The sequence below is a fragment of the Mesoplodon densirostris genome, chromosome 1 (assembly GCF_025265405.1).
Source record: "Mesoplodon densirostris isolate mMesDen1 chromosome 1, mMesDen1 primary haplotype, whole genome shotgun sequence".
NCBI classification, from domain to species: Eukaryota; Metazoa; Chordata; class Mammalia; order Artiodactyla; family Ziphiidae; genus Mesoplodon; species Mesoplodon densirostris.
Window position 1 is genome coordinate 85,894,312 of NC_082661.1, and position 72,089 is coordinate 85,966,400.

The 72,089-nt window shown below is 37.2% G+C and overlaps 1 pseudogene; it reads right to left on the bottom strand.

The window, feature by feature from the left end:
- Positions 1-36,198: 36,198 nt before the first annotated feature.
- LOC132483489 (oxysterol-binding protein-related protein 9-like) lies at positions 36,199-37,917 on the bottom strand (annotated as a pseudogene).
- Positions 37,918-72,089: the final 34,172 nt, after the last annotated feature.

Genomic DNA, 72,089 nt, shown 5'->3' on the forward strand with positions numbered 1-72,089 from the left:
CCAGTACTTCTGAGCTGTGTTTCACTACACTATTCATTATACTGCCTCTCAACAGATATCTGCTCTAGCAGTAACCATATGAAACATAACATGTAATATATTTCCAGGGGAGAGGTGTTGTTGACATTCTCTTTATGGTATATTCTAATATAAAACCATCCTCAGTGATCAACAGTTTATAATTTAACCAAATTATTTGACTGAGACTTAAGTCCATTTCTCCATAAAAGGACTCATGCACTATGACAGAAAATGAATTGTATTTTCCACATAATGTATTTTTTTAATTAATTTTATTTTTTATTTCTGGCTGCATTGGGTCTTCGTTGCTGCATGCAGGCTTTCTCTAGTTGGGGTGAGCAGGGGCTACTCTTCATTGTGGTGCGCTTGTGGTGGCTTTTCTTGTTGCAGAGCACGGGCTGTAGGCACACAGGCTTCAGTAGTTGTGGCACACAAGCTCAATAGTTGTGGCTTGCGGACTCTGGAGCGCAGTCTCAGTAGTTGTGGCACACAGGCTTAGTTGCTCCACAGCATGTGGGATCTTCCCAGACCAGGGCTCAAACCCATGTCCCCTGCATTGGCAGGCGGATTCTTAGCCACTGTGCCAGCAGGGAAGGCCCAATAATCTTTTATATATATTTAAAACATTTAAAAATAATTTCTTAGCTTTTTCCTCTCCTTTGGTATTTAATATTCCTCTCTTCTTTAATACTTTTTATAGGACATCCATTATTACTTTCTTGCAGTAATTTTTATTCCATTCAATGAGCTACCTTTTGTTTTTCCATTTTATTCTATGTTCAGTATTTGTATCTCCAATTCATTATACACACTTTTTTCACTGCATTTAGCACTATTTTATATTCAGAATCTTAATTGACTTTGTATAGCATGCAGAGAAACATAACTTATCCTGGTGTTAAAACCTTAAATGATCTAATTAAACGTGACTAAATTTTTCCAAGGTCCATGATATCTAGTCATTTGTAATTTTGTTGAAACATATATCTGTATTGCAAGAAATATTAGCTGGTGTGAATGTGAAAACAGCACCCAAAATGGTGCAGTTTTGTATCCACTATACCCAAGTGTACTGCGGAGGTTTTCAAATTTTAGGATCTCAGGACTCCTTTACACTTTTAAAAATTATTGAGGCCCTCAAAAAACTTCTGCTTAAGTGGGTTTTATCTATAGATATTTATTGTTGTAGAAATTAAAAATGAGAAGTTTTAAACCATTAATTCATTTAAATTAACAACAATAAACCCGTTCTATGTTAATATGAAAACATACTTTCATGAAAAATAACTATTTTCTAAAAAAAAATAATTAGTGAGAAGTGTGGCACTGTTTCACATACTTGCAAATCTCTTTAATGTTTTGCTTAATAGAAAATACAGCTGGATCGTCATTTCCATTTCTGTATTTAGTTGTATAGCATTCAGCACATAGTCTTTGGAAAATTCTACTGCACACTTGTGAAAGAATGAGAGTGAAAAAGAAAAATATCTTCTGAATGCTATGATGGTTATTGTTTTAATTTTGTAGTCCCTCCTGCAAGAGTCTCATACCCCCTGGAAGGTCTTGAGAACACAGTTTAAGAAATGCTAGCACAGTAAGGGCTTAGGCTTTGAGGCCCCGTGCCTTTATGTATAGACAAACTTTACTTCTTAGCTTTGTGATCCTGGGTGAGTTATTAAACTTCTTATGTCTCAGTGTGCTCTTCTCTAAAATGGAATTAATAATAATATCTCTCTCGTAGAGTGTTTTGAGGATTAAATGAATTAACACTTGCAATTACAACAGTGCCTAACACTGGGAATAGTCAACTCTGTGATGAGGACAATGCACTTTTCTGTGCTTCGGGGCTCCTTCCTCTATCCCTGGCTTTCAATGTCTTTCTTATCCAGATTAATATTTCTTTGTTTTAAAGAGAGAAAAATATGGAGTATCTTTTAATTTAATCAAGTCTTTTGTCAGTGTTATCCTTTGATATTCATTTAAGTATATAGAAACTATCCATAGGGATTCCAGTGTGTATGTGAAAAAAATAAGAGCAAGTTCCAGACTTTTTTATTATCCTATAAATTTTTATTCATCCTATTCATATGCACCAGTCTTCATTCATCACAAACCTACTCTGCATATGCCAGGCACTCTACTAAACTCTGCTATGTAATCTTGAAATCTAGTGGAAGAGGGCATACATTAAACCAGTAACAACAAACTTAAATGTATGAATAAAAAATGTGAGAAGATTTTGAAATCCTTTTTCTCATGGCTTTTTATGCTTTGGATGTTATTATCATTATTTTTAATTGAGATAGAATAGGCATGTAACATTATATTAGCTTCAGATGTACAACTTAATGATTCAATATATCTGTATATTGTGACATGATCACCATACTAAGTCTAGTTAACATCGTCACCACACATAGTTAACACACTTTTTCTTGTGATAAGAACTTTTACAATCTACTCTCCTAACAACTTTCAAATATACAATACAGTATTATTAACTGTAGTCATCATGCTCTACATTACATCCCCAGGACTTATTTATTTTAAAACTGGAAGTTTGTCCCTTTTAACCACCTTCACCCATTTGCCCACCTCCCACCCCCTGCCTCTGGCAGTCACCAATCTGTTCTTTGTAGCTATGTCTTCTTCTCCTTCTTCTTCTTCTTCTCCTCCCCTCCCCCTCCTCCCCTCCTCCCCTCCCCCTCCTCCTCCTTCTTCTTCATTGCACGTGTAAGCGGGATCATATGGTATTTATCATTCTTATGTCTGACTCATTTCATTTAGCATAGTGCCTTCAGGGTCCATCCATGTTGTTGCAGATGGCGGGATTTCTGCCTTTTATGGCTGCACAATATTCCGTTGTGTGTGTATCACATTTCCTTTTGGATATTATCTTTATCACATATTATATGCCTTCATTTTTATTAGTATTTTTGCCTTCACTTTGTTATCTGTATAATAATCAGTAAGTAATGATTGTGCATAAAGGAAATCATGAAAAGAGCACTAGTTGATCTGGGTTCTGGTTTCAGGTTTGGCGCTAATTAGCAATATTATTTAAATAAGATATTACAATTTTAGTCTCACATTTTCCAGTTGCAAAATTAAGTAGTTGTCTAAATCCCAGAACTAATATTGTCTTTGCTGTTTTTTTTTTTTTTTTTTTTTTTTTTTTGGTATGCGGGCCTCTCACTGTTGTGGCCTCTCCCGTTGCGGAGCACAGGCTCCGGATGCGCAGGCCCAGCGGCCATGGCTCACGGGCCCAGCCGCTCCGCGGCATATGGGATCCTCCCAGACCGGGGCACGAACCCGTATCCCCTGCATCGGCAGGCGGACTCTCAACCACTGCGCCACCAGGGAGGCCCAGTCTTTGCTGTTTTTGAGTAAGTAATCTTTACATCAATTTTCACATGAATGATGGAATTATACTATTACAGCATTTTAATTTTATTGCATTTGTTTATTTCAACCTGTCAACCCATGAGAGTAGTTATTTTGAAGGCAGGTCCCTGAGTCCTTTACGTCTTGTGTTCCCAGAATACTCAGTGCATGCTTTGTTGAATGTTTAATATACTTTAAAACTGTATTTGTGATGCCAAATATTCCAAGATAACTTTTCATTATATTTCCTGGCATGCCAAATTGAGACATAGGGCTGAAAGTATTTTTCAGGTACATTGAAAAGAATTATGAGTGTTTCTACAGAGATTAAATTTTAAGGAACAAGGTCTATACTTGTTTGGACTTTTCACATGTGGAACAGTTATCATGTCTTTAATTTTATTTGTGTCCAGAGGATGGCACCAGTGACTCAAATAATACCCCTTCTGTGGCTAAATTTATTTACAAAGAGCCCACATTTAAAAATAAGCAGATGTCATAAAAATCCAAGAGAATATTACACAATTTTTCAGATCTATACAGTTAAATGCAAAATCAAATAGTTTAAGAAGTGTTTATCTTTCTAAAAATGTCTTCAAATTTTCAGTTTGTAATTCATTGCAATTACTCTAGGAAAGTAAAGACTACATAGAAAAAAAGAAACGAACACAAACTGGGGGATTATTTCAGCAGAAAAGCCTCCCCCAAAGTCAGGATATGTTCCAAGATGATTTTTCAGATCTTCCCTGCAAAATTTATAAAAACAAGCACAAAAGGAATAAAGACCATTCAGTTTCTCCCTTTCCTAAGCTGTCCTTTGTCTTAGATTAACTTTGGTAGCTCACTAATTGTTTACAACTATGAAAGAGATAGGCATTAAGTAGTGCTGAAAATTAGAAAAGGAAAGCAAGGGACAACCAATACGTCCAAAATTTAACTTGAGAAAATTAATGTTTTTCAAAGTTTTCTTGGCATTGAAAGCTTTGGTTCATTATCATAACATCCTCCTTCCTGAATATTGTTATGTTCTTTTTCCCAGTGGAGCGATCAACAGTTTTTCTTTTCTTTTAAATTTAAAAATGAACAAATGTTTACTCACAATTTCTCAAAATGTCATTTGTTTTTCTTTGATTTTTTAAAAAATCCCTTTACTGCCTTTCTTTATGAGAAACTAGACTATCTAAGATGTTAACTATTTATAACTTTAACTATTGTAGATTTACCATTTCCTTTATTTGAAACTTTATTCTTTATCCAAACTTAATGGATTTTATTAGCTGATTAAAATTAACAACTCATGTAAAAGAAAGTAGGATTTCTTAATATGTTATGAGAGGTATGATAGTATATTATATTAACATGCTATGGTAACTATTCTCACTTTATCTAATTTGATCAAATTAATGATTTGGGGAAAGCACATAAACATTATTGCCCTTAAATAGATCTTTAATACACACTACTTAACAGATTTAAGAAATACTCTGAGAAGCTATTTGTGTGTAGAGATTTTATGGTTCTAGCATGCTTTTGATGAAATAAAGTAATTATTAAGGATTAACATCTAAAAGACATGACAGAATTTTGTTAATTTTTAAATTGTATAATTTAATAATGATGTTCAAAAAAAGGAATAGTGTAGCCTGTCATGACTTCCCTAAATTTCTGAGGAAAGCACTCTTTCTCCTTACCCAGTCTGACTCAGTGACTCATCCATTTTCACTTCCACGTCTGGTGTCATCATCCTAAGTAAAGAAAGAATGAAAGAAATGAAAATCAAGGACAGTCTTAGCATAGGACTAGGAACGACATAATCTGATATTGAAAATTAAATCAAAATAGGCTGTGAGTTGATGCAGTCATCTGTATGACGTTCAGTTACAGGCTGTACGTTTGTTAATTATCTTGTCATCTGAAGAAGAATTTACTGTTGATAGTTGCTTTAAAGCAGTTTGGTCTCTATTTTGATATCACGTGCTCTGTCATACTCATCCATACAGGCATATATGCTTTATACTTGCCTTTTGAATCTTGGGTTTTTCTATTAACTTTTTTCAGCTTTGATTTGTCATAAAAATAGACATAATCAGTGGGTCCAGTGCTTTAAAGGATCAGGATGGAGCTCAGAAAAAGAGGACCTTCCTTTACTCTGTCTTACACTCTCCTGTGTGTGTTCAATGGTAAAGTGTGAAATGGGGATTCAGTGTGTCTGCTATATGCAAGCAGTTACCTAGAGGTGGAGCAGTTATAGAAAGAAGAGGGATGGTTGGGAGGAGCTGGAAATAGCATTGGGAAATGTGGGTAGAGCTGATACAAATTTTGCAGGCTAAATAGAATTCTGGTGGTTGAATGTTTTTTCAAACTATTTTAAAAGTTGATTTACATTGTTTCCTGGAGTAAATTCTACCCCCATTCCATCTCCTCCTTAGGTGTCTTAACAATTATTTTTCTTCCTTTCACTATTTAATCTGTTAAGAAGCAATAGTAAGGATTTTCTGATTTTACTAACAATGTTTAGTCAAGTGAACTAAAATTGTTTTACATTTCTCTTTTTTAAAAGCAAGTAAGTTATTTCAATACAGAGAACCTACCTTCAAATAATAACTAAAAAAAAAAACACCTTACTGTCTGGGGTATGCTACATTTGCACAAAAAATCTTGGGCAGGAAGTAAAAATTGGATCCATTTAAAAAGAGTCTTTGCTTAGAGGCACATCCCATCAAATGGAGCTGTTTTATAGTCTACCTTGTATTTCACTGCTTGCGAACTCTGTGAGCAAACAGAATTTGTTCACAGGGTGAAACACATATTTATGGTCCTGAATAAACTGCTCAGATTCAAAAACTATTTGTGTGACAGTGCTAGACACAGGAATGCTGGAGCCAAATGGGATGTTTGTAGCCTATATTTGCATATCAATGCCCAGACTCCCCTTTAGGAATACTGCTGCTTCGTGACAATGCTGTTGTCTGAGGTCTGGGGCAAAGAAAACCCATAAAAGTTTGGGCTCACTTTTCAATGCCTTCAATTCTTTTCTTGTGCTTTGGAAAACTGTGAAACAGGGTCACCAAGTTCCATTCTCCATAGTTTTATTATGTTTTCAATGAAGCGATTGAACCTGCACAGAACCCAGACAGACAGACAGACATCACAAGGCCACTTTGTGGAAAGGCAGCTTCTTTAGAACGTGGAGTGGACGCTGAAGCTCGTCTTGTGAGTTACATGGGTTTGGGGCCAGTGCACTATTTAAAGAACCAAAGGGAACCAAACCCTTCAGCAAAATACTTAGAACCCTTTTGCCTGCAGAAAAAGTATAAACTAAAGTGTTCTTTTAGCCATTGAGAAGTCAACCTAATAGCTATTTGGAAAGAAGGTCATGGATACTGAGGGGATTTTGTAAGGTGATGTCACTTTCTACCTGGCTGGCAACCTGGCTGTCATCAGTCCTTATCTTCGAAATGGAATCACACAGAACCCGTTCATAGTTTTGATGAGAGAAAAGTTACTTGGAGAAAGTTATTTATTTTTTTGTCTGACAACACTTTGGACTTCCTGATGGGAATTTTAGTAAGTTTTACTTTATATTTTAGAATGTAGTTGATTTGGTTAATTGCAAACTCCATAGAAGCAAGGATAAAAAGAAAGATATGTTTTCATATCACTGCCTTTACCTACTACTACATATTTGAAAACATTTTGTGAGAGTGCTGTGATTGGAAATGTCAGATTCAGCAGGATTTCTTCTTCATGGTTTGACTTGTGATAAATTTTCCCACACAACTACACTGTATTGTGTTCTCAAACATTCTTTTTTGAGCCCAATTCACTTTATTATACATATTGTTTTGTTTTTTGATTTTGTCATTAATTTGCCTTTTCTATGTACTCCAGACCTGTTTCTCCTGAATATTCTTTTATAGCTATCTCAATAATGACTTAACCCTCTAAAATTGTCTTGAATATAGAAAGTGCTGCTAACAATATTTCATTTGCTTTGTCCAGAGCTCTGAACAGCTTCCTGATTTACTTCCATTACCTATCTTACTACTACTTCTCAGCTTCAAAGGAAGAAAGCCAAAAACCTCTTTGATAAAAGTAGCTCTTCTGCTTTCTAGTCACATCTTTATCTGGTACCAAAGAAATGTCAGCACCCTTGCAATGGCTTCACTATCCTCAATTTTTACATAAAATTTGCTATTGTAGACCCTTCTCTGTTTTCTTATTTTCTTTTCTGATATCACCCCTCTCTTCCACCTCTTCTCAAAATGTACATACAACCCTATTCCTTTCTTTCTAAATTTCATTTCTCAATGTTTTTAACTACTTTTAGGTCTTTACCTACATCAACTATGTAGATAACTCCAAAAATGATCATTTTTGACCCATATTTTATTTTAATAAGTAAGCTGTTCATCTGATGTTTCCATTGGTTGTTATACTTATCACAAACTTGGTAGGTCTAAAACTAAGTACTGTAGTTATTTTCCTGTGGTGGTTTTATTTTCCTATTTCCCAAAATTCTTTGACACTCTTTTCTTCAAAAGAATGTGTGCTGATTTTAATAATCTCTTCTAATGAATAGAATGTGGCAGAAGTGACATGTGTGAGTTCTGAGGCTAGGTCATAAAAGACTTCTGCCTTGCTTCTTCTTATGTCACTCACTCTGGGAGGAACCAGCCACCATATTGTGAGGACAGCCTTCACAGTCCATGTGGAGAGGAGCAGAGGCCTTCCAGTCAAAGCTGCAGCCATGTGCCGGCCATGTGTATGAGCGGGCTTGGAAGGGGCTCTTCCAGCTTCACTCAGACCTTTAGATGGCAGCCCCAGCTGACGTCTGTCCTACTGACAGCAACCACATGAGAGACCCTGAGCCGGAACCGCTAAGCTAAGTGGTTCCTGAGTTCCCAGTTCATACGGACTGCCTGAGATTATAAATATTGCTATTTTATGTCACAGAGTTTGGGGTACTTGGTTATGAAGCTATTTCACCACTCTTCCAACATTCACTTATTTTCCTCTATCTGAAGAAATTTTAAGTCTCATGGATTCTTACTTTGAAGTGATTTGTTTTCTTTTTTTAAAATAAATTTATTTATTTATTGTTGGCTGTGTTGGGTCTTCGTTTCTGTGCGAGGGCTTTCTCCATTTGCGGCAAGCAGGGGCCACTCTTCATCGCGGTCCGCGGGCCTCTCACTGTCACAGCCTCTCTTGTTGCGGGGCACAGGCTCCAGATGCGCAGGCTCAGTAGTTGTGGCTCATGGGCCTAGCTGCTCTGTGGCATGTGGGATCTTCCCAGACCAGGGCTCTAACCCATGTCCCCTGCATTGGCAGGCAGATTCTTAACCACTGCGCCACCAGGGAAGCCCCCCTGAAGTGATTTTGGTATCTGTCCCTTCTTTGAAATATGATTGTCATATTACCCCCAATTTAGCTCAAACTTTCACCTCCCAGATGGCTGAAATATTTAGCCTTTTAACCAGCTTCCCTGACTCCCTTCTTTCAATGTCTATAACACACCTATAGCAGATTATTTGTCTCTTAAACACATGGATTCCATACATTTCCACTGCTCAAAAAAACCTTATAGAGTTTTCCCATTTGTCTTCAAAATAAAACCTTGTATTGTTAGTGTAGTGTATTAGATTCTTGTTCAAAACTATTCACTTCTCAGCATCCCCCTTGATTTTTCTTTGATCTTATTTTGAGACTTGCTTTGACCTCCTGGTAGGCAGAATATACTTTCCACCCCTTGATTTGGGGCTTGGCCATATGACTTACTTTGGCAATAGAGTTGTAGCAGACACAACACAGAGGCATGCAATGCACTTAGGTTGCTGGGCTTGCCTAACTGCACTTCTGTCATTCTGTGAGAGGCACATGACCCTAGACTGCTGGTCCAAGGAAGATGAGAGGAATGCAGAGTGCACATGAACCCAACACAATGTGAGGAGCCCAGCCCAGACAGACCAGTAGTTTGAAGCAGAGCTACCTACCCACGCCCAGTCCAGATCAGCCAATGCCCAGCCATCCCCATGAGAATAAATAATTATTTCAAACTACTGAGTTTTTGGAGTGGTTTATTATGCAGTAACCTCTTATACCTTAACTTCATCTTATCTTCTCAAATGTATTATTTTTTTTCTATTTAACATTAACTCCATTACTCCCTATCTGTTCTCTGTTCACTAAATACTTGCCCACTCCTATTGAGACAACTTTTTCATTTTCCCACATATCCTTTAAGGTCCTTTTAAAGTAACTAGTATTTATTAAGTTACTAATAACCTAAGTTTTAATATTATCACTTTTATGAAGCCCGATAGAAACGATATTATTTTAATTTTAAAGATGATAAAGCTGCAGCTTAAAAATGTTTTAAAACTTGTCCAAATTCACATGGTAAGTAAAGCAAGAGCAGGATTTGAACTCAAGGCTTTGTGATTAAAAAATCAATTACTCATAACTAAGATTCTATATTCCTATTTTAGCCACAGTGCCTTCTGATAACTCCAATCCATAGGTTATGCTAACTTTTTTCAACTCCACATGCATTTAGTACTCCCAGCACTAATCATTTTAATAATATTATTGAGTGGCGTTTCTTTAGCATTTTATAATTAACATAGTACATTGTAATCTTTTATTCTATTCAATCTTCTTAACCTCTTCTTGAAGAATGCATGATTATTATTTTCTCCATGAGGAAAATGGGAATCAGAGGTTTGGTCTGAATCATTCACCTGTATATGGTGGAGCGGAAAGAGAGCTGTCACAGGCTGAATTGTGTCTCCCTACCCCAAATCCATATGTTGAAGCCTTACTCCCCAGTGTGATGGTATTTAGACATGGGACCTTTCATGAGGTTATAAAGGTTAAATGATACCGTAAGGGTGGGGCCCTAATCTCTCATAACTGGTGATCTTAGAAGAAGAGGAAGGGACACCAGAGTGTTCTCTCTCTGTGCACACAGAGGAAAGATGTTGTGCGGATGTTGCAAGAAGGTGGCTGTCTACAAGCCAGGAAGAAAGCTCTCACCAGAAACCACCCCTGATGGCACCTTGATCTTGGACTTCTAGCCTCCAGAACTGTAAGAAAATAAATTCCTGTAGTTTAAGCCACCCAGTGTGTGGTAGTTTGTTTTGGCAGCCCTAGCTGACTAATACAAGAATAAGCTTTTTCACTGCCAATGTCTCTGACCTCAGCTTCTTACCTCAATTCTGCATTACTTTTGTCATTAACTCTCTGAGGATAAGAACAATACCTTAGTATCCCCTGCCATATTTTATTTGTATAGTAGATCCTCCAATATTTCATAGGCTCACAGTGGGTTTAAAAATGGAAGCAGTCTATGCTGTCAACCTATCTTCCCACTTTAAAGTGGAACAACTCAGATCCAGAGGGGTCCAAAGTCTCACCAAAGATGGCTCTGCAGTTAGTGAAGAGCAGAGCCTGGAATTCAGGACCTACTGCCAGCCTCTCAGATACAGTATTTCCATCACTTCACTGGGGGACATGGCAATTGAATGTGTCACCCTCACTGCTATTACCATATCTTATTTTTAATAATGTTGTATGATGGAACTCAAATGCCACAGAAAGTGAATATTTGAAACTAGATTCTAATTAGAGTAAGAAAAATGGATACCACATGATATACCATAAAAGAAATAGAAATCTAGGATTCTCAAGGAATGTGACAAAGCAAACATATTGAACAAACATGTTGTTTTGCTTCTTATTGATTAATTAAGTGAAAAAAATTTAAATGTTATATTTGTGTGTGTGAGAGTAAAAAATGTGAACATATTTATGTGATTAATCTAATTGTACATACTGTGCTTGTCATTATCTTCCAGAGAGGAAACCCAAACTCAGGGGGCCCAAGGACATGTCCAAGGCACATACATCTGTTCGTCCATTTATCAAATCAGGCTTTGCAGTGGTTTGCTGCTCTGTGGTAGGTACACAATGTGTAAATGACTGGAGTTGAAATGGAAATCATTGAAACTACCCCTGTAAGAAGAATGACAGGATCTTTTGCTATTATCAAGAGCTATTTAAATGCTAAATCAGAAGGATGCCAACTGGTGGCCTTGTTGCTAGTCTCAGTAGAGAAGAAAATGTTTAAATTAACATGAAGCTTCAAATCCATTTCCTCTTAGTAGAGAGATATGAAATTGATCATCATGGTAACATGTGAAGACCTGCACAGCTGTAGTTGGTGGGGCTTTTGTTTAATGGATAAACAGCACTTACAAGTTGATAGTGCAGTTTCTCATTTTTACTCAGTTATGCATCCAAAATATAGACCAGTAAGTTAGAGCACAACATTTCAGGCTCTTTTTCTCTCTATTTCAAAAGCGAAGGTTGAATCACGTGGATGTGAAACCATCAAAAAACTCCACCTGGGACTTCCCTGGCAGTCCAGTGGTTAAGACTTCACCTTCCAATGCAGGGGTTGTGGGTTCAATCCCTTGTTGGGGAGCTAAGATCCCACATGCCTCATAGCCAAAAAAACAAAACATAAAACAGAAGCAATATTGTAACAAATACAATAAAGACTTTAAAAATGGTCTACATCAAAAACAAACAAACAAACAAAACAAACCCCACCTGCAGAAAGGCAGTATGACACTGAGAGCAGGTTCCAGAAGAGGAAGCACATCTCTGGGGTCCAGCCGAGATTCATCCCTTGTTGCATTCAGAGGCCCGTAAAGGGTCTCTAAGCCTCATGGAACCCATTTTCCTCATCTGTACGAGGTTCACGATGAAGTCCTTGCTTAACTGCAGACAGTGTGGTGAAAATCACATCTAATAATACCATTTACATTTGGAGGATTTTTTATAGTTCACAAAATCCTTCTTGTTTTTGTTTCTCATAAAAATGCAAAGAATTAAGAGAGGCAGTACTTTATTTTTCCCATTTCAATGATAGAGAGGCTTGGAGGATTGAATGTGCTCAAGGTAAGGAATTGAGAGTAGAGAGGCTTTGTCCCAGTCATTCAATAGGGCTCTCTGGTTAAAAGTGCAAATGAGTACCATGTATGTGAGGGAGAAGCACTAGGCCATGACAACTCTGATTTTTAAAGTTTGTTGATAATATCAATAATAACATTGGGCTTCATTTAAAAGTATATAATATAATTTATTTTGTCACTTACCCCAGTTTTGCTATGGGTAGATTACAGAATTTATATATTTCCTTTTCCACATCCATAAAATGGGGATAAAAGATATGCAATAAATGAGATGTCATGATAGTTAAATCATGTAAATGTTTAGAACTTAGCATATGGCAAGGATTCAGTAAACATAAGCATTATTATTATTGAAATTGGATAAACAAAAATTACATTTGTATAGGATGAGTTTTAACCCTGGGAAACCACTTGTAACTGAATTTTCATTTTCTGGTAGTTTCATAAAATTGCCTTTACAATCCTGTGACTGTTCCTTGTTTGCTGTGAAGACAGCCTGATGTAGGGGATGGTAGTAGCTCACCAGACTAAGTGCCCAGAAGTTAAATTGCATTTTGTCACTGGCTTTTTAACCTGTTCACCTTCCATCATACCCTTGATTTCTTTGTACACAAAATAAGGACACTTGTATTTTTGTTCTTGTCTTATTTAAGATTTAGGCAATGATTCATTCAGTCACTAAACAAAGAGGCAATGTGCTAGGAGTTAAAGAAATAAAGATTAAAAAGAGATAATTCTTGAACTCACAGGTTTTAAAATCTAGTAAGGAGAGTTTAATCTGTAAAGAAATGTTTATAAGAAAGTATTATATATACACAAGAATTGAGATGTGTATAATCCGTAGCAGTGAAACAGAGGTGGGATTAATGACTCCTTTTCAGTAAAATGGTGTGGAGATAACATCAGAGTAGGTTTCTGAGAGAGATGACATTTGAATTGAGTCTTGAAGAACAAGGATAGAAGGAAGGGCTATATAGACAAAGGGACCAGCATGTACAACTTTAAAAAGACTTTAAAAATTCACCATTCAAGATCTACACTTTTGGAATTCTGCAGAGATGTACTTATAATGTTTTCTTAAAAATTCATCAAACCAATTCAGAAATTAAAAATAAATCGTGTCATCACTGTAGCATTATTCACAACAGCCAAGACACGGAAACAACCTGCCTGTCCACTGATGGATAAATGGATAAAGAAACACAGACATGCACAGACACACACACACACACACACACACAGGAATATTATTCAGCCACAGAAAAGAAGGAAATCTTTCCATTTGAGACAACATGGATGGACCTTGAGGGCATTAAGCTAAGTGAAATAAGTCAGAGAAAGAGAAATACCATATGACCTCATTATATGTGGAATCTTGAAAAAAGCAAACCCATAGAAACAGAGTGGACTTGTGGTTGTCAGGGGGAGAGGGTTGATGGAAATTGACAGATGTTGGTCACAGGATACAAATTTTCAGTTATGAGATGAATAAGTTCTAGGGACCTAATGTATAGCATGGTGAATATAGGTAACAATACTGTATTGTTACTTGAAAGTTACTGTGAGAGTAGAGCTTTAATGTTCTCACTGTAACAACAACAAAACAGCAATTATGTGAGGGGAAGGATGTATGAAGTAACCTTATTGTGGTACACAAACAATGTATACATACATAAAATCATCACGTCATACACCTTAAACTTACACAATGTTATATGTCAGTTGTATCTCAATAAAACAGGAAGAAAAATAATAAGAAAAATAAATTCAGGCTAGGAGCTGGAGATGCTGCTTTTCTAACAAGCTCCCAGGTGATATCTGTGCTACAGATCCCAGAAACATGATATGAGTAGGAAAGGAATTGAAGACTGCCACTGGAAAGGTGCATCATGAGCTGCTTGGGACTCTAAAGTGTCCAGTGGATTTTTAATTACATAAGCCTTGTGGCGGACAGGGTCTTTGTGCTCCAGCTGGGTGTCAAGCCTGAGCCTCTGAGGTGAGAGAGCCAAGTTCAGGACATTAGGCCACCAGAGACCTCCCAGCCCCATATAATATTAAACGACCAAAGCTCTCCCAGAGATCTCCATCCCAATGCTAAGACCCAGCTCCACTCAATGATCAGCAAGCTACAGTGCTGGACACCCTATGCCAAACAACTAGCAAGACAGGAACACAACCCCATCAATTAGCAGAGAGGCTGCCTAAAATCATAATAAGTTCACAGACACCCCAAAACACACCACCAGACACGGTCCTGCCACCAGAAAGATGACCCAGCCTCATCCACCAGAACACAGACACCAGTCCATTCCTCCAGGAAGCCTACACAAGCCACTGAAGCAACCTTAGCCACTGGGGGCAGACATCAAAAACAACAAGAACTACAAACCTGAAGCCTGCAAAAAGGAGACCCCAAACACGGTAAGTTAAGCAAAATGAGAAGACAGAGAAATACAGAGCAGATGAAGGAACAAGGTCAAAACCCACCAGACCAAACAAATGAAGAGGAAATAGGCAGTCTACCAGAAAAAGAATTCAGAGTAATGATATTAAGGATGATCCAAAATCTTGGAAATAGAATAAAGAAAATACAAGAAATGTTTAACAAGGACTTAGAAGAACTAAAGAGCAAAAAAACAATTATGAACAACACAATAAATGAAATTAAAAACTCCCTAGAAGGAATCAATAGCAGAATAACTGAGGCAGAAGAACAGATAAGTGACCTGGAAGATAAAATAGTGGAAATAACTACTGCAGAGCAGAATAAAGAAAAAAGAATGAAAAGAATTGAGGACAGTCTCAGAGACCTCTGGGACAATATTAAATGTACCAACATTTGAATTATAGGGGTTCCAGAAGAAGAAGAGAAAAAGAAGGGTCAGAGAAAAATCTTTGAAGACATTATAGTTGAAAACGTCGCAAACATGGGAAAGAAAATGGTCAATCAAGTCCAGGAAGTGCAGAGAGTCCCATACAGGAGAAATCCAAGGAGAAACACACCAAGACACACATTAATCAAACTATCAAAAATTAAATACAAAGAAAAAATATTAAAAGCAGCAAGAGAAAAGCAACAAATAACATACAAGGGAATCCCCATAAGGTTAACAGCTGATCTTTCAGCAGAAACTCTGCAAGCCAGAAGGGAGGGGCAGAACATACGTAAAGTGATGAAAGGGAAAAACCTACAGCCAAGATTTCTCTACCCAGCAAGGATCTCATTCAGATTCGAGGGAGAAATTAAAACCTTTACAGACAAGCAAAAGCTAAGAGAAATCAGCACCACCAAACCAGCTTTACAACAAATGCTAAAGGAACTTCTCTAGACAGGAAACATAAGAGAAGGAAAAGTCCTACAATAACAACCCCAAAACAATTAAGAAAATGATAATAGGAACATACATATCAATAACTACCTTAAATACAAATGGATTAAATGCTCCCACCAAAAGACATAGACTGGCTGAATGGATACAAAAACAAGATCCGTGTATATGCTGTCTACAAGAGACCCACTTCAGACCTAGGGACACATACAGAGTGAAAGTGAGGGGATGGAAAAAGATATTCCATGCAAATGGAAATCAAAAGAAAGCTGGGGGCTTCCCTGGTGGCGCAGTGGTTGAGAGTCCACCTGCCAATGCAGGGGACAACGGGTTCGTGCCCCGGTCCGGGAAGATCCCACATGCCGCGGAGTGGCTAGGCCCGTGAGCCATTGCCGCTGAGCCTGCGCGTCTGGAGCCTGTGCTCCACACGGGAGAGGCCACAATGGTGAGAGGCCTGCGTACCTCAAAAAAAAAAAAAAAAAAGCTGGAGTAGCAATTCTCATATCAGACAAAATAGACTTTAAAATAAAGACTATTACAAGAGGCAACGAAGGACATTACATAATGATCAAAGGATCCATCCAAGCAGAAGATATACCAATTGTAAATATTTATGGACCCAACATAGGAGCACCTCAATACATAAGGCAAATGCTAACAGCCATAAAAGGGGAAATTGACAGTAGCACAATCATAGTAGGGGACTTTAACACCCCACTTTCACCAATGGACAGATCATCCAAACTGAAAATAAATAAGGAAACACAAGCTTTAAATGATACATTAAACAAGATGGACTTAATTGATATTTATAGGACGTTCCATCCAAAAACAACAGAATACACTTCTCAAGTGCTCATGGAACATTCTCCAGGATAGATCATATCTTGGGTCACAAATCAAGCCTTGGTAAATTTAAGAAAGTTGAAATCATATCAAGTATCTTTTCCGACTACAATTCTATGAGACTAGATATCAATTACAGGAAAAATATCTGTAAAAAATACAAACACATGGAAACTAAACAATACACTATTGAATAACCAAGAGATCACTGAAAAAATCAAACAGGAAATCAAAAAATACCTAGAAACAAATGGCAATGAAAACATGACAACCCCAAACCTATGGGATGCAGTAAAAGCAGTTCTAAGAGGGAAGTTGATAGCAATACAATCCTACCTTAAGAAACAGGAAACATCTCGAGTAAACAATCTAACCTTGCACCTAAAGCAATTAGAGAAAGAAGAACAAAAAAACCCCAAAGTTAGCAGAAGGAAAGAAATCATAAAGATCAGATCAGAAATAAATGAAAAAGAAATGAAGGAAATGATAGCAAAGATCAATAAAACTAAAAGCTGGTTCTTTGAGAAGATAAACAAAATTGATAAACCATTAGCCAGACTCTTCAAGAAAAAAAGGGAGAAGACTCAAATCAATAGAATTAGAAATGAAAAAGGAGAAGTAACAACTGACACTGCAGAAATACAAAAGATCATGAGAGATTACTACAAGCAACTCTATGCCAATAAAATGGACAACCTGGAAGAAATGGACAAATTCTTAGAAATGCACAACGTGCCAAGACTGAATCAGGAAGAAATAGAAAGTATGAACAGACCAATCACAAGCACTGAAATTGAAACTGTGATAAAAAATCTTCCAACAAACAAAAGCCCAGGACCAGATGGCTTCACAGGTGAATTCTCTCAAACATTTAGAGAAGAGCTAATGCTTATCCTTCTCAAACTCTTCTAAAATAGAGCAGAGGGAGGAACACTCCCAAAATCATTCTACAAGGCCACCATCACCCTGGTACCAAAACCAGACAAAGATCTCACAAAAAAAGAAAACTACAGGCCAATATCACTGATGAACATAGATGCAAAAATCCTCAACAAAATATAGCAAACAGAGTCCAACAGCACATTTACAGGACCGCACACCATGATCAAGTGGGGTTTATCCCAGGAATGCAAGGATTCTTCAATATGCACAAATCAATCAATGTGACACACCATATAAACAAACTGAAGGAGAAAAACCATATGATCATCTCAATAGATGCAGAAAAAGCTTTCGACAAAATTGAACACCCATTTATGGTAAAAACCCTCCAGAAGTAATCATAGAGGGAACTTACCTCAACATAATAAAGGCCATATATGACAAATCCACAGCCAACATCATTCTCAATGGTGAAAAATTGAAACCATTTCCGTTAAGATCAGGAACAAGACAAGGTTGCCCGCTGTCACCACTATTATTCAACATAGCTTGGAAGTTTTAGCCACAGCAATCAGAGAGGAAAAAGAAATTAAAAGAATCCAAATCAGAAAAGAAGCAAAACTGTCAGTGTTTGCAGATGACATGCTACTATATACAGAGAATTCTCAAGATGCTACCAGAAAACTACTGGAGCTAATCAATGAATCGGGTAAAGTAGCAGGATACAAAATTAATGCACAGAAATCTCTTGAATTCCTATACACTAATGATGAATATCTGAAAGAAAAATTAAGGAAACACTCCCATTTACCACTGCAACAAAAAGAATAAAATACCTAGGAATAAACCTACCTAAGGAGACAAAAGACCTGTATGCAGAAAACTATGACACTGATGAAAGAAATTAAAGATGATACAAACAAATTGGGGGATATACCATGTTCTTGGATTGGAAGAATCAACATTGTGAAAATGACTATACTTCCCAAAGCAGTCTACAGATTCAATGCAGTCCCTAATAAAAAACCAATGGCATTTTTTACAGAACTGAAAAATTTCACAGTTTGTATGGAAACACAAAAGACCCCGAATAGCCAAAGCAATCTTGAGAAAGAAAAATGAAGCTGGAGGAATCAGGCTCCTGGACTTCAGACTATACTACAAATCTACAATAATCAAGACAGTATGGTACTGGCACAAAAACAAAACTATAGATCAATGGAACAGGATAGAAAGCCCAGAGATAAACCCACACACATATTGTCACCTTATCTCTGATAAAGGAGGCAAGAATATAAAATGGAGAAAAGACAGCTTCTTCAATAAGTGGTGCTGGGAAAACTGGACAGCTACATATAAAAGAATGAGATTAGAATTATCCCTAACACCATACACAAAAATAAACTCAAAATGGATTAAAGACCTAAATATAAGACCAGACACTATAAAACTCTTAGAGGAAAACAGGCAGAACACTCTATGACATAAATCACAGCAAGATCCTCTTTGACCCAACTCCTAGAGAAATGGAAATAAAAACAAAAATAAACAAATGGGACCTAATGAAACTTAAAAGCTTTTGCACAGCAAAGGACACCATAAGTAAGTTGAAAAGACAACCCTCAGAATGGGAGAAAATATTTGCAAACAAAGCAACTAACAAAGGATTAAGCTCCAAAATTTACAAGCAGCTCATGCAGCTCAATATCAAAAAAACAAACCAACCAATCCAAAAATGGACAGAAGACCTAAACAGACATTTCTCCAAAGAAGATATGCGGATTGCCAACAAACACATGAAAGGATGCTCAACATCACTAATCATCAGAGAAATGCAAATCAAAACTTCAATGAGGTATCACCTCACAGTGGTCAGAATGGCCATTATCAAAAAATCTACAAACAATAAATGCTAGAGAAGATGTGGAGAGACGGGAACCCTCTTGCACTGTTAGATGCAATGTAAATTGATACAGCCACTATGGAGAACAGTATGGAGGTTCCTTAAAAATCTAAAATTAGAATTACCATACGACCCAGCAATCCCACTACTGGACATATACCCTGAGAAAACCATAATTCAGAAAGAATCATGTACCACAATATTCACTGCAGCTCTATTTACAATAGCCAGGACATAGAACCAACCTAAATGTCCATCGAGAGATGAATGGATAAAGAAGATGTGGCACATGTATACCATGGAATATTACTCAGCCATAAAAGGAAACAAAATTGAGCTATTTGTAGTGAGATGGATGGACCTAGAGACTCATACAGAATGAAGTAAGTCAGGAAGAGAAAAACAAATACCGTATGCTAACATTTATATATGGAGTCTAAAAAAAAAAAATTGTTCTGAAGAACCTAGGGGCAGGACCAGAATAAAGAAACAGACATAGAGAATAGACCTGAGGTCACAGGGAGGGGGAAGGGTAAGCTGGGACGACATGAAAGAGTGGCATGTACATATATACACTATCTAATGTAAAATAGATAGCTAGTGGGAAGCAGCCGCATAACCCAGGGAGATCAGCTCGGTGCTTTGTGTCCACCTAGAGGGGTGGGATAGGGAGGGTGGGAAGGAGATGCAACAGGGAAGAGATATGGGGATTTATGTATATGTATAGCTGATTCAGTTCCTTATAAAGCAGAAAGTAACACACCATAGTAAATCAATTATACTCCAATAAAGATGTTAAAAAAAATGTCTTTTTCCAGAGAATGTTAGTAAACTGCCAGACCAAATACTGGCAACTTCTCCTAAATAAATAAATAAATTCAGGAAGTCAAAAGGAAGGAACAGGGAAGCTGAGAAGAGATAAATTTCAGGGTGATTATTATACTTAATTATTTTTATTTATGTTACTTGAATTCTGTGTTGAAATGTCCATTGGATTCTGATATTTTTCCTAAAGTACATTTAAAACTATGATCATGACAATTAAAACTAAATAAAAAATGACCTATGTTAGGTGATATGTATATTTAAAAATTAGAGCAATATATTTTGTTGTATAGCAGTTTCCAGCCTGACTGTGGAGAGAAGATGTGTGCACTTGAGTACTCAAACCACACATGCACACACATGCGCACATGAATTCTCTGAATACCAAATAGCCATTAAAAATAACAGATGCTTACTGAAGTTTGAAGAGGTAAAATGAGCAAAGGCATCTGGAAAGAGATGGGCTCTATGCTGGGCATTGGAAGATATGGTGAATTTCAGTTTCAGTAAAGGGAAAATAGCGGGGGAGAGCCATGAACAAACATACAGTGATAGAGAAATGCAATGTGTAAAGTATGTTTGATTTATCAAAAAGTATGTTTTATAGGAGCAGTGGAAGAGTCTAGGCCATATTCTGTAGCAGTGGTCTTTAAGTGCTTCAGTGGTACTTATCTCATAAATAGTGAGAAATCTGGTTGCTTTTTTTGAGTAGGTGAGCACATGAACTCATCAATGGTTAAGTTCTTTTTAAACATTAACTCTTGGTTGTACCTATGTATGCATAAGGAACAGTCCATTATAAGTGAAACTTTTAAGAGCCCATTCACTGTTAATTCCAGAAAAATTGTCATATATTTAAATGTTACTGTTTACTAATTCACATGGACTTAATATTATCATATGGCTTTTATACTTTTTAAGGCCCAAGATCAGTGAAGTCAGCGTCCATTATGTGTTCTGCACTTATTCAGGGTGAAAACTTCTCAGCATAATTTTTTGGTGACATGGTCAAATGAAATAAGACAGTCTACAAGTGAAATTATCAGAACTGTGTAACCTTCCTTTAATCCTTCCTTCCAAGTATTCAGTGATTTACTCCTTAGTACCATCATTCAATATACATTCCTGAACTCCTTTTATAGTAGTTAACTAACTAATTAATTAATTCATGAAAAACCTAGATTAAGTCAGGGACTCAGCTAGGTGCTGAGGATTCAGAGATGAATCAGGCTTGACCTCAAAAAGACAAGTACCTGGATAAAAGCATAGGATAGATGTACTGTGTTCATGGAAGAATGAATGAGGGAATGACTGTTCTACCATGTTGTTCTGTCATGACTTCATTATGGGTGGGGTAATTGGTAGAGTCATCTCAGATGCCTTCCTGACCTCTACCTAACTGCAGTTACCTATCTGCAGTCTGAAGGGGCTACTTCATTCTGTCATCTCAGCGTGGCAAAATCATAGCCATTTCTCAGCAAACTATCCATTTGCACTCACTCCGAGGATCTTTGCCATCAAATCTTTCCACTCCAAGGTAGTATACTCCATTGGAGAGAGATGATAATAACTGCAGAAAATTTAGGAGACTCCAAAACATAGAGGGAGAAGTTTTAAGATAATTTTCCCACTTCTCATTGGGAATCTTAGGAGGCAGATCATTGGGTCTAAGCAGAGAGGGCTGGGATAGTCCCAAGAGTCCAGAGTCCCCCTCACACATGGAGGGGTTATGAAAGATGCCTAAGGATGGGGATGATGTGGACAGTGAATGCGGCACTGATGAGAGAGAGACCATGGGGGAATTTTTGACATCCCAGCAAATGCCAATGAGTTGTGATGACCAAAAACCATGAAACTAAGCTGGTAACAATTTTTTTTGGTTATTTTTTTTTAATGTGTGACTGAATATGAAGCTTGAAAACATAACTGATATATAGATCAAATGTCTTCTCCCTCAGCATTCTCTATTAAGAAATTATCTCTCTCTTTTTTATATCTACCCCTTGTTTAAATCTTTCTCATGGCACTTTTTTGTGGGGGGTGGAGTATACTAGAGTAACTATGCTACTTATGCCTTTATGAGGTGCAATCTTATTATCCAGTTGTGTCACGTTTGAATTGTTATATCCTCCTGTCTTGCAGGACTGAACACAATGCCTTGTACTTTTCACATAGTAGGTACTTTGTATATAATATGTTCTGAAATTAACTGAGTTGTAGAGAAAATACCATTTAGTTTGTATTCTAGAAAAGAACCTTTTATATACCACACCATAGGACAAGGTGGTATCACATTGTTCTTCTTTCTCATGTGTTTGAGTGGATTCTCACACAAACATTTAACCAAAGGAACAGGAGTATTAGCAATGTTCTGTTGGTTACATGATGATAGTTTTACAGAGAATTTACCCTGAGTTTTATAAAGCAGATGAGGCTGTCTTGTGGCTCCATATGGGTATTCATTAGGTCTTCAGAATGCCATTTTTCTCATCCATCATTGTAGAAGTCTCTAATGGCAGGGCACTATTTTAAAGAATATGTAGACCTTCCATGAAGATTTAGATTTTCACTCACAAAAAATTATGTATGGAAAAACTCTGGCTATGATTCCTGAATAAACATTAAGAAAATGAACAGGAAACTTCAGCATGGAGTCTATTATTCTAAGAATTTTCTTGTTTACCTGATCCTGGCTTCATTGCAGTACTATTTTTCTTTCTTTTATGATTTTTTATTTTTTATTTCATTTTCATAAATTGACATTGTCTAATTTATTCATTCCTGTTATGAGACTTGAAAAATCAGTGAACTACTGATTTAAGCTTTCCTTATTTTGGTCACTAACATTTTCATAAGTCTGTATGAAGCCCACAGACCGGCTACCTCATACTGAAAAGATGAGATATTTATTCTTTCATACATATCACATAATGTTAAAATAGTTCTGTTTGTAATCAAAGATAGTTATAACTATGGGGATATGATTATGAAATAAGTGTTGGAGAGTTTGAGAAAATAGAAACTACTCACCCTATTAAAAATAATTTTTATGTGTCTCAAATTGTGAACCATAATGACCATGAAATCCAAGTTGTGTTTTTATAATAAATGTATTACTTTAAGAAGAAATATTTTTGTATCTAATTAAGGTATATGACAAACCAAAACTTTATAATCTGGAAATAAATGTCTTAATATTTGACATTTTATATAAATTTATACATTTTATATTATATACATTTATTGTATTTATATACATTTATTGTCTATATTTTATATTTCTCCCTATATATACTTACATAGTTATTTTCAAAAGTATTTGCATTTTAGAACCACCTAATACTTTAGTGATAACTTATTAAAAGAGAAAAACAAGCAAGTAGAGCAACAGCACAAAAAACTCTCCAGACTGAAAATATATTGGCCATAAATTTACATAGTTATTTCAGACTCTTTTAACCTGTATCCCACAGCATCAGGCTAAAGAAGACAAATACTTTAGATGGAAGCAAATGTCTTTGCAGTGTTCTTAAAAATTTATTAATACAGAAATTAATACAGAAATACTGGATACAGAATATTTTAAATTTCTTTTAGGGTCACAGCTATATTTTCCTTCTCATAGTTAATATTAAGATTTAATCACTATTGGGAATTGAGGTCCACAAAGAAGGAGAAAAAATCGTTCTTCAGTGACCAAATGTGACTTTCAGAAATCACACTTGGTGATTAATGTGATTAATCCTGCATTTAAATGGAGTCAGAAAAGAAGAAATAAGAACACATTACTTCTCCTTTTGAACTATATTTCACATTATAAATGCTAATATCAAACAAAGAGTAGAGAGCCATGTGAAAAAACTGTAAGGGGTAATTCAATACAGAAACTTACATGGAATTATTTTCCATTAACTAATCAAAATCTTCATTAATGTAAATGAAATCTATTTTAGCTTCAAGGAGTGTCGTTGATTCTTTAAGCTATCTGAAAGAGTAAAGAACGAATGTATAAGAATAGTAATACGATGGTAATGTATAATAATTATACACCGACCTAATTGCACAATATAGTACAAAGTGTAATCATTACTGTGAAGAGCAATTTAGTAATCACTAAAAATTCTTAGGTGTTCTTCATGGTCCAGTGACACAAAGCAAATGTTGTATGTTTTATAGCAATGTCAGTCATCACTTTTGAATTGATTTTAAGTTTTTCCTTATTGAGTAAAAAAATTATCTTTTGTTGATTTCAAATAAATATGAAAGTGCTTTGATATTATATTACTTAGGATGTACTTAAATTCCATGCTTTAGCCTTCTACAACTCAACCTAACACTTTTTCCCCCCTTACATACAAAGTGAAATGTCCTTTGAGTAAAATCCTTCCTGATATATCATTTTTTGTTGATCTGTTCTAGAGGTATGCTAATTCCAGAAAAAAATAAGGAGACAAGAATCTTAATCTAAATCACAAAATCTTTTATAAATAGAGTTGAATAACCTCCAGGTACTATCTTCTTTAGCCTAGTAAATTAATGTAAATAAATGTTAGACAATAGATTTTTTTTCCCTTTGAAGAAGTCCTTTTTACCTTTTAGAGGTTTACCGATAGCAAGCTAAATAAAATAATGAGCTTTTTTGTTTTTCTGTACACTGGTAGGACTAAAAATGAACAACAGCCTCTTTGCTAAGCCTGTCTATGTCTCTCCAGCTTTCTAGGCATATTTCATTTAAATGATTCCTTGCCCTCCAAGAACGTGCCCATTCATAGTCTCAGCGTGCGGTTGGGCCAGTGGCCACTTCTAATGTTGTGGCATAGATTTGTGGGGCGAGAAAACATTGTTCTGTTTGTCACCACTTCTCACACTTTCATGTGCATCAGCTGGGGATCTTATTCAGGTGCAGTTTCCAAGTCAATAGGGCTAGGGCAGCGCCAGAGAGTCCATATTTCTAGCTAGCCTCAGGTGAACTGAGGCTGCTGGTCCACTGGACCTCATTTTGTCTGCTAAGCAGCCCCTATGTGATGTATTTTCATCTTTTCTCTTAACTAAATGAAAGTTCTTGAGGAAAGAGACCTAACGAATCTTTATGTTTTCCCAGCAGGGCCAAGCACAGTACTGGGCATATAGTGGGTGCTCGATAAATGTTCGTTGCTTATCAGAGAATAAGAATAGACCGATTAGGCTTCCCTGGTGGCCCAGTAGTTGAGAGTCCGCCTGCCGATGCAGGGGACACGGGTTCGTGCCCCGGTCTGGGAAGATCCCACATGCTACGGAGCGGCTGGGCCCGTGAGCCATGGCCGCTGAGCCTGCGCGTCCAGAGCCTGTGCTCCGCAACGGGAGAGACCACAACAGTGAGAGTCCCGCGTACCGCAAAAAAAAAAAAAGACCAATTGCCCTCTGGTGACCTAGCTTTTGTTTCCTTTCACAATGTATGAACAATAAGTGGCCCTCTTCTCAAACTGTAAGTTGATAGGGTACAACTCTGAATAGTGGTATTGCCTGAGAATAGAAAGTTGAATTTTAACGCCATACTGGAAGTCACAGAACCAGATAACGAATTTACAGCTAGTTCTTTTTGCCTATCCTCTGACCTCCCTGTCTGGGTAGAATATATTCTAGGATGGGTGCCCTCTTCAACTCATGGAAATAAAAGCACTGCATGGTACAAAGTACTGGGGTCATAAGCCTTTTTAAGGGAAGGGAAGGTAAATAGGAGGCTCAGGATAATGCCTTGAAAGTTCTTTACAATTTGAAAGTGTCAATGGATATTCATGCAGAACTATGTGTGCGTTGCTTTGACCTATTCTTCCTCTTTCTAAGAAGTGAAATTGTTTGAGGCAATTTATCCATAGTATCACTCAGTTAAAGTTGCTCCTAAGCATTTTTGAGTACTGAAAAGGCCAAAAATGTGTGGCTATTTTGTTTTCCTCTTCAAATGTGCGAAGTGAAGCCATCCTGTGGGTTGAACAGCTTGACTTCCCTGTGTGAGGGTTGGGTAACTATGCTTAGCATGTAGACAGTCTTTTACATGCTCTGTGCTTAAAAACCATTGTTGCTTTGATTTTTTCTAGTATTCCATGTAAGTAATGGCTTAGCTAAATGAGAAGAATGGTTGAAAGCATATTAACATCAAGTTCCAAATATAGAGAGATTAAATGACCTTCGTAAGGGCAACACACTAGTCATTGACAAATACGCACCAGATCTTGTCTCAAATCCCCAAGTTACTTTACCAAGTTAGCTCATTCTTTCTTCCTAGACATCTTATTTCCAGGAAATTGTGAAGGTCTATACAACTTTTGAAAGTAAGAAATATGTCTTATTGTCAAACCTGAGACTAGAAAAGCAATGGTTATACTGTTAAAAACATTATAACTTATAGAAGAGTTTTAAATTGACTTTTGGCTACGTTTAGAACCCTTAGAAGATAGGGCAAGTCCTTCCTCTTTAGAAATAATGTCATCATTTATGGCCAGAAAATAGTTTTCTGTTCTAAGGAATAGTTCTCTGTAGGATTTGCTGAGTTTTCTATAGCTAGAGTTACTAAACAAAATAAATGATGTCCCAGAATATTCTGTTGTCTTTGGTTTCAAACAGTGTTATTTTATTATGTTTTTTTCATTCCTGGCTACTTAAGTAGCAGAGTAGAAACCTCTCTTCAGAATCTAGTGCCTAAAAACCAAATATTTATGGATCTTGAGGTCAGTGTGAATTCAGCGTACAAGATATCTTTTTTGCCTTCAAGGTACTTTCCCAATGCTTATCTTTATAAAACATGAATCATTTGAAAACATAAAGTTTCTGAGAAGGTTAATGTCATGGGCCAAAAAGAGGGGAATCACAAAACCTGAAACACATTTCTGTTAATGAAGCTCTTTCTCAGAAACTTGCTTTGTCTTCCCAGTTTCCCTTCTTTAAACATTGTACCCTGGCAATACTAGTGCCAAGTGTTCTTTTCTTTATTGGTTTAAATGGGGAAAACAAAAGACAGAAAGCTTAATAAACTTGTCCTTTAAAAAAATTTTAGAAGCCATAGTTTAGAAAGCAATATGAACTATGCAGAAGACAAAATTGACTTTGATGTGTTACGCATTAATCTGTTAAAAATACAGTATATTTAACGGCAGAATATTAGCAGGGTATATCTATAGATGGTGGATCATTAATGTTTTGATTTTATGTTTCTTTTATACATTTTCTTCCATCAACATTCATTACCTTTGTTATAAAAAATAACAAAAATTGTTTGTAAAAGATTAAAATACATGCATATTTTTAAATTATCCATAATTATATTAGCAAACAGTGTTACATAAGTTTGGAGAGATAACAAAGGAAAAATCTTGAGAGGCAACCTGAGTAGAAAATTACCACTAACTTGTAGCTTTGATACAACCCCTGTAGTTTGGAGGGTAAATATCTCCTACTCTCCTCTTCACTTCCCTGTCCCAGCTCATTGCTACATGCATGGGGGCTGTGTTACTGGTCAGCAGCCTTAAGCCTAAGCAGGGTGGATCCTCTGCATTATTTCTCATTTCTCACAAGCCTCCTCCCTTCCAGTATCACCAGGCTGGCTCATGTCCTCAGCCTCCCCTCACAGTTACTGCCATGTCATACAAACTGACGTCTCTGCCTCCAGGCTCTCATACCATCAACCCATCTCTGTTACATCACGACTCACCTTCTCCAAATGTTTATTTACCATATGTCACACTTCTGTTAAGGAATCCCACAAAGCCTCTATTTCTTGTTTTCTATTGTTCCAAGTTTAATTTTTTTTCTTGCTCTCTAGTTTATGCTATAATTAGTTACCAAACTATTTCTCTGAGTTCATATTCTACTATTCACCATGTCTCAATTTCTAGTTAAGTAACTCTCCTCTCACTCTCCCACATGAATCGGGCACAATTCCCTATCTCAACCCTTATTTGTTTGTTCTGCTGTGTAGGAATACCTTCCTCTTTTCAATCTACTCAAATACCAATGACCCTTTGATCTGGCCCAATTCCCATTTCCTCCATGAAGCCTTATGGACAAGTCAGCCTGAGGAGAGCTCTTTCTTACTGATTCTCACTTGCTCATGTAATTATGAAGATAAAAAATTATATGCAAAGCAAGAACTGACTACAACCACTTTTCATATACTAGACAAGTGGAATTTTCATATAAGGGGAGATGATTCTTTTTTTAGGGAAGAAAACCCAATAGACTCTTTAGGAATAGTGAAGCTTCCCTGTAACATGGATTACTGAAGGAGTGCCAGATTCTTCAAATTAAAGAGCAGAAATATGGATTACCTGAGATCGTGTATGAGAGAGGGGAGGAAGCTTGGAAATACTGGAGAAGAAGAGGTGACAGGGGAGCCTGAGAAAATATAGCTAAGGTAATATCTCTAGGGAAGCATAGACGATGGGCAGTTACCCACGTCTGGGACAGGCTGAAGAATATAAGCATTTAGTTTTAAATTAATGTCTGTCCTATGCTGAAAGCTGCTCCTTCCACTATGCCAAATCTTAAATAAACCTCATCCTGTGTCAATGGTATTCTGGAGGAGTGAAGGGATCAGAGCAATGGCCAGTGGGGAGCAAAGCTGTGCAGACCAAGGGCAGCAGCTACAGAGTGAGATGCCAATTGTAAACTACTAAAGAATAGAATCAGAAAACTGAAGCAAAAGGACAGGGGGAAGGGTAAGCTGTGACAAAGTGAGGGAGTGGCATGGACATATATACACTACCAAACGTAAAATAGATAGCTAGTGGGAAGCAGCCGCATAGCACAGGGAGATCAGCTCTGTGCTTTGTGACCACCTAAAGGGGTGGGATAGGGAGGGTGGGAGGGAGGGAGACGCAAGAGGGAGGAGGTATGGGAACATAGGTATATGTATAACTGATTCACTTTGTTATAAAGATGTAAAAAAAAAAAAAGGACACTAGGGGAAATGCCTCACCAATAATTCTCAGCTATTGGAGTGGTTCCTGGGTTTTTCATAGCACATGAGAAAAAGCAAAGTTATTATATTTAAATATTAAAAGGGCACCTAAGTAGCTGTCTATGGGGGGGGTGTCACTCAATTTTGAGCCAACTATAATTCATCTCTTAAGCCTGTGATAGTTTCAGATCTGTAAACATTATTTCCTCCACAGATTATAATCTGAGGGAGAAAATAAATCTTATAATCTTTTACATCTCCACAATTGCTACCTTGAGGCAGGTGCTTAATAAATACTTGCTGGATTGCAGTTAAATTAAGTTGAAATAAGAGACTGGTTCTTCATATTTATGAGAAAGCTCATCAAATATTATTGCCAATGTAAAAATGTTGTGTGTCCAGTCAAGCATTTTTATAGCATGTATACTAATTTTTTAAAGGCTTTCAGAATACTTATATTGAAACTTATGTGGAAAGATAAATGAAACTGTATTATCAGCATTCATACAAAATAGACTGGTCAGAAAGTATTTTTTCCCTGTACTGAATAGAGAATAATCACAAGGATTTGCATTTCTTGCTGTTAGGATTAAGGTTCTTAGTATTTGAATAAATCATGAACTAGGACTCTTGTAATGTTGTCTTTCTCTGTAAGTTATACAACTAGATAAGTTATATAAGGAAGGGGGAAAGGTTATTTTATTCAACTTACAGTCTATGTTTGTTTTGGCTATAATAAATTAAGTCAAGATATACGTAAGTACTATGGAGTCATTTAAGATATTTGAAGGCTTATGATTCCTACTGTTAAAAAGTCAGCCTGTCATTTTTAAACTGTAGTTTAGGGCAGGAAGCTAATATACATAATCTTATATAAAGTATATAAATATTAGTAAAAACTACATAGTATAACTTTTATCTCACCCAAAAAGGCAGTGTCAATGAGTACACATCTGTTGGTGAAATCACTTTCAAACCTTCAGAAAGTGAAGTCAAAACTGAAAATAGGTGGAGGAAGCTTTATTCTTAGAGCCTGATGGAAGAAATGTCATGTTCCTTAAGTTTAAATTGTTCTTTTCTTAGGGAGTCTAAACTTCGTTTAATTGGCAAAGTGGAGACTTTCTGTAAAAACTAATTTGATGGGTGAATCTTGAGAAGTCAGGTGTGGTAGAGATAATAGACTTTAGACAGTTGTGCTTATAGATGTTGAAGTGAGGCAGGATTATCATTCTAAGATAATTCCAAAAGTAATGCTTCTGGGCTTCCCTGGTGGTGCAGTGGTTGAGGGTCCGCCTGCCGATGCAGAGGACATGGGTTCGTGCCCCAGTCCGGGAGGATCCCACATGCCACGGAGCGGCTGGGCCCGTGAGCCATGGCCGCTGAGCCTGCGCGTCCGGAGCCTGTGCTCCGGAATGGGAGAGGCCACAGCAGTGAGAGGCCCGCGTACCGCAAAAAGAACAAAAAAAACAAAACAAAAGTAATGCTTCTCAGAAAATTCCATTTGAATATGATGTCTATGATATTTTGGACACAACAAATTTATTCCCTGGAACTTTATATAAAAAACATTATATAATTTATATACATGCTCAAAAATATTATCCACTTATTAATTTGTTATCTGAAAATAGACAATCATGTTGTGTTAAGGAGGACAAATTGTCAAAATACAAAAATATTAATTAGTAACTAAGCACCAAGAAAATCAATGCCCACTCGAATATCCCTCCTTTTGTAACACCGGTATGGATGTCAGTCAGCATCTTGTCATATGATCAGTCAGTGCCTTGAAGATTATCAGGTGCTTATGTTATCCAACAATACAATTCAGTTTGATTGAAGAGTGAAAGTGCAAGAGTCAAGCTTTACAAAGTTACCTGGGAAAACTGCTTGACTCTCATACATATGTGGCCAGTTAAATGTGAGGCTCAGATCAGAGGAGAGAAGCAACATGGTCTGTACATTATGGGCTTTCGATAGGGAATGATTTGAAAATCAAAAGATTAAAGGGTGAATGTGGAAAACAAAAATGAGCCTCTTTGCATCTGTGATATGAAATTCAAATTTGAAGGGTAGAATGTGCCATAGCACAGTTTTCTTAGAAAAAATATTTCTTACACAAACCAGTGAACACTTGATTCATTGTTGATTTCTTCTAAAAATTAGTGCAAAATTTCAATTATAACAAGAACTGTAAAGATACAAATTAAATCAACTTATTTTCATGATTCATAGTTTCAGTTTTCAAGACTAAAAGATAATTGATCTCTTTTCATAATGTAATACAAAATTATTCATTTTCATTTTAGGTGAGCTCACTTAAAATGATCCTTTTTGGTAGCTCCAATTATCCTTGAGTTCAATATTGTACTTTCCTGTTTTAGCTTCTTTCTTAGACATTGTTAAGATAAATATTAAAGAGCATTTTTAAAGAGAAATACAAACAATTTCTTGTTTAAAATGATGGCATATTACATATTCTTTATAATTTCTCATTCAAAATAGAAAGCCACAATTATGTTTAATGTTTGAGCTATAAGTCAGAATACAAGAGTTTCAATCAAGCATTTTTATTTAGTCGGTTATTCTCTGGGTAAGTACTTACTGAACACCAGATACTTCTCAATGCTGGCCTTAAACCAGTGAACCAGCACAATCCTACCTGGCTCTTCCTCTTCATGTCCTTGGGCAAATTCCCTGGCGTCTCTAACACTATTCATCTGACAAATGAAAGGAATCTTTAATTTCCTATTCAACTCTAACTTTCTCTTATTCTTAATTCTGAAATGGCATACATTTAACTCTGATAGGAATCCTATTCTAAAATATGAAGACTATGAAAGTACAGTATGGCTTCCCATTCTCCCAGTGCTCTTTTCCTGGATACTAATAACTAGATTTTTTTTTTTTTTAATTTTAGATACTGCTTTTTAACACATGACTCTGACACCTTGACAGTTCATGTACTGTGTTAAATTTTATTATCCCTAGCAGGTCATTATTAAGTATATTGCTCTTTATTTACTCCTCATCTAGTTTTAAGCAGTGTGGACTGATTACATGGGGGCATAAATATACTTGTGCCCCAACTGTCAAGTCAAGAAAGCGACTGTTTGAACAAGACAAGCAAAGCAGTTATCTGCTGTATTTTGTAAAACCTGGTGAAGAGGCTGTCTTTTAATATCTGTAAAGATGTAATTCTTCTCTTTATATTGCAAATGATGCATGTTTATTAAGAAACAGCCTGTGACCTTTATAAATACTGTCTATGTCCCATTACATTTAGAAGGTAAAACAAACATGCTATCGGGATATGATAGGTAGGTTTTCCTTGCTCCTCAATGAACTAGAGAAAGTCCCATCTGATGTGCCCTGTGTACCTTTAACCATATTAAAACAGCAAAAAAAACAAGATCAAGAACCAAAACGATAACAGTGCCTAGTTAAAATGCTTGATTTTCAAGGAAGACTTTCAAAATACATATATTTAGGCAAAAAGTCCTTTCTCTTTCCAGGCTAGCTTTTCCTTTGATTCTCTTAATTCTATCCCCTTTTGCCTCTTTAGTGCCCATTCCATGAAATATCCCCCTGTTGTCTTTCATGTTCAGTAGCACCCACTTCATCCCATAGATTTCATCTGTTAGTTAATTAATTTATTCAAAAGACTTAAAAATGACTTTTATACGTTAAGAACTGCACAGAGCATTTATCAATGAAAATAAAATAATGACATATAATCCTAACAATCATTAACATTTCTTGGGCTTTTCACACATTACTTTGTATCATTCTCACACCAACGACTATGGTTGGCATTGCTTGTATTCCCCTTTTACAGATAGAGACACCCAGAGAGTAACTTGATAGGAAGGTATGGAGCTAGCATTTGAACCTAGACCTTGAGACTGCAGAGCAGTATGGCCTATGACATCGAGGAGACACAACTCAGTATAAGGAAGCAGACACAAAAACAGGCAAATATACTGCATGGTCATTTAAATAACAGAAATATAAGAAGCAGTGATAACCCAGAGGAGCCGTGGGCAAGATTTTACAGAAGTGATGCTTGAATTGAGTTTTGAAGGAAGGCTAGGACTTTATTAGGACAACAGTTTTATTATTCCTCCCACAAAACTTTGAAATCATTTTGAACTCCTATAGCAGACTGATTGCATTAATGGCCCCAATTAATGGCCTCCCTTTATCAATATCCTTTGCTCTGTAACTTTGTGGTCCCCTCCCACTCTGAACATGGGCTTCATCATGTAATTTTCTTTGGCCAATGAGACCAATAGGATGCAAATAGAGTCTTAAAACATACTGCACATTTCTGCTCACGCTCTTGCTTCTTTGCCTTCACCTTGAGGACATGCCTGTGCCAGCCTGCTAGAGGATGAGACACTGAAAGAGCAAGTCAGCCCTGTTGTCCCAGCTAGGGCCCCAGATGTATGAGAGCCTGGCCAAGGTCAGTAGATACCTGAATCAGGACTTCTTCTCCTCCACCAGCCCAACTCAGATAGTGGGCCTATCCAGCCAACCCATAAACACATGAGCAAAAATAAAGTTTGTTGTTGTATGTCACTAAGGTTTTGTTACATAGGATTATTGTGGCAAGAGAGAACAGATATAATTCTTGCCTGTTCCTCATCTCCCAAGTCTAAGTTAGTAGTCCAGTGATATCCATTGTACCTCTGTGATTCATTCATATTTCTTTTCCTTTCAATTATCATTACAACTATCCTATTGACAGATCAATTCCTCATTGCCTGTATCCTAGGCTACTGTAATAGCCTATTAACTGGTCACCTTGCCTCCAAATCTTTCTCCTCTTCAACCTATCCTACAAAAAGTGAGTAGTTTTTTTTTTTTTTTAACAGAGTCCTAGTGTTATCACTCACCTCCTCAAAGGCCTTCAATGGTTTATTTCCTTAAGAGCAAACTCCACAGTCTGGTATTCAAACCCTTCACACCCATCTAGTCCCAAATGTCCTTCTAGCTTACCTATTCAGGTCTCCTTTTCCCTCATCATCCTGTGCTTCTCCTCTTTGCTATCCAATATCCATGCAATTGAAGGTCTCTTATCTATCCCTTTGCTATCCAATATCCATGCAATTGAAGGCCTTATCTAGAAAGCCCTGCTCCCCCTTTCCAGATGTCCCAACCTTACTGTTCCTACATATCTAGACCTTGTGTTTTTGCCCCAGGAAACTTTTCTTGATTCCCAATTCTGAGTCTTCTCACATTTTTATACTGCTTTTAGGATTCTGCACCCTCACTTTTTGCCATAGTCATTTGTGTATAGGACTTGTATATCCACGACATTAGTTTCCTAGGGCTTCCATAACAAAGTGCCACAAACTGGGTGCCTTAAAACTGCAGAAACTTATTCTTTCACAGTTCTGGAGCCTAGAAGTCCAAAATCAAGGTATCAGCAGGGTCATGCTCCCTGCAAAGCTTCTAGCGGAGGCTCCTTCCTTGCCTCTTCCAGCTCTTTGCAGCTCCAGGGGTGCCTTGGTTAGTGGCAGCAGAACTCCAATCTCTGCCTCTGTCTTCACGTAGTGTTCTCCCTGTGTGTGTGTCTAAACTTTCCTCTTCTCATAGGGACACCAGTCATATTGAATTAGTGTTCACCCTAATGACTTCATCTTATATTGATTACATCTGCAAAACCCCTACTTACAAATAGGATCACTTTCCCAGGTACCAGGGGTTAGGATATTAACATGTCTTGGGGGGGGCACAATTCAACTCATATACTCAGTATATTCGAGGGCAAGCACTGAGTCTTTACCTTAGTACCATTCTGACTAGTAAAGCACCCCCAGGACAGGGATGATATCTTCGTCATTTTGTGTCTGCTTAGCACATGACTTTGTTGTTCAACTTTAGGCTGAAATGAATCAAATTGTTTAAACGTATTTGGAAAGATCATAAAAAAGTTCCAAGGCAGCCAAGAAAGGTTTATCAAGCAACAATTGTGTGGGGTATTATAAAGCCTCAAACATGGGGTGGTTATTAATCAACACCTTAAAAAAAAATCTCAGTTTGGCAGAGAGAAAAGTCCCTAACACACCACCAGAGACTGGCAAATTCAATTTGAGGCAGTATGTGTGAGGGAAGAAAATAGTTATCAGTTGAATATACTCTCAGATGGGCTAATAAATTAGCTAATTTAGAAAATTAGGTTGAAACTATTATGTTATCTTCAGGTTTTAAATAGTGAACTTTTGAAGACAATATTGAAGCCTATCATGCCCAGAATATACTTATTGGGGATCAAAGAGATGAGGTTATGAAAATCAAAATGTCCAGCAAAGAATAGGCAGCTTCCCTGTTAAAGTCAAGGGGTGTGAGGGTTCACTAATCTTTTCAGTCACGTTATCCTCTTGGAAAGAACAACAGTCATGGCACCTTTCTGGCAAGCAAAGGTCAAGAAAATTGTGTCTGGATGTCACAAGACAAATCAGTAAGTGCATCTTTTTGTCGTTGTTGTTGGAAAAATTACTTTATGAAGCCTTAAGAAGCTCTGAGTATAATTAAACTGTAGTCCAGAGTTACATACAATTTAATAATAGTTCAATTCCAAAATAAAAGTTATTGGAGGTGAGACCATGAAATTTCCTAACATGTGATTTTAATATGTTGTGCTAAATTTTCTAAAACAACTCAGAGGAACCAATATTTACAGTAGATGATGTATTTATGAAAAATCTGGCATCACCTATATTGTATATATGTATATATAAAACCCAAGATTATATGAACTAGGAAACAGATGTTGTATATCTCAACAGCAATATTAGAGTGCAGAGTCTGAGACTGGGATTTATAACGTGGGGTTTGGAAAAGGAGCAGTCATCTTGTTTTCAAAACCTGAAGTTTTTCTCAAGACCAAAGTCAACATTGGAACTGCCACAGAACAGGAAAAAGGGAAGCTTTTCCTGCTTCAATTGTTCATCTGCATCAGAAAGTCTGCATCAGAAAGGAAGATAGGAACCACTGCAATAAGAAGGGAGTGAATAGGTTCTCCCAAAGGAAGCTTGTTACTTCATTCTGCCTCTGCCCTGGTCACCAGGAGCAAATTTTGCATTTCCCAACCTAATGCTTCACAGCACTGAGACATTTCAGTAATGGTTCATCATAAACCCTGCGTTCTCCATCTTCATGAAATAACCTTGTCTCCCATTGAATTTCCTTTTCCTTCCTTTCTTGGGCTTCTGCTCTTTGTCTTTCTTCAAGTCTATGCTTGGCTTCAGTTGCTGCATCAATGTCTCTGATTTTTAAGTTGAAGGTGACATCCTTCCAAAGGCAGCGGGATTCATACTCATTCTCATCTTCCAACTTCCGCACTTTCTTCTTGATTATAGGCCACTTCTTGTTATCTATAAAAGACAGATATTTTCCCTTGTTGAGTATTTTGCATACATTACACCATTCTATTCACCTTCAATTGAGCAGAAAGATTTCTTGTCATTTGGAGAAAAAATCTCAGCAGAAATTCCATGCTTCTTGCCCCCATAGAAAGGTTTAGTGTGGGAGATGATATTGGCACTATAGCCAGTTTTGGAACAATTAATATTGCATTCTCCACCTAGTTCCACCCAGGGCACTGTGAGGATAGACCTTCCATAACCATTGGGAAATGTGAGAATGTAATGTTCAGCATGGTCTAGACACGAGACACAGCCCTGTCCTATGTTGTACACCCCAGTTGACATCCCAAGGAATTTTGATTTGGTCCAGATATGAGCATTGAATTGTATCTTTTTGTTAAAACACTCATCATAAAAGGCTGAAATGGGTGGATGATGGGAAACCTGCTCAGCCACGAATGTTACGCTATTCTTGGAAACCCAGGGAACTGGTCCTTCTGAAACTAGTTCTCTTCAGTATCATTTTGGTAATGTCCAGTGACACTGAAAGTTCTTGCCCAAAATGGGGTTGTATGGCTTTTTGGCAACCGATCCTTTCCTTCCTACGTGAAAGGCTGAGAGTTATCATTTTACAACCTGAACCATTCAATCTCCGTCATCCTTCTGGTCACTAATACTCACAAACAGGTCCAGATGTGCAAAAAGTCTGCATACATTTCTAAAAGAGATCTTCTTTCAAGAATAAATGTTGGAAGAACTACCTTAATAAGATCCATTCCAAGCCTAACCTGTGACAACAGATGCATGATAACTCTCTTGTGCTCTTCCACCGACCCTGCCTCCCCTTCATCATCTCTATCATCATGTGAATCGAAAAGGTCAGCATCACTTGTTCCATTGGACATGGAAGAATTAAGTGATTCCGTGGTATCTGGGTGCTTTAGACTATTTCCTGAGCGGCTGTGTATCAAGACTGAGGCAGATCCAGAGGAATCTATTAAGTGCTTTTGGAATGAGCCACTCTGATGGAATTCATCCACATCATGGAATTCATCTTCACTGCTATAGTAAGAGAACTCTGGGACTGTGTTTGGAGACAAGTTGACATGGCTTGGAGAAGTTAGACTGCTACTAGGTAGTGAGTGCCCACTGCCTGTACTATTTGGTGTTGGAGTCTGATGATGTCCCAAGGTAGCTAATACAAGGTCCAACTGGTAGAGAAGATGGATGCTGCTCTGACTTACACAACTGAGAAGGTTCTGGAGGTAAGACAGTCTGGGAAAGCATTGTGTTGATCACAGGTTCCAAGGGTCTAGGTTGATATATTTCATCTACAGGATTAATAGTACTTATAATTCCATCTGCGTGCTTCTCCACATTACACTGGTCTTTAGCGATCTGCAGCAACAGCGTTAATTGATTCCACCATGCTATTTGTTGTCTCTTTGAGAGTTTCAGTTTTCTTTCTCCATTCATCATCTTTGCAGTTTCAAAGATTGTCATCAAAAAGCTTTAACCGTTCTATCAAGATTTGTAGGTAAGGGCTTCCCTGGTGGCACAGTGGTTGAGAGTCCGCCTGCCGATACAGGGGACACGGGTTCATGCCCCGGTCCGGGAAGATCCCACATGCCGCGGAGCGGCTAGGCCCATGAGCCATGGCCGCTGAGCCAGCGCGTCCGGAGCCTGTGCTCCGCAACAGGAGAGGCCACAACGGTGAGAGGCCCGCGTACCGCAAAAAAAAAAAAAAAAAAAAAAAAAAAAAAGATTTGTAGGTAAGCATCAGCCTCTGTAAGTTTCTTATCAAAGTCTTGGACACTAGGAACAAATCCTGAATCCACACCTCCGCAAGTAGCCGTCAAGAAAGACCTTCACCAAGACCCCTGCCCTCTGTGCCTCCAGGGGAGGGAGCCGAGGGCCGCTTCTGAGCCCCCGCTCTTCTCCCGCCTCCGCTGGATCACCGGGCTGCTGTGCAGTCAGTCCGGTCAGGTTCAGCCAGTAAATGATCTTTGCTGTATTCCAAACTGCCACCGCAGGAAGTCAATGGACACCGCCAACTGCTGCTTCCACAGGAGGCAATTAAGCGGTGCTGAAGAGGGCATGGCTGTGAATTTCCTTACCACACAGGGTCTTGGCTCACAGAATTAAATTTGCTTCTGGTCACCAATTAGGCTTCTAGCTCTCCTTAACTAGCTTGCTAATGGGAGTTTTTCTCGAAAGAAGACTAAGTAGAGGAGTGAATGATACACGAAGCTAGAAATTGTAAAGAAAAAGCCATACGGTTTAGAGGGAGACCACAGATTTAGACTAGTACTTGGATCTGGGTCTGCCACTTATGAACCACAACTGTGAGCAAGTTCCTTCGTCTTTCTGAGCCCAAGTTTTCCATTTATAGACGGGGAATGGCACTACCTTGTGGGGATGTCATTAGAGTTAAGTGAAAATATGCATTTAAAATGCTTAACATTTGGAAGGCATGAAATAGATGCTAACTACTGTTATTATTATCATTCTATTGGAAACACTATTGGAACAGTAGTGACATCTTTTCATAATTTAGGTTCATATTTCAGAGTAAACAAGGCATGGTGATTGACTTACTGGTTTGACTTGCAACATTTAGATGACTTTTTACTTTAACTGATAGCAAATTGAATAGAAACTTGGTTCTTCAAGTTTAAAAAATAAAATAATAATATTGAAACCATAGAAGTAAATCCTAGCAGCAGCTAGAGGTACAATTTCAAATTATGCAAGATCACAAATGAGAAGACTAGCTATCACTTAGATGGTGCTTACCATGTGTCAGACTCTGCTCCTAAGGCTTTTACATACAATAACTCACTCAAATTAAGCAACAGCTTGATTAATTTAATATCCAACTGCCAGGGAATCCTAGCAAACATATTTGATGAGTTGAGTTCTATTGACTGTTCAACCGGGGAGTTTGCTACTAGATCTGGGGTTGTCAAACTTATTCTGTAAATGAATAGATGGCAAAAATACTGGGCTGTCAGGGTCATATGGTCTGTTGTAACTACTTAATTTTGCTATAGTAGTGCAAAAGCTACTTTACACAAACAAATAGGTGTGGCTATTTTCCAATAAAATTTTATTTCCAGACATTGAAATTTGAATTTTATATGATTTTCTTTTGATTTGTTTACAACCATTTGAAAATATTAAAACAATTTTAATTGGCAGGCTTTATAAAATAGGCAGCTGACAGGCTGGATTTGGTCCAGGCACCATGGATTGCCAAATCCTGTATCAGACAAGCAAATATTGATATGTTAAGTAACTATGGAAAATACTACATTACAAGACTGGAAATAACATCGCTTCCTTCCTCAGGTGTCAGTCTTTCTCTTTCCCTCTGTAATCTTGAAATTTAGTGACTGCTTCCTGTATCTAGTTAGACAGCAGCTGATCTATTCAAGTTAGACTTTTATATGTGAAGTGAGTATGAGATGTTGGGCCACAAACGTGCAGAAATGACAATCTTAGTACAAATATATTCTCTGTAATGGAACTTTCCTGACACCTCAGAATCCTTTTTGTGGCCATTGGTCGTTCAATCTTGAGCAGTTCAGTATTTTCCCTCTCGCCTTTCTCCCAGGTTGCATCTCAGTTCTGGAGGATTACATAGCACTAAGGCAGAGTACCATGGGTAGAGCCTGGCCCTCATGTGGCATCTATCCATGCTTGCATCTGTTGAAATGTCATGGTCTGTGGTTCAATGACAGTTCCTGGTCACTGTCAACCCTCCATGATGACATGCTGGACATCCCAGTTTCCTATCTTCTCTGTGGGTAATACCTGTGTTTATTTCTAGAATCCCATCATCTGTCATTTGAGGTCTCTTCACCAGCTCTTTCTCTTCTAAATTCCACCCTTTTGGGGGCTTATAAAATGTTGCCCTGCTCTACCACACTACACTAGGACTGTGACCAACTAACTGTTTCTGTCTCCAGCACTGTCATCCACTTAGCTGTCTCTCTGCTAAAGCTTGCACATTATGTTGTGGGGTGGGAGTCCTGCAAGGCTGCCACCTCCAGGGCTCATAATGGGAAGTAGGGTACAAGTGCCCCCTACTTTGGGACCCCAAACCTATAGGGGTTCTCTTGCCCCATGTTTACCTCTTCTCAGAGCCCACATCACCCTCTCATACTTGATGATTCTCAAATTCAGCTTCACCCCCATTTCAGAGGGATATTTTAAAATCACTGGAGCAACATAAATTTGCTCTTATATCTTATGTATTCTTCCAAATATGTTCTTTTTGGCATTAACTTTATGCTTTGATTCCTTCAGCATCTGGCCTTTTGAGATATAAAAACTTTTTCTTTAAAGCTATTGCCTCCTGTGTATTTCCAGAGTTAATTTTGAAGCTCAGAGGCCGAAAATTGCCTCCGTTTTTTCCCCATCTGCACACTGCTTTATTTTTTATTTTATTTTATTTTAGATTTTTATACAGCAGGTTCTTATTAGTTATCTATTTTATACATATTAGGGTATATGTGCCAATCCCCATCTCCCAAATCATCCCACCACCACCACCACCACCACCCCACCCCTGCTGTCCACCCTCGGTGTCCGTACATTTGTTCCCCACATCTGTGTCTCTATTTCTGCCCTGCAAACCAGTTCATCTGTACCATTTTTCTAGGTTTCACATATATGCATTAATCTACGATATTTGTTTTTCTCTTTCTGACTTACTACACTCTGTATGACAGTCTCTAGATCCATCCACGTCTCTACAAATGACCCAATTTTGTTCGCTTTCATAGCTGAGTAAAATTCCATTGTATATATGTGCCACATCTTCTTTATCCATTCATATGTCAATGGGCATTTAGGTTGCTTCCATGACCTGGCTATTGTAAATAGCGCTGCAATGAACATTAGGGTGCATGTGTCTTTCTGAATTATGGTTTTCTCAGGATATATGCCCTGTAGCGGGATTGCTGGGTCATATGGTAATTCTATTTTTAATTTTTTAAAAAACCTCCATACTGTTCTCCATAGTGGCTGTATCAATTTACATTCCCACCAACAGTGCAAGAGGGTTCCCTTTTCTCCACACCCTCTTCAGCATTTGTAGATTTTCTGATGATGCCCATTCTAACTGGTGTGAGGTGATACCTCATTGTAGTTTTGATTTGCATTTCTCAAATAATTAGTGATGTTGAGCAGCTTTTCATGTGCCTCTTGGACATCTGTATGTCTTCTTCAGAGAAATGTCTATTTAGGTCTTCTGCCCATTTTTGGATTGGGTTTTATTTATTTGTTTATTTATTTATTTATTTATTTATTTATTTATGGCTGCATTGGGTGTTTGTTGTTGCGTGCAGGCTTTCTTTTTTAGTTGCAGCGAGAGGGAGCTACTCTTCATTGTGTTGTGTGGGCTTCTCATTGTGGTGGCTTCTCTTGTGGAGCATGGGCTCTAGGTGCGTGAGCTTCAGTAGTTGTGGATCGTGGGCTCTAGAATGCAGGCTTAGTAGTTGTGGCATGGGGGCTTAGTTGCTCCGCGGCATGTGGGATCTTCCTGGACCAGGGCTTGAACCTGGGTCCCCTGCCTTGGCAGGTGGATTCTTAAACACTGCTCCACCAGGGAAGCCACGGGTTGTTTATTTTTTCAATATTGAGCTGCGTGAGTTGTCTATATATTTTGGAGATTAATCCTTTGTCTGTTGATTCACTTGCAATTATTTTCTCCCATTCTGAGGGGTGTCTTTTTGTCTTGTTTATAGTTTCCTTTGCCGTGCAAAAGCTTTTAGGTTTCATTAGGTCCCATTTATTTATTTATTTATTTCTATTTCCATTACTATGGGAGGTTGATCCAAAAAGATCTTGCTGTGATTTATGTCAAACAGTGTTCTTCCTATGTTTTCCTCTAAGAGTTTTATAGTGTCCGGTCTTACATTTAGGTCTTTAATCCATTTTGAGTTTATTTTTGTGTAGGGTGTTAGGGAGTGTTCTAATTTCATTCTTTTACATGTAGCTGTCCAGTTTTCCCAGCACCACTTACTGAAGAGACTGTCTTTTCTCCATTGTATATCCTTGCCTCCTCTGTCATAGATTAGTTGACCATAGGTGTATGTGTTTATCTCCGGGCTTTCTATCCTGTTCCATTGATCTATATTTCTGTTTCTGTGCCAGCACCATATTGTCTTGATTACTGTAGCTTTGTAGTATACTCTGAAGTCAGGGAGTCTGATTCCTCCAGCTCCGTTTTTTTTCCCTCAGGATTGCTTTGTATATTCAGGGTCTTTTGTATTTCCATACAAAGTGTAAAATTTTTGGTTCTAATTCTGTGAAGAATGCCATTGGTAGTTTGATAGGGATTGCACTGAATCTGTAGATTGCTTTGGGTAGTATAGTCATTTCACAATATTGATTCTTCCAATTCAAGAACATGGTATATCTCTCCATCTGTTTGTTTCATCTTCGATTTCTTTCATCAGTGTCTTTTAGTTTTCTAAGTACAGGTCTTTTACCTCCTAGGTATTTTATTCTTTTTGTTTCAATGGTGAATGGGATTGTTTCCTTAATTTCTCTTTCTGATCTTTTGATGTTAGTGTATAGGAATGCAAGAGATTTCTGTGCATTAATTTTGTATCCTGCAACTTTACCAGATTCATTGGTTAGCTTTAGTAGTTTTCTGGTGGCATCTTTAGGATTATCTACGTATAGTATCATGTCATCTGCAAACAGTGACAGTTTTACTTCTTCTTTTCCAGTTTTTATTCCTTTTATTTCTTTTTCTTTGCTGATTGCCATGGCTAGGACTTCCAAAACTTTGTTGAATAATAGTGGTGAGAGTGGAATCCTTGTCTTGTTCCTGATCTTAGAGGAAATGCTTTCAGTTTTTCACCATTGAGAATGATGTTTGTGGGTTTGTCGTATATGGCCTTTATTATGTTGAGGTAGGTTCCCTCTTTGCCCACTTTCTGGAGAGTTTTTATCATAAATGGCTGTTGAATTTTGTCAAAAGCTTTTTCTGCATCTATTGAGATGATCATGTGGTTTTTATTCTTCAATTTGTTAATGTGGTGTATCACATTGATTGATTTGCGTATATTGAAGAATCCTTGCATCCCTGGGATAAATCCCACTTGATCGTGGTGTATGATCCTTTTAATGTGTTGTTGGATTCTGTTTGCTAGTATTTTGTTGAGCATTTTTGCATCTATATTCATCGGTGATATTGGTCTGTAATTTTCTTTCTTTGTAGTATCTTTGTCTGGTTTTGGTATCAGGGTGATGGTGGCCTCATAGAATGAGTTTGGGAGTGTTCCTTTCTTTAAAATTTTTGGAAGAGTTTGAGAAGGATGGGTGTTAGCTCTTCTCTAAATGTTTGATAGAATTCACCTGTGAAGCCATCTGGTCCTGGACTTTCGTTTCTTGGAAGAGTCTTTTTTTTTTTTTTTTTTTTTTTTTTTTTTTGTGGTACGTGGGCCTCTCACTGTTGTGGCATCTCCCGTTGCAGAGCACAGGCTCCGGACTTGCAGGCTCAGTGGCCATGGCTCACAGGCCTAGCCGCTCCACGGCATGTGGGATCTTCCCAGTCCGGGGCAGGAACCCGTGTCCCCTGCATCAGCAGGTGGACTCTCAACCACTGTGCCACCAGGGAAGCCCTCTTGGAAGATTTTCAATCACAGTTTCAATTTCATTACTTTGATTGGTCTGTTCATATTTTCTATTTCTTCCTGGTTCATTCTTGGAAGGTTATATACCTTTCTAAGAATTTGTCCATTTCTTCCAGGTTGTCCATTTTATTGGCATGGAGTTGCTTGTAGTAGTCTCTTACGATGCTTTGTATTTCTGTGGTGTCTGTTGTTACTTCTCCTTTCTCATTTCTAATTTTAGTGATTTGAGTCCACTCCCTCTTTTTCTTGATGAGTCTGGCTAAATGTTTATCATTTTTGTTCATCTTCTCAAAGAACCAGCTTTTAGCTTTATTGATCTATGCTATTTTTTCTTTGTTTCTATTTCATTTATTTCTGCTCTGATCTTTATGATTTCTTTCCTTCCACTAACTTTGGATTTTGTTTGTTCTTTCTCTGGCTCCTTTAGGTGTAAGGTTAGATTGTTTATTTGAGATTTTTCTTGTTTCTTGAGGTAGGATTGTATTGCAACAAACTTCCCTCTTAGAACTTCTTTTGCTACATCCCATAGGTTTTGGATCCGTGTGCCCTTGACAAGAAAGTGTAAACTGCTGTTTTTGGATGGAGTATCCTATAAATATCAGTTAAATCTATCTGGACTATTGTTTCATTTAAAGCATGTGTTTCCTTATTGATTTTCTGTCTAGATGATCTGTCCATTGGTGTAAGTGAGGTGTTAAAGTCCCACACTATTATTGTGTTACTGTTAATTTCCTCTTTTGTAGCTGTTAGCATTTGCCATATATATTGATGTGCTCCTATGTTGGGTGCATATATGTTTATAATTGCTATATCTTCTTCTTGGATTGGTCCCTTGATCATATGTAGTGTCTTTCCTTGTCTCTTGTAACATTCTTTATTTTAAAGTCTATTTTATCTAATATGAGTATTGCTACTCCAGCTTTCTTTTGATTTCCATTTGCATGGAATATCTTTTTCCATCCCCTCACTTTCAGTCTGTATGTGTCCCTAGGTCTGAAGTGGGTCTCTTGTTGACAGCATATATATGGGTCTTGTTTTTGTATCCATTAAGCAAGCCTGTGTCTTTTGGTTGGAGCATTTAATCCATTCACATTTAAGGTAATTATCGATATGTATTTTCCTATTACCATTTTCTTAATTGTTTTGGCTTTGTTTTTGTAGGTCCTTTTCTTCTCTTGTGTTTCCCACTTAGAGAAGTTCCTTTAGCATTTGTTGTAGAGCTGGTTTGGTGGTGTTGAATTCTCTCAGCTTTTGCTTGTCTGTAAAGCTTTTGATTTATCCATCGAATCTGAATGAGATCCTTGCCGTGTAGAGTCATCTTGGTTGCAGGTTTTTCCCTTTCATCACTTTAAATATATCGTGCCACTGCCTTCTGGCTTGTACAGTTTCTGCTGCGAAATCAGCTGTTAACCTTATGGGAGTTACCTTGTATGTTATTTGTCGTTTTCCCCTTGTTGCTTTTAATAATTTTTATTTGTCTTTAATTTTTGTCAATTTGATTACTGTGTGTCTCGGCATGTTTCTCCTTGGGTTTATCCTTCCTGGGACTCTGTGTGCTTCCTGGACTTGGGTGCCTATTTCTTTTCCCATGTTATGGAATTTTAAACTATGACCTCTTCAAATATTTTCTTGGGCCCTTTCTCTCTCTCTTCTCCTTCTGGGACCCGCATAATGTGAATGTTGGTATGTTTAATGTTGTCCCAGAGGTCTCTTAGTCTGTCTTCATTTCTTTTCATTCTTTTTTCTTTATTCTGTTCCATGGCAGTGAATTCCAACGTTCTTTCTTCCAGGTCACTTATCCGTTCTTCTGCCTCAGTTATTCTGCTATTGATTCCTTCTAGTGTATTTTTCATTTCAGTTATTGTATCGCTCATCTCTGTTTGTTTCTTCTCTAATTCTTCTAGGTGTTTGTTCTTTAATTTTCCTAGGTCTTTGTTAAACATTTCTTGCATCTTCTGGATCTTTGCCTCCATTCTTTTTCCAAGGTCCTGGATCATCTTCACTATCATTATTCTGAATTCTTTTTCTGGAAAGTTGCCTATCTCCATTTGAGTTAGTTGTTTTTCTGGGATTTTATCTTGTTCCTTTATCTGGTACATTGTCCTCTGCCTTTTCATCTTTGTCTATATTTCTGAATGTGGTTTTCGTTCCACAGGCTGAAAGATTGTAGTACTTCTTGCTTCTGCTGTCTGCCTTTTGGTGGATCAGGCTATCTAAGAGGCTTTTGCAAGTTTCCTGATGGGAGTGACTGGTGGTGGGTAGAGCTGGGTGTTGCTCTGGTGGGCAGAGCTCAGTAAAACTTTTATCCACTTGTCTACTGATGGGTGGGGATGAGTTCCCTCCCTGTTGGTTGTTTGGCCTAAGGCAACCCAGCACTGGAGGCCTCGGGCCCTTTGGTGGGGCTAATGGTGGTCTCCAGGAGGGCACACACCAAGGAGTACTTCCCAGAACTTCTGTTGCCAGTGTACTTGCCCTGGCGGTGAGCCACAGCCACCCCCTGCCTTTGCAGGGGACCCTCCAACACTAGCAGGTAGGTCTGGTTCAGTCTCCTGTGGGGTCACTGCTCCTTCCCCCTAGGTCCTGATGCACACACTACTTTTTGTGTGCCCTCCAAGAGTGGAGTCTCTGTTTCTCCCAGTCCTGTTGAAGTCTTGCAATCAAATCCCACTAGCCTTCAAAGTCTGATTCTCTGGGAATTCCTCTTCCCGTTGTCAGACCTCCAGGTTGGGAAACCTGATGTGGGGCTCAGAACCTTCACTCCAGTGGGCGGACTTCTGTGGTATAATTGTTCTCCAGTTTGTGAGTCACCCACCCAGTGGTATTTGATTTTATTGTGATTGCTCCCCTCCTACTGTCTCATTGTGGCTTCTCCTTTGTCTTTGGATGTGGGGTATCTTTTTTGGTGAGTTCCAGTGTCTTCCTGTTGATGATTGTTCAGCAGTTAGTTGTGATTCCGGTGCTCTCACAAGAGGGAGTGAGAGCACGTCCTTCTACTCCGCCATCTTGAACCAATCTCCTGCACACTGCTTTAATGACCCTATCCTGAGGGCAGAGTACAGATTGAGCCCTCTCTTCTGTGTGAATGGAGGGAAAAGTACCAGGACCACAAATAATCCTTCAGCTAGAGTATGGCATTGCTAACATAGTGCTGCTGTATCCGCCACTGAGCCCTGTTGAACTGTTTGTATACCCAACATATGGTGAGATGAAGCCCACACCAGAGTCCACAGAAACATTCCTTTGAAACATTTTACTTGAGAGCCCAGAATTTCAATTTAAATCCTTGAATGAGAGAATATATTTGGAATGTGTTAGATTCCCTGCCACATCTTCCAAGGAGGGAGATAGCCAAACATTCTATGGCTTTTCTTCAATTTTTGTCTTTGGAAGTTAACATATCCTGTAACTGTGCTTAAGTTATATATTGCCAGCATCAATTTCTATTTTATCTTCTACATTAATTGATTAGGTCCTTGGTTTTCAGAGAAAAAGCAAAAGAATGTTGTCCCATGAGTAGTATGCCTCAAATAAAATGTTGTCAAAATTAAGAACAGAAAAACAGAAAACATTGTCTACTGAGCATGAAATGTCAAAGACATATGGTGTTTTTGTTCAATTCTTTGAAGGTTGAAAACTTGTTTCATGCTTTAAGCCATGAAGGAAGAGCTGATATATGGTTCAAACAGAACTGTAATGTCAGCCTTCCTTGTAATCTGACCTTAAGGAGCAGTATCAAAAGCACTACACTTATTCTCATGTATTGTGAGTTGACCAAAATTGTGTAACTTCAGGCCACCATGTAGAGATCTCACATCGTTTTTCATGAGCTTCAGAATGTTTGTGGAGACAAAAATTTGCTGACCTGCTTTTGGTTGTCAGATCAAAACTGAGCAACACATGTTATTGCCAGTCTCAAATAAGAGTGTTTAGCAATTGAAACAATTTTTTAAAATGTTTCTAAAACAAGTAGGATAATTTTTTATCCTTCAGAAATCCCTTTGGTTCCTGTATTCATTTTTGTCAGTCATTCTAAATGTGGGTGGTGAGTTTTTTTATAAATTTTACTCATAGCCTAAGAAAGTAAATCAAAGACAGCAGGTTCACAAACTTTTCCTATTATCTTAAATTAACAACTCCAGAAAGTCCTGCAGTTCATGGGATTTGGTGAAAAGAGATTAGAGCTTTTCAAAGGTTTTTACGAAGTCGACTTATTTTTATGAAACTGCTTATAATTTAGAAAAATTATTTATCTTCTACTCAACATCTAAGTGCTCTGTCCAATTAACAAGACTTTGGCCACCCATGACAGAGTTTATCCACTGGTTATCTCACTTACAAAAGTGAATTTGATGGAATGTGTGATAAGCTCTCGTTCCTTCAAGTTATATTCAATCTCTAGCCAATTCCAGAATAAAAGCTAAAAGAATATTCTGTGATCCCTAACAACTGATTGATTAGGGATGGCATTTCAAGCTTTGAGCTGGAGATTTCAGTGATTGGGTCTTGCCCTGGATGTTTAAATTCTCATGTCCTTGACTGAGCAGCAGTTAAAAATGTAACAAAGCTGCCTGGGTAGATGACCTTAGCTCACTACTGTCCACAATTTGGGGCATTATACCTCACTCACCCATCATTTGGCAAAGATAGGCATAGCTAGGCCTGGTGTGTGAAGCCGTTGACAGATGAGCAGTCTTCCATGCTGTAGAAGCCAGAACAAAAAGCTAATAATCGTCTGTGGCAGTGTGGATGAGGTAACCTGCCTTCCTTCCCAAATAAACAGATGGAAAGAGTTTGCAGTTCATTTCTTTCCAAGGCAACAATTTATTTCATTTCTGTGTTACAATAATAGAACCAAAAGTTGTTCTCTTTGGGGAAATTTTATTTTCCTTTAATTATTCTACCCAAATAACAAGAGAGCTGAACCTTCTGGAGGTGGATGCAGTGAAGTCAAAGTTAATTAGTTTTCTCACAGTGCACTGCATTTGGGTAAAATATCACTGCAGGGGCACACATTCAGATTACTTGATTAAGTGTTGTGCTCCTAGAAAGGCAGAATTCTATCAGAAAAATTTACGTAGAAATCATATTTCACCTTCCTTGAGAGTGGACAGCATTTGATACTCACCTTGGAGTTTTCCTTGGAGTAAGTTCTTTCATCTCCACTTTATCTTTCCTTTAAGGTGTCAGTTGACAAGGGAAAATGATGGAGTGGCCTGCAAGTCCCTAGTGAACTCAAGAACCATGTTCCTATTAAACTACAATATAAAGCTCACAAATCAAACAAATTTTTCTCTTATGATTGTTGAAGTTATAAGTCTGCCGAATTTCAAGGCTAAACAAAGAAATCTACCTCAGTGACCTTTTGTCATTTCATAGGTGGGTGTTCAGGTCAGACAAAGAGCATTACACAAATACAACTATGGCACAAAAATGAGCTCTCAAATTAAGTGTCTGTTCTTTTCTTATCTGATTGCAGGCTGATTACATGCAAACATGCCAAGTATATGATTTACATTATTAAAATATAAAGTTTCAGCATCGATAATATTTCAAGTGACCCTATTATTAATTTACTAAGCAAGTGTCTTGTAATGGGAAGGATTCTGCCTCACGAAAGAACAGCATTATCATGTACTGATGAAATTGGCAAAGTATAAACCTCAGACTTATACTTAAGGCAAGTTACACATTGATATCTTGAATTCAGGCTCTAAGAAAGATTGCCCTGTAATTCAGGAAAAATTCTGGAGATAATCGCTGCAGGAATGTCTCTGTTAATTAAAAAAAATAAATTAGCAATTAAAAATACCTGGTGGGTAGCTAAAAATAGATGCTCCCTTCAACAAGTTCACTTCTCTATTCATCTCATTTATGTCCTTAGAAAATAACAGATGAAAAACAGAAACCAAGAAAATAAGAGTCCTTGCCACTTTTTTCCCTTTCTGGGCTCCGTTTTATACAATCATTTCCAAAGTCTTTGCTGCAAGAACATTACCTTCTTCAATGAGGAAATTTCAAACCTGAGGACTGCTTTTCTTTCTTGTCTGTATTTCTATCTATGTAAAGAAAAAGAAAAAGCTTTTCCACAAAATTATGGCCTCAAGCATCCAATGACTTCTCCTTAGAGTTCACCAACTTAAGTCATGGATGGATCCCTAAAGGATGAGATAAGGAGAAAGTGTTTATAAAAGGCTGAAGCAAGTGCTTAATGCTCATTTTCCTCACATAGCTGACAGTAGCAAAGACACAAAACCATGAATTCAGTGCCACAGTTACATATGCTTTCTTTATATATTTTCCCGAGTAAGGTCAGCTGATCATGATTCACTTTTTAATGCTATCATCAGCTCATACCTTAATAAGGATTCTTGTCATCAGTGCTTTTCACAAAATCTGATAGACAAAGTGTGAGACTGTTGACAGCCTGAAATGATGATATGAATTCTTATGATGATACGCTGGGCCAAACTTGATTTCTGTTTCCCATTATGGAATAAAATAGTAAATACTGTATTTTTTTAAGATGAGAATTAATTCACTGTTATGAAATACCTGACATGGCCATCCCAGGCCCTTTTTTTTTTTTTTTTTTTTTTTTTTTTTTGCGGTACGCGGGTCTCTCACTGTTGTGGCCTCTCCTGTTGTGGAGCACAGGCTCCGGACGCGCAGGCTCAGCGGCCATAGCTCACGGGCCCAGCCGCTGCACGGCATGTGGGGTCTTCCCGGACCGGGGCACTAACCCGTGTCCCCTGCATTGGCAGGCAGACTCTCAACCACTGCGCCACCAGGGAAGCCCTCCCAGGCCCATTTTTTGAACTCTCAGAAAACATTAGAATAAGAAGCCTTTTATACCAATGCTGCAATGGTATACAGTAGTAGAAATGATAGAATTGAGCAATTCAGAAGATTTAGGGCTAGTTTTATTTGGTTGTTGGTTCCCACAAAAAGAACAAATATACTACTGGAGTTTTAAAACTTGTGCCTCCTTTGAATCAAATCTATGAAGAGTGAATGTCAAGAAAAAAAAAAAACAGTCAGTGGTAACACTGTGTATAAAGCTACCAAATTCTCCTAAAGGCCAAGGCTAAAGCAGGATGTGTAATCACGCTAGAAGCCAATAAACAATGTAAGGATTGAAAGGACAAAGATCTCTCTGCTCTGTAGGGGCTTGCCTCTTGTCTTTTTCATAGTGCTTTGTGCTTGATTGCATTTATATTCATTTATTCATTCAGAAAATATTTATTGAGAACCTATATCATGCCAAGTACCATGCTAAGCTGTGGGCATATGTTAATGACCTCATGGAGGTTAACATTTCTCTCTCTCATTAGTTGTAATGAAATAACTGCCCAGTCAAAAATCAACTACAGCCATGTTAGGTGTTGTTACACTTAAAAATAACAGTTCTGAGGGAGATAGGAGGAGTTTACCTAGTCTGGGAGGTCAGGGAAGGATATCCTGAGGAAGTGACATTGAAGTAGGGCTAAAAGCACATGCAGAAGGTCTTATGGCAAAGGAGAGCTTAGGTCATGTGAGATCCTGAAAAAAAAAGGCCCCGCTTAGCTGTAACAAACTGTGAGAGCTGAGACAAAAGAGGCAGGCTAGACAATGCAGGGCTATTCTATTGTACGTGGAGAATTTTTGCCCTTATCCTAAAAGCAATGCAAAACCATTGAAGTATTTTAAGAGAGTAAGGAGTCTGCAACATAATCATATTTGCAATTTTAAAAGATCATCCGGAATTCAGAGATGTGAATAAATGGGAACTCTTCCTTATAGTGAGACAAGGAAAAGAAGAAAAAATAAAAGTTTCCATATTAAAGTAGTCTGATTTTAGGTGAGCATGATGGAGAGACCGCGGTTGTTTAGATCATCTATGATTCTCCCATTTAAATAACATAAAGGGATAAAAGAAGTATAAACTCCTCAGGAATAAGAGAAGAGCAAGAAGACAGAACCAACAGAGGAGTGAGTGGTAGCTGAGCAGCAGTGTAGAGTGGATAAACATGGAAGCTACCAGCCTGTGTGCAGAGAACCAAATAGACTCAGAATTTGGGGGCATAAACCTCACCAGACAGTGTGTTTGAGATGCTGGGCTGAAAATATGGGCATTGGTTTTAAAAACTGTGTTTGGCATGTAGGAGACAGAAGATGCCACTGGTGAGTCATGTGGTTCTGTCCTCCATTCCCAACTCTCCCCCAACTTACGTGTTTTCCTTTGAGAAACTTATAAATAGGGAGTTCAGGTCCCATTGACTCATATAATCATTTGTTCATTTGATAGATACTTGTTAGCTACCTACTATGTACTAGGAAGTGAACAAAACAGTTACGATCTCAGGTTCCATTCTTAAACGGGATAGAGATAAAACAAAGAGACAAGTAAACAAGAAACATTTCAGGTAGTGACAAGAATTATGCAGAAGATCAAAACTAACATGATGTGAGAGTGACTGTTGGCTGGTCAGGAAATATTAGCCACGGTGTGACATCTTTAAAAATCGTAATTAAGAGCCAATCTTCCAGGTGAAGCAGCAGCTCTTTTTCCTACTGTTCAAATTCTAGAATGTGAGCAGGCAGTAAGGTCTATGTCCCCAGTGGTAAAAGAAAGTAGGCTTCTTATCTGAATGGTCACAGAAAAACAACCTTTAGATACTGACATAGAAGGATCCATAAAGTAAAAAAAAAGGGGAAAATGGCCTGCCCCATGAGGACCTTATAGTGAAGCCCCAAATTAACAATCACCACCTCCAGACATAGGACAGCCAGTCAGCTTTTTGATGCTTTACTTTTAAATATGAATGGTCAGCCAAGGTTAACCATATAGTCTAAGGGTGCTTCAGTCAAGCCAGAAAGATCAAAAACAAATAGAAGGCTAGAATTGATGTAAAAAAAGAAAAAAGCAGGCAGTAGAAAAAAAAAAAATCTAAAAAAACTCGCTTGAATTAATATCCCAGACACACAAGAGAAGATATTTTATCCACAAATTAAGAGCCAAATATATGAAAATGAAGTATTATAAGAAAAAAAAAACCTTTGGAAATTAAAAATATGAGTGCTAGAATTTTTGTAAACTCTAATATCAGATATTTTCCCAGAAAGATAAACAATAAAGAAAAAGAGATAGAAAAATAAAAGAGAGAATATAGAAAAATTAAAAGATCAGGCCAGGAAATCTAACAGTTTGATAGAAATTTTAGTAAGGGAGATCATAGGAAACAGAGAAGTTATCAAATAGAAAATAGGAGGGAATTCACTGGTGGCCTAGTGGTTAGGACTCAGTGCTTTCACTGCCATGGCCCTGGGTTCAATCCCTGGCTGGGGAACTAAGATTCCAAAGGCATGCAGCATGGCCAAAAAAAAGGAAAAAAATTGAGACAGGAAGGACTTGACGCTTCAGATTAAAGGGCCCTTGTAAAACCTCATGTTGTGAAATAAATAATGATAACAAACCACACTGAGGAATATAATTGTGAAATTTTAGAACACAGAATAAAGTATCTCCTGAAAGCTTGCAAAGTAAAAAAGTCAAGTAGCTTACAAAGAATAGAGAACCATAATGGCATGGGAGGTCTCAACAGCATCATCTAGAAGACAGAGAGAGTGGAGCTATAACTTCATAATTCGGAGAGAAAGGTGCTTTCATTTTGTAATTCTCTTCCTAGCCAAACTCTAAATCAAGTATATGAATAGAACAAACACAAGCAAGGACCCAACCTTTCTCATTGTATTTTAGCTGAGGAGGAAGCTATTGAAGGATGGACTCTAGCAAATGATTAAATCAAGAAGGCAGAAGGAGATATGGGACAAGAAAAGAGGAGACTCCAAACAGAAGATTGTTGAACTACAGACCAGAGTGATGACTGTAGGCAGTTCCAGAATGACAGATGAGCAATAGGCTCAGGAAATGTTTTGTCCAAATTGGAGCAGGAGGATAAGACTTTGGGGAGGATATCTCAGGGAAACAAACAAACAAAAAACCAAGCAATGATAGATCATTGATCTATGTGAGTATCCAGATAACAATATTGGTAAGTATTTGACAGATGTATTGGAGAAATTAATACATTGGTAATAAATATTAGAATATGTGGAAAACTAAGAAAGTGAAATATAATAATTTACTCCAGGAAAAATTAAAATATTTAGCAATACAGGAAACACTGCTGACTCTATAATAAACAATGTTAAGATATTACTAGTGTTAGCAGTGTTTATTGAGTTAATGAAAAATTTGACATCACTCAGTGGGAGGAAGATAGTAGGGGAAGTAGTTGACGGTGTAAGAGAATTAAACCCTCATCTAATTTAATGGAAGTTCATAAATACTAATGTCTAAAGTTGATAAATGAATACCTTTCAGGATAATAGTGTAATTAGTTTAAACAAATTATCACTTTAATGAATTAAAATTAAATATGTCAGCCTTATAAAACTGGGACTAATTTGCTTTTGTTAAAATTATTAGTGTCCATTTAAAGGTAATGTAATCTGTGGATATGTTTGACTTTCACACATCTTAGAAGATATTCAAAATAAGTTAATGTTTTCAAATGATGCCACTTTTCGTAAAAATGTGGGGTCTTGTTAACACATCCCTGTCCTTTAAAAAGAAGTATGAGCAGAACACTAATTACTGATTGTGCTGGTGTTTTTTTCTTCTGAAACCACTACTGTCATTGGGTTTTTAACCACAAACATGTAGAAAGAAGTGAAGTACATTTTCATTAGGGAGAAGATATCATATTATTTCTAGGTGATACTGTTTTGTTCATCCACTCAACATATATTGAACAGCTACTAGACAGCTCTCTTCTAGGAATAAGGAATACAGAAAGGGACAAAACAGACAAATGGCCTACCCTCATGAAATTTATATTCTAATAAGGCCAGAAACAAATACATAGATGTAAATATATAGTAAAATATATAAAATGTTAGTAGTAATAAATGCTTTGGGGAAGAATAAAGCAGGGGTAGAGGGAATTTAAGGAAGTGTGTTTGCTATTTTAAATACGGTGGTTAGGGAAAACCTCACTAAGACAATATTTCAGTAAAGATCTGAGGGAACCAAGGGAGCTAGTGATAGGGATATCTGGGGGAAAAACACTCCAAAGCTAAGAGAATGTCAAATATATAAGCTCTGAGGTGGGAAGATGGGCCAGCATGGTTATGGAACAGTAAGACGCCAATTTGACTTTTGTGCAGTGAGTGATGGGTAGGTGGTAGAATGAAAACTCTAAGATTGTTGAGCTGCATGATATTGTAAAGTCTCATAGACCATTGTAAGGACTTCAGATGTCATTCTGAACAGAGAAATATTATCTGACTTACAGATCCACTCTGGCTTCTGTGTTGAGAACAGCCTAAAGAAGAGCAAGGGTAACTGAGAGATTAATTGGAAACCTACGTAAATAATCCAGTTGAGCGATCATGGTGACTTGGATATGAGTGGTGGTAGTGGGCTTGAAAGGAACTCATTGGACTCTAGATATATTTTGAAGGTAGAGCTAACTGAATTTGCTGATAAACTAGATGTAGAGAGGAAGAAGAGGAATTAAGGACTCTAAGATTTTTGTCCGGAGGAACTTGGAAGAATGTTGTTGCTGCTAACTGAGATGGGAGAAGCAGGTCATTTCTGATGTTGTTCTTTGTTGGTGGTAGGGAGGATCTGGACTCAGTTTTGAACATTCTAAATTTGAGATGTCTGTTATATATATACAACTAGGCTTATATATAAGCCTAGATATATGTATATAAATTTCAGGGCAAAGGTCCAAGCTAGAGACATGATTTTGGAAGAGAATATGGTATGTTAAACCATGAGACTGGATGCAATTACCAGGTATAAATAAAGAAACCAAAGACTGAGAAGAGTTTGAATGATATTTTGTTATAAAGAGGTCAGGGAGCAGAAGGGGAACAAGTAGACTGAGAAAGAGGAGGACCATGGCTTCCAATATTCCTACCACCTTCTGCACCATCCAGAAGTCTGGGAAGTTGTGGAGCAGCCTCTTTAAGGCATTGCTGAAGGGCCAGTTGGGAGCTGACACTTCAGGAGGAAGAAGAGCTATTCTCAGGATGTGACCAAGACTTGGAAGGAGGAGAGGTCCTGTTCGTGATCTCTCCCAGTGACCTACTTGTGGGGAGTTTATGCTTCCATCTCTACTACTTTAGGCTCCGTGGGACTAGAAGTTCTTGTTCCCTAAGAGGAGGGCCTACTTCTATCAGGAAACGAAATAAAAGTCCCAATAAAGTTAAAGCTATTGCTGATGCCCTCTAAGTTTGGGTTCTTTGTGCCAGCAGATCAGCAGGTAAAAAAAGGACTCATTATAACATCAGGTAGCTGGAAAACCAAGAGAGTATGGCGTTGTGATTCTGTTGAATGTAGTGGTTAAAACAAGCTTTACTTTGTGTGTGGGGTGTGTGTGTGTGTTTGATATTTCTGCCCCAGCTAGGAAAAACTGGATGGCTCTCAGGTATCACTATTTTCCACACTTTATTGTATTCAAGAAAGAAATAATGAGTTTGGTTTTGACCATAAGTAGAGTGAGGAGGTGAAAATACTTTCAGTGTATAAATTTTAATACATTTTCTTTCTTTGAGAAAAAAAGAGATGCATTTATTTCTCCTCTTCAACTCCTCTGCCTGCCCCCCACAGAGTCATAACCAAAAACTTTACACTTTGCAAATGATTAGAGAATGTAGTGAGAGCAGTTTGCAAATTTTAACTCTTCTAGTTCATATACAGCAGTGGCATGTGTGTGTGTGTGTGTGTGTGTGTGTGTGCGTGTGTGTCTGTGTGTGTGTGAGAGAGAGATTCCCTTGTAGTCAACTAGAAGTAGAAGCCCAGGTGTAATCTGATGGAGGTAAACATTTGCTAAATACTAGCTCGCCCCTTAAACCCAGGTTTTTCCTTTAAGTTAAAGCATTAATTACAGTAATCTACCCTAAAATTGAAAGAATGTTACAGCAGAAAGCCACATAAGCAATTAATTCCTACAACTTTAAGCATAAGATGATGTAACCAACAATATTTAAGTTTTTCTTAAAAAAAAAACCTCTTCAAAACAATCTACTGTAGTTTTAAAAATGAAGGGCTAAATTAAAACTTTTTAAATAGAATTACTTTGGGGGCTGTTATTTTGTAGAAGACAGCATGATGTCATTTTTAATCATAGAAAAAAATCTTTTCTCCTGCTGTTCATTTGAGTGAAGAGAAAATTAATTTATAAGCCCTTTGATGGCCTTTGTTTTCATTAATTTAATTTCCACTACATGTTGAGATCAGAGATGCTGAAAGAGATGTCAGTGACATCATCTTTTAGTTGTAAAGCCAGCCCAGTGGGGGCTTTTTGTTAATTTAAGAAGGGTTGTTATAACAATCTCCCTAAACTAAACAGTACATTGCAGAAAATAAAACTTAGAAATAGCAAACTGAAGAAAAATTAAGCACACATCTTAGGTTAAGTTTATCTTAGAAAAATGCGTTGAGCTGTTATATTGCTTTTTTATATGAATAGAAGTTGAAGAGTTCTTAGTGCTCAGCTGTGTGAGAATCATCTGTACTTTGGGGCAAAGTGGAGGTTTGGCCAGTGGAGATTAGGATTTAATGGGTATGAAATGTGGCCCATGGATCTACATTTTCACGAAGACTCCAGGTAATTCTCATTCAAATGATTTGTGGTTTGAGAAACACTGTTCTAAATTATAAACTTTTTGTATTTTTTTCTGTTCAGCCCAGCTAAGTGTGATAATGCTTATCTTCCTAGCCTGAGGCTGACGAGAATTTTTTTCAAAGAAAGGTGAAGAGCAGAGACAAATAGTCCTTTATCTCTGTGAGATTAAAAGGCTCAAATGACAAGTGCCTGGCTCATGAAACAGCGTATTGTGAATGAAGTTGACTTCATAAATGTCATGCCCTCAGGGATAAATTGATACTGGAAGGGCAGGAGAGAGTAAAAGAGCAAGAGGCCTTTAAGGTCCTTGCGGGCTGCAATACTTGGAAGGGAGGAAGGACACAGAAAGAGAAGCCTGGAAGCTAAGGAAACTTTCAAAGGCTTTATAACTTTGCATAAATTGTATATTAATATTCACTTGGGCAGGAGATAAGTAAAAGGTCTGCACTGAAATTTTTCTGGTCTTGTAGCTGCTACAAAAAAAGTTTTCAAGTTTTATGATTTGCTTGCTTGTTGTGGTTGTTATTGTATAACTTTACATGACTTCACAGAAAGTCTTTGTGCTTTTCATAAAGGAGTTTTGGTCCCAAGTAATTAATTTAGACCACTTTGGATATACAATATACAAATAAATAAGAATCTGCCTACAGATTTATTTCCTTCTGTTACTGACCCTTTCGAGTTGGGCCCCAACAAGGGTCCTTCTGCCCAGTGTCGTTAGGGCCAGGAGAAAGGGACGGAGTTTGTTCAAAAGCAAAGGAAAACCTCATGCTCTGGTCGCGGATTAGAGAAGTGCGAGCTGCCGCTCTAGCCCACAAGCTCTTCCCAGCAGGCCCTGGGCCCTGGGGCTGCTTTATAGGGTGCTCGCCCTAGGGAGGGGGCGGAGTTTTTGCTAGGTGGGCGCAGCTGTGTTGCTCACGCTCCAGTTCACCGCGCCGGGCGCAGTGTTCCGTGCACGGCCCACCGCCATTTTGAGTGGAGGTGTCAAGGGCAGCAGGTCTGCACAGACCAGAGCTGCAGGGTCGGGGCGGCCCTTTGTCACTAGAAACTCTGGTCTGAAGTGCTGGGGGCCAGGCCTCTTCGTGTGGCACCTTATGAACAAGTGAGACTCGATGAAGCACGGATGAAAAATTTTAAAAAAGGTTAGGTGTTATTTTATTACCCAGATTCTATTTTTATTTCCCGGGGAATTTTTAATGGGCTTTGCCGGTGACCCTTCCTTCCTTCCTTCTCCCTCTCTACCTCCCGTTCTCCTCCTCCTTTTCTCCTGATTTAGAGGCATGTTTGATTAGGTAGTTTGCTTGTTTCTGGTTTAGTGGTGGAGATTGTCCTGTTGTAATCGTTGAGAGACACTGATTTCAGAAGCATTTCTATACGGGGGAAAGATTTTGGATGTATCAAGGTTTCAGGAATAAAAATAGTGCAAAAGAAGGCATGAAATCGGAATAAGTGGTTTAGAACAGGCAGAAGAGGAGTTTTGTTTTGTTTTTACACATGTGAAAAAAATAGAAAACATAATAGAGGTTGGAAATCGAAAGGATATTGAATAGAGCGTTCTAACTTTGTGAGTTGGTGAGTTGGTTAAAAAATAGAGGGTTGTGTTCAATTTTCCCTTTCCCTGGTTTTATTTAGTGTCCCGTCCGCCCTGAGCTTTCGGAGATTTAAACATCAACAAGTGGCTTTATGACTTAAGTTTGAGAATTGCTGGCAAGGACTGATTTGGTGTATAAATCTTGCCAAAATGTTTTGAGATACTCTCTTTTGACAGAAAGACCAATTGATACAGGAACCTGATCAAGTATAATTGAAATCAGGCTGCGTTGTGATAGATGAGGTAGAAGAAGTACTCTACAAATAAAGCACGCTCGCCTCAATATGTGAATTTACAAGCAGTGTGGAACTTTTTCTAGCCTCTTAGTCTGGCTGAAGGTTTTTAATGTCCTACAAAGCAGAGTATGTAATGTGTACTTCCTTACGTATCAAAGATAAACTAGCTTGCCGTGTAGGGAGGATTGTATTGCATATTTAAAATATTAAATATTCACTGAATGTAATACTATGTCTCCACATCACTTCTCCAGAATTTTCATTTAGAATATCTTTTCTAAATTTTAAAATTTTAAGAAATTTTCTAAAGAAAATTTCTTAAAAATTGTTTATTACCTAATGATTATAGGGTTGGTTCTTTTCATCTTAAGTGAAATACCTGTGGTGCTCTGGTTTGGAGATTTTATCAACTAATGCTAGAAACTTCAATACATACTTATGAAATAAAGAAATGTAACAAAAATAGTTGAATGATATCCTTACACAATTGCATACATATATCAATATGTTTTGATCATATATATTTGCAATAGTAATATCAGACACCTGGAAATAACTGGAAAAGTGACCCTTAACCAAGCAAGGTTCATTTGGAATTTGAATCTAAAATTATGTCATATGATGTGTAAGTGTCAATGAAAACTACGTTTTGCCTGGCTTATTTAATATTTTTGATACATCCGTTTTTTCACATCCGTCTCTATCCATCATAAAATTGCTCCTATTCTCTTTGTTGCTTCCTTTTAAAAGATTTATCAGAGAGCAGGCTTAGGTTAATACACTTACAGAAAAGACACAATTTCCAAATCAAAAAAACTAAAAAAAGTCAAATTTTCCATTTCACATCTGAATACTTTATATGAATGCTGTTTATTTCGTGAAATATGATACTGTATAAGGATAATTCTTTTGTTTGTTTGTTTTTTGGAAATAAACATGCCATGCATTGAGTCACATGAAATTGACTTTTTTTTAGGTCAAAATAGTCAAATATCAACAGTACCAAGATATTCAACCTATATGTGTACCAGAGATTCATTTTTTGTTCTTTTATCTATCTCCATTGGGTAGTGGTTTGGGGGTGCTGGGAAATCTGTTTCTTTGGCTGATGATATTGTTTCTTATGCTCAGTGTTTTATAAATTTAGGTTTATGTGTGGCTAAGACCATTTATCCATTCTCTGGTTATACTTGTACCTTATAGGTATTTGCATTACATAATCAATTGTTGTGGTTTTGTTATAATTTTTTTTCTGAGTTTTCTGAGTTTCCTCAAAGGAGATATTTATTGAAAGGAAGGAAAGGAAAAGATAATTTGAAATTTAGGGAAATCTCATAAAACAAGAAAAAAAAAGATTCATTTGATAATGTAGTAAGGTATGAATTTATGGGTTTTACTAGTTCCCCAAACAAAAATCTATTTCTGTTGAATGCTAGATTATGTTTCCTTAAGAAAAGCAATTTTTCTGTTTTAAACAACGCTTAGGATCAATCATAGACATTATGAATGGAAGGCAGATGTAGAGGTCACCATTTAAGCAAGTTCTCCTTGACCTGTTCCAAACTAATCTGTCTCTATCCTATTTCTAATAATCTCCAGGGATGGATATTTCAGAACCTCTTTCACTAAAATGTTTCAATGCTTATGAACTATGAGTATTGAACAATTTGTTTAGTTATTTTATTTTCATATGATTATAGAAGTAATAAATGTTCATTTGATATTTTGAAAGCTACAAAAATTAATAAACAGTGGACACACCCCACTTCCATAATCTTACTGGTAAATTCTATATACCTAAATAATTCTTCTTGATATTATATTCTTTAATTTTATATGTGGTTGGAAAAAGGAAATATCTAGGCATATTTCTCCATTTTATTATTATCATTTTTACAGTTTCCTTCTTCATCCCAGGTTTTAATTTCTTGTCTTCTGGTATTATGACTCTGTTTTGTACTCTTTCTAACTTCTTCATATCTCTATTATGTTGTGAAACCCTAACTGGATAAAATATTTTGTTGGCTCTTTTTGTTAATACTGATTCTATATGTTATTTCTTTGGACCTTCGTTATTCCCTGGTATTTCATTAAAAATTTGAGGGCTACATTCATTCTTTTAAACCATCAGAATATCGATTAATGCATTTTATTAGGCTTTGAAACATACTGGAAATAATTTGACAGCATAATAAAGGGGGTAGTGAACCTAAATATATCTCTATTTGAAATTCCATAGCTTGCTCAAGTGTAATTACTAACTGAATGCCTTATAATAATTCTCTTTGGAAGCTGAAATTATGGTTATACTCAGGGGATGGAGGAGGGAGAATAGGTGGTTTATTGTTTTACAACCTTAGGTAGATGTATTCATTCACACTGAGAATACTTTGAAAAAAAAAACTATGTGTAAAAAGCTCAAGAATACTTTGGAAAATTACCATGAAGCAATCATTCATATATTGATTCACCTAGCAAATACTAATTGAATGTCTACCATAGTTCTGGCACCAGAGATACAAAAATGAATGATATGTTCCCTGCCCTGGGGGAACTCACGTTTTGATAGAGAAGACTGAAATATGAACAGATAATTGCAGTACAATATGAGTAGATGAATGTATGGAGTATAACAAAAGAACACATTAGGGTGTTTGGGAAGACTTCATAGATAAAGCATAATTTGCATTCCCTCCTGAACTTGGGACATAAGGTATATGCATGTGGAGAGAATAAGAGGAGATAAGGAACTTTTTGCAAAGAAATCTCATTTAAAAAGAAAAAACAAATGTCTGAGTAATGTTGTTCATGACACTATTTTATAGAAAATATGGCCAAATTTGATTATGATATTTTTCTGAATTTCCTCAGTCTAAATTACTTTTAAGTTCTTTTGTCTTTCCGTTATGATTATCTTGAAACAAAGAATGTTATATAGCTTTAGATTATTATTCATCAAATGAGTATACTACTATGAAAAACCAAAGAGATTCAGCACTGTCTGTACTAAATATTTCATTGTGTGTTTCTTGGCCTTGGTTTCCTATTCCATAAACTGGATAAGGTGGATTAGTATTTTTTTTTTAATAAATGTATTTATTTTTGGCTGCATTGGGTCTTTGTTGCTAAGCACGGACTTTCTGTAGTTGCGGCGAGCAGGGGCTATTCTTTGTTGTGGCTCGCAGGCTTCTCGTTGCGGAGCGTAGCCTTCTCTTGTTGCGGAGCACGGGCTCTAGACATGCAGGCTTCAGTAGTTGTGGCTTGCAGGCTTAGTGGTTGTGGCATGCAGGCTTAGTTGCTCTGCGGCATGTGGGATCTTCCTGGACCAGGGCTTGAACCCGTGTCCCTTTCATTGGCAGGTGGATTCTTAACCACTGCACCACCAGGGAAGTCCCAGTAAGGTAGATTATATAATCTTGTTATATTTCTCCCAAAAAAATATTCTAAATGTTTGACTGTACATATAGTAAGACATTGCTTCAGATATTAGGATGATAAAAAGTATCTGACTATTGTGTTTTCTTGATGTTCTAAATTGAACATTGAGAGGAACAATGATTTTAAGAGTTAAAACAAATGTTTTGGTAAATAGTACTGGGAACAATAAAATGTGATCCTCACAGTCCTTAATAAAGAGAATATTTAGCCTTGCAAAGAAAGAGAGAGCTGGGTGTTCTCAAAGAAAAACAACTTCAGTATACCAGAGCTATGTTCAAGTGTAGCCAGGGATAACATAAGAAACATGAAATCAGTCTGCTGTGAGAGCTGTGGGGAGCTATGCTCCATTCCCACTTTCTTCTTAGCAGTTATTCCAGATCCTAATTAAAAGTGGTTTTTATTATTATTTAAATGTTCCACAGGGAAAGGCTTGTCACCTTTTAAAAATACTTCGGCAGAACAAAGTGCCTCAATGTCATGACATAAGGATATAGGCAGGAAAAGACAAATGAGCTTTGGCAGTTTTCCCACATGGATAAATCCAGAAGGAGAAGCTAATAAATCAGGAAGGATCCCTGCCTTGAAAAGGAACATTGTCCATTCCTCAATATTTAAACTTTACAGAAATGGGATTCATTCTCAAGGTTCATTCTACCTTTCACCATTTCTGCATCAGAGGTGGTGGGGGGAGATGAAAGCTAAACTAAGGCTAAACACTAAAGCAAACATGTTTAAATAATTTCATATCAGAAAAAAAAATTCTGTTTTTCTAGCAACATACAAATACAAAAGGGGCTCAGGATTTTGAAACTGGGAAACAGATACAAATTTAGCTAATGGTCAAAAAAATGTTCTTCTCTTCTGGAGAAGGAATTATCAGTGTAACGTGTGTAAGAAGCAGTAACTTGTTTTAAATTTTGAAATTTTCCATTTCAGAAAATGTCTTCAAGATGCTTAGTCGTAATTTTATTTAATAAAGCCAAAAAGTAAAAATGATTTTAGTATTTAATATAAACAAGCACAATTTCCAGAGATAGCTCATTTAAAATCTTGAGTTATTGAGGTATTTATAATGCTTATTCTCAAATTTAATTACAGAGTTATTTTAAAATTTAAATAACAGTTGATATAGATATTTAATGTGATTTATGTTCTTTTTTTTTTTTTGCTGTACGCGGGCCTCTCACTGCTGTGGCCTCTCCCATTGCGGAGCACAGGCTCCGGACACACAGGCTCCGCGGCCATGGCTCGCGGGCCCAGCCGCTCCGCGGCATGTGGGATCTTCCGGGATCGGGGCACGAACCCGTGTCCCCTGCATTGGCAGGCGGACTCTCAACCACTGCGCCACCAGGGAAGCCCTGATTTATGTTCTTTTGCATGTTATTTTTTACTTTCTTAAAAATTTAACTACTAACTTAAAAAAATACAAATATGGAATCTAGATTTTGGTTTTCAACAGTTATTCTTCTAAGGAATATCTTATAATTACTAATATTCCTATTTCTTTTCCTTTCTCTCTGGATATTTAGAAAATAGTCTTAAGTGCTATTATTTGTATTCATCTATGTGTATTTTATAGAGAGAAATAATAAAAATGTACTGTTCTTCACATAAAGATAGTGCTTAACTTTTTTTCATTTTTCTTTTCTTTCTTTTGCTCAAATGAAAGATAAAACTCAATATTACAGTCTAGCTCCAGATAAAATTTGTCTGCCTTGACTCTATTAATCCATTTCTTTATTTTTCATTATAGAACTAATAGATGTTTTAGTTAATTATTTTAAAAGGCATACCCATTTTCCTTATGTTTTGTTATCCACTTACCATTTCCTTTAGGACTAGCTTGAGTTAGTTACGTCAGTTATTTATTGTAGATGCTAATAAGGTCATAGGTTCAAGCCACACCTGGGCCTGCAAAGCTGGCCATCTGCTTTGTAAATGCTTCATGTTATTCCCGATGGTAACAATGCCAAAGAGTTGGGATGGTACAGCAAAATGCATTCCACTACTAGGAAAACTCAGTTATATTCCCTACAGTAGAAGACAAATAGATTAAATGAATAGCCCTTCAGAATGGAATGGGAGGCTCTGAAGGGGATCAGCTCATTTCTTCTTATTCCATTATATGTTATAGCCCATTAATCAGATGATTAATACTGAATACTTGGATACTTCTATAGAGAAGCAAATGCCAACTTCTAGAAATCCTTATTTTACTGTGAAATACAGCATATATAAAGAGTAAAAATATAAATGTGTGGATTAGTACATAATTATAATGTGATCTCCCATGCAGTTCCCTTCCTCGCCACCAAAGGCAAGAAAAGAATACTGTGAGCACTCCAGGAACCATGGGATTATTGGTTACAGTAACCTCCTACTTTTGTAATCTCTATTCCCAGGCTGCCACATTTCAAACGTTTGTAGGGCACCATTCTTACCTCATACCATATTTTTTGCTCTCAAATATTACTCTCTCTGGAATTTATATTAATGCATAATGAGTATTTGGATCATGTAATTTTTTCCCAAGCGATTAAACAAGTCCAAATACCAATAAGTAAATAATCAATTATCTTCACTATTGATATGATCTCTGTGTCATATACTAACTTTGTTTCTGGACTTTTTATTTTGTCTGTTGTCTTTCCTGAGTCAGGACTATGTATTACCATCTGGTTGGACAAGTTCCTTTAATTTTATTCTGTTTCAACATTTCTTCTCTTTTGTTAGTCATTCTTTAAAATGAATTTTACAGTCACATTGACAAACTCTGAGATATTATCTCATGGGATACTGATTGGTAATGCATTACATTTTCAAGTACAGATTTTGAGAATTTACAGATTTACAATGTTGAGTTTTCCCAACCAGGAATGTTGTTAGTATTTTTATTTATTCAATTCTCATGTGTCCTGACACTAAGTATTTTATAATAAATATCAGTAAGTTTTGGAAACAGGCTTAAGTATTTAAGTATGTTCAGCATAAAAATGACCCTAACCACGTACTCTGTTTTATTTTGACTCAGAGGAAACACGAGAGGAGAAAAATCAAACTAAATATACTAAATATACTTCATTATTTCCACCTGTGTGTTTTTTAGAAAAATTATATTACCAAGAAATCTTTTATAGACAATTCTTAAAATATTATGTGGCAGAACCACAATAGCATAAAACATTAAGAAGCACATTTACTCTACCAGATAGTTGAGGAATAAATGATCAGTCTAATTGCAAACAGTGTAATAAAGGAAGATAGACAGATGCATGGGACTTGCTCTAATTTCCTAAAGATTAAAGATTAAAAACCACTGAAGAGACAAGATCAGCCAGCACTCCATTATACCCTGCTGGTATGCCTTGGTGTGTAACTTTGAAATAGTGTAATGAGTGGTATACAAATATGTTCCAGCATACCAGGAAACAGCACAACTCAGCAGAAGCACAGATATGAGAAAGAGACCTGCTGAGATTTCAGATATTGAAATGATAAAGTCATACTGTAGAGCAGCTATGTTAATATATTTAGAGATAGGAAAGCCAGAGAATAGGAAACATTCCTCAGGTTCTTAAAACTATATAAATATTAAAGATAAAATTTAACAACCCAAATTAATGGGAAGCTAAGGGTAGTATAAAGTTTTAAGGGAAACACCCAGAGCTTAATTTTGGGCATGTTAATGTTGAGATGTCTGTCTGTTATACATCGAAGTGCAGATGTCAGGTAGTCTGTGATTCTATGAATGTGGAGAGTTCAGGAGAGAAATCCAGCCTGGAGATGTAAACTTGGGAGTCAGTATGGTGGTGTGTTTCTTTCTATATGCAGTTGAGGGCTCAGTACACAGTGGCAGAAAAGGCAGAGATTTGTTTCATCTTAGAGTCATGCTGTTTTTCAGAGAATTAACTTAGAAAGGTAGAGGTGTTGGGAGTGTAAGAAAGAAAATGATTATAACATGGTGATTTAGAAGAATTGTTGGGAGTCATAATTTCTCCAACACATTTGTATCTTCAAATATATTGTGAAGACATGATATTTGGGGCTGCAGTTATCTGTCTCAATGATAACTTTATTGTCTCAAATAAAGAACCACTTTTCTAAACCACTGACATTTTCCCAAATTGTAAAATAATGTAGCTTTACCCTCTTAAGGTAAAAATTGGTAAGTTATTCAAATCTCTCAGCTATTATAGGAGCTGTTAAAACAACTGTAAGAGACTATATTAATCATAGAAAAGTCAGAGCAGGATCAAGAGGCTTTCTGAGTCTTGATTTGTAGCATGGACTTGCTTCTTTTACTAATATTCTATGTGATCTTGGGCAAGTAGCTTAATCTTTATGAGTCTTGATGTCCTCATTTCTAAAATATGGGCATTAGGGTATATAAAACATTGTAATATAAGTATTTCTTATCAAATTACTTCAGTTGGGATACCATAGTATATAGATCAATAAAAATTGTTCACATTTTCAACAGTGAAAGCCTACTACAAATTCAGAAAACCATACTTTTGCAGAAGTTTTGAAGGAATATTTTAAAATCTAGTGGGCAGTCATTCAAAATATACCATCATCTCTAGAAGCCAAAATGTATTCAATAAATGAAGCTTTTCCAAAATTAATCCTGTATCCTTTAAAAATAAGCACTAGACTTCTAAATTAGGAGAACAACATGCAAACTACGTATATCTGTTTCAACAAGTTATTTGACAAAGTCTTTTAGGACAAGTCTTGCCCATAGAGGGTGAGAAGTAGAAATGTTTCATAGATGGTAATATGATTAGGTAAATTATGTGCTGGTTGAATAACCAAACCTCAGAAATTCTGACAACACATTTTGCCTTGATATTTCTTCACCATCTCTTGAACAATCCCAATAAGAAAAAAAATGCTTGATGGGTGCCATATATGTTCCTTTACATTGGATGCTGAATACACAGGATGAATATTCCTTAGTTCCTGTTACAAGGAGCACGTGGCTCATACACTAGCTTTTTGGACTAATACTCCTACACTACATTATCACTTTGATTCTTGGAGCTAGGATCCACTTATTCCATTGTATCCCTCTTCATTATTTTTCTGTGGCCACATCTTATATTCCTATATTAAGAAGCCAAATACTCACCTGAGTCAACAGCAAATAGATGAATTATTCTAATTATTAAAAGGAGTGAAGTGGGAGTTCTGATTTTGGGTAAGATGGAGTAAGTATATTCTACTCTGGATATCTCATCAAACATAGCTCTAAAATCTGGACAGAATTCAAGGAGAAGAATTCATTTGGAGTCTTTGAGAAATAAGTAATAGTAGCTGGCTGACTGGGGAAGAAGACTAGAATTCAACATATACCAAGTTGGCATTGAGTTTCCCATTTTCGTCATGTATACCCTGGCCTGGATGTGAAGCAGCCGAAACACCAGAAGAGGGCACCAGGGTGCAGACAGAGTTCCAGGAGAAACTCTCTAGTTCTCTCATGGGGAGTAGGATTGGAGCCTCCAAATATTCAGAGAGAGTGGGGGATATCTCCCGTTTAAAACTTTTTCTTCTTTTCTTAGTTCTCTTGTACTCTAGCTTCTAGACAAACCCACAGTGGCTGTGGAAACAGCAGCATCAGTGGTGGTACAGGAGCCCAGAGTGGTTGAAAATTTGAAGGGAGGAGAATCTTCTCCTTTAATTAGAGGAGCTGTGCTCCCAAGAAGGTGAAGTAAACCCCTGTTTCTTTTCTTCTCCCTGTCATACTGCCTGTTAGCCTGTACATGCACACAGTCACAGAAAGTATGCAGGAGAGTGGAGTAATTAAAACCTCAGCTTTCTGGTCAAGGATCAAAAAGGGAAGGAGCTTAGAAAAGGGAGACCATAAAGTCATTTATAAGCTCCTGGGCCCACACTTGAGCTCTAAATTTGTGTATCTGATCCTAAACACATACCAAAAGATACTGAGAACTAACAGATAGACCACCAATGACCACCCAGGTACCAAACTGCCCACTAAGCGTCTCACATACGCAACAGATGTAACTCTGCAAAGATTTGAAAATCAACTGACATTGAACATAACATCATGTCAACAGAGTCACAAAGAATATGGTGTTAAAAAAGTATTTGAAGAAACGATGGCTGGAAAAAAAAATTGACAAAAGACATAAATCTGCAGATTTTAGGAGTTCAGCAAACTCTAAACACAATAAACCCAAGGAAATCTAAGCCTGGACACATCATAATCAGACTGCTGAAAGCTAAACACAAAGAAAAAATATTGATGGCATCCAGGAAAAACTGACTCATTACTTTTAGGGAACAATGACTCAAGTGATTTTGTGTTTCTCTTTAGAAACTGTGCAGCCCAGAAGGAAGTGGAACAAAAATGTTAAAGTGCCTCAGGAAGAGAACTGTTAAGCCAGGATTCTATATTCAATAAAACTATCCCTCAGGAATGAAAGGGAAATAAAAACATTTTGAGATAAAGAAAATGAAGAGAAGTTCTTGTTAGCAAAACTGTTATAAAATAATTGCTAAAAAAAATTCTTCAGACAGTAGGAAAATGATACCAGAAGGAAAGTTGAACCATAAAGAATGAAGGAAGAAGAACAGAAATGGTTAAATATCTGTGTAAATATAATAAACTAGTCTTCTCTTGAGTTCTTTAAAAATATTTTACAGGTAAAATAAGAAATTATAGTAACTTGGATGAATCTGAAAGGCATTGTGCTGAGTAATAGCTTGTCAAAAGTTTACCTATTGTATATTACCATTTATGTGACATTATTAAAAAGACACATCACCTCCTTTATGATGTTTCCTCTAACGTCCTAAAGTAGACACAACCTCCATGTCTATCATATCATCTGGTTTTATTGTCTCTGTCCCCTATCCCACCTGTTTGCCAGTGAATTTGTTCTATTTATCACTGTATTCTTAGTACTTAGAACAATGCCTGGTACACAACAAACACTCATTTGCTTAACACATTTATGTTTAATGGCTGAATTAATTGGTATTTTAGTAAGGCTGACACTAACACAGTGTTGTCAAATGAATTGGAATGTGGTGTTTTAGTAGCTAATACCTTATGAGTGCTTGCTACAATTCCAGATGTTCTAATGCTTTCCATGTATTCCTTCCTATAGTATTCATAACAATTCATGAGGGAAGTACTATTCTTATACTTGGTCTATAGATGAGGAAAAGAGCAATAAGAAGAAAATAATCTGTCCAAAGTCACACACATATTAAGTGGTGAACCCATGAGGTGAAAGCAGGAAATATGACTTTAGAGCCCTTACCATGATGATATTTCCCCTGCTTCTGCCTAGAAGCAACTGAGGTGCTGTTTGAGTACTCTAGGCATTTGGTGATAAGGCTAGAACTTAGAAAAGAAAGGAACACATAAGAGGCACAAAACAAAGTGTTGATGACAGACTGGACATATGAAGCATAGGAAGTGGAGGTTAAAGGGTATCTCTGACTTGATAGAGATATCAGTATAGCACTCTTTCCTTACTCTTATTTCTGTAAGTAGTAAAGAGAAGAGAGGAAACAGGTTTTGGAGGTAGGATGTATGCCTGAAAATGACTAATAAGCAGTTCGATGGGAGAGAGATGGGAATAAAAGTATAGATTTGAGAATCATTAATACACAGTCAGTATTATGTTTCCTTATTGTAAGTGACCTGTACTTCACAATTTTCATAATTTTGAATTTGGGGTACATTTTAATATTGGGGTTATATGTATCTTTTTTCTGATGTTGTGTCTTACAGTTGAAGATCTTTGGAATTATGTATTATGAGATGGAGAATATTGAAAAAAAAGTTAAAGGTTAAGGATTGAATCTTAAAATTGAGGGTACAAGAGGAGAAGACAAAAATAACAGGAAGCCATGAGGAGAATAAGATCCCAAACTTCTCTGGTGCCACCTTACTGAGTTGATTTCCTTCGAGCCAAATACACTTACTCTCAGCCAGTTGAGAGGCTGAGAAAAACCACATGTAAACATGCTTGTGTCCATTTTTTTCTATCAGTAAAAGTTTAAAGTAAATTATGAAGCAAAAGTTTGTGAAATAGCTACAATGCTCTTTCTCCTCCTACCTATGATACCCCAAAACATTCCCTGCTCTTAGACCTACAGAACTACAGCCTAGGGTAGGAGGGGCTGTGTATCATTCCTCAGAGGGGACACTGCACCCACATCAACCCCCAAGACACACAAGTTCTCCTTGAGTAAGATTTCTACATTGATCATTTTGCCTTTCTGTGTCTGATTAACCTCTTGCTGGGTGTGAAATATTTTTGTTTAACTTCATTTTAAAGCTTACCTGCTGACAGTTACTAGGCTACCATTCTCTCTTAGGTAAAAACCCTAAATTCATTTAGGTCCAGGGCTTAACTGTCCTTTTCTGTTACTTTTGGGCCTCTTTGCAAAATAATAATAAAATTTATCATGCATTTTTCATGGCCACAGAGTCAAGATCAAAAAAGCCACGGACTTTAAAATTTTGGGGATTCTCTGGACCATGTGAAGCAGAGAACTTTGTACAAAAACAAGGGAAAAGAAAGCTTCCAAAATGAAGATCAGATTAAGGGTGAGAGTTAGATGTAATAAGATTTGATTTTCCTTGATACATTCAAGAAGGAGATTAATAGTTTAGGGGAAAATATTAGATATATTAAGGGAAAAGTAGCTGAATTTGAAGAAAATTCTCCCACATGTAAAGGATTTCAGGAGAAGAATAATTGAATGCTTGTAAGAATGGCTGAAAAAATCGGTTCTAAATTACCAAAGACTATTTTCAAAATTTCGTAATGTCTGTTTTCTGCCTAGTGGAATAATGAAAATGTCAACCAAAAATGGGTACATTTCAATTACAGTCATACCCTATGCAATTAAAAATGCCTCACAGCAAAATAAACTTCTTCTTATTATTATAGGGGGAATTTTTATTAAGTTAGGAAATGCATTATCAGATTTGACTGAGGTGATGCAGTAATGTCACCTTTATTCTGATAAGTCAAATG